We start from the raw sequence: 71,653 nt of genomic DNA, 5'->3' as shown, positions 1-71,653 counted from the left end.
TCCACCTTTTTCACCACCATCTGCCTTACAACAAAGTTGGCAGTGTACTCCTTTGAGAGGTGGACTGTAAAAGTGTCATTTAGAAAAGGCTTATTAACAAAATCCCTTCTAAGTTCCAATTTTCCTGTTCCAGGGTGATGATCACAGGCAGCACACACAGTGCTAGCAGGAAGCACTCAAATGTCCATATGGCATGCACTTAAAAAAAGAGAGTTTAAAAGCAAAAAGTAAATGGAAAGTGTGTAGGGGTCTATAAAATATTCACCTCAATTTTCAGGGATTGTCATAGTATTTGATCAACTCTGCTAGTTCATTCTGCTTCTGAAGGAGCAGTCCCTGCTAGCTGGGGTGTTTCCCCTCCTTGCTTCTAGCCTATAGAGCCAAGCACTGTGCCACACCTATACAATGGCACTGGCACAAACCATTTGTCCTGAGCTTGCTCTTGAATTCCACCCCCCTCTCTCGCCTCTTCTGATGTGTAACAGACATTTGAGGTCACTCACTTGACCATGCCATAGAATGGTTTAGGTTGGAAGGGATCTCAGCCCATTCCAATGCCAATCACTCTCTGCCAACAACTTCCTGCAGCATCCAGCCTAGACCTCCCCTGGCACAACTTGAGACTGTGTCCCCTTGTTTTGTTGCTGGTTGCCTGGCAGCAGAGCCCAACCCAATCTTCCTGGCAACCTGAGACTAGAGGTGGTGTCCAAGAGGTTGATGTCTTGTTCCGCACATCCAATTGCATCTACTTTCCCTATGTTCTCACTGAAGCAAAGCCATTCAGGACAGAAAATCATATATTCACATCAGTGCAGAGGTGGACCTGAACTGATCCTTGCCTTTGTAAGCAAGCCCTGAGGAATAGGACTAAATACTGCAAGTGGAAAACTGAGTAGGTATCCACACACAGAGATTTGCCTGGCTCCGGGTCAACATTTATCTCTAGCCCAAGGCATGACTTAAGCAAAGCCACCATTGCCTGCTCCCTGCTGACCACACCTGAACAGAAGTTGCTTTGTTTGATCTAAAATGACAAAGGTCAGCAGAACATTTGTCTTCTCAGTGTATCAACTGTGTAAATGTTGGGGGCAAGCATCTGTTTAGGTTTAAAATTAACTTTTGCTGGCATAAAGTGGCTTTGAGAAGACTTGGGTGTGGACATGTGAACTGTGAGGGTCTGCACTGGCCTTTTGGTGGGAACTGCAGGTGGCTGGGGAGGGGAAGGCAGGAGGGGAAGGCTAGATTCAAGTTATTTCTTTACAGGCTGTAATTAGGAAGTGAATCAAGAGCTGTGAAGGAAAACAAAAGAACTCAGAGCAGCTGGAAACAAAAAAAAAAGAAGGAAAAAAGAAAACCAAAGGAAAGTAAAAAGATGTCAATGGTCATGGCAATAGAAAACTAACCTGGTTAACTCTTTCCAGTCTGACTGCTGTTGTCCATATATTTTGTTGGGCTTGGGAGGCTAAAGTTAGAAAGACACAAAACTGGTGGTGTATAAACAATGGCAGTCTGCAAGAGAGTGTGAAGTGCCAATGGCTGTTTAGGGAACAAGTTACTCAATCCTCAGGTTGCCACTCAGGAAAAAGAAAGCTGCTTTGGCTGAGAGGTGGAGATGTTTTCTATGCATACACATAGGTACCACATCTTTCTCTACTCTAAAATCCTGCTTTCCTTGGCTATTCAGGTTATTTTGTTGCTCTGAGGGGCTGCAGTGGTTAGTCTGCAAATGACTGGGGGGTGAGGGGTGTTTTTTAGGGATTTTTTTTTTTTAAGTGAAAGCTTGACTTTTGTTATGTGAGGGAAAAAAACAGTGAGGTCAACAGCACAGCTATCTTTGGCCTCTGATTCTAATTTGACTTGGTCCTCCCTTGCAGTTCTGTGAAGCACTTAGGATGATCATTGTCTGTTCCCCCGAGACACATGACCTACAGAAGGAAATCAAATCAGTCAGGATGAAAGTGGGGGAAAGATTGCTGTTGCATTAGAGTTTTACTTGTTTCAGACTCAGTTTTGCCAGTGGCAATGGGTTCTGGGGTCTACTGCTTGGGTTTTCCTTCTTTTATTTGGCCTCTTGATAGAGCTGCATTCAGGCAGCACCACTGCTCACTGGAAGGCAGCTGCTCTGTCCAATGTCTAGAACCTACCCACATCCTAATAATCCACTTTCAGCAGGGAGAGAAATCCTTCTGAAACACTCTGTATTTGGCCTTGCTGTGCTGGGAAGAGGAACACTGTCAGTCCTGCTGCCTTCTGCAGTTAACCCACTGCTCACTAGACTGTAGCAGGCTGGGTTTTTTTCCTGGCATATGCTTCATTATATATTTCTGTGACAAGAAATGTTACTGCTGACCAGTTAAGTACTCTCTAATTCTCGATTCAGGTCTGTTCTGACATTGATCTGCCAGGTACCGAAGGTGTGGTGCTTAGATATTACATTGGTAGGGCACTTAAACGTCTAGAAAGATCCCTGATAAATGCTACATTCTGCAGATAAACCTCTGCCAAATTCTATTCAGATGGCAAAGAGATAATGTGAATGTGACTCTAATGAAGGAAGGCTAGAGTTGCCATAATGCATGCAGGTGCAATTGCTCCAAATCTCTCTTAAAATCCATTTTCCTGCCAGTGCTCATTCTTCCTTTAAACAGAAGTTAATACTCTGCTGACATTACTGAACTCCATCACGCTCATTATCTCAGGCTAGCATTTAGATCAGGTTTTTGGAGGTGAAAGACCAGTTCATTAACTCTATTGTGTCACTCAATGACTTCCTGTAGAGAGATCATAAGTCAGATGGTGGGTGTCACTGCTGGAAGATAAAAGACAGCTATAAAGTAGGAAGACAACTGGTGTAATTCACACACACACACAAAAAAAAGAGGGGAAAAATATTCTATAGCCTTTAATTTCTATTCACAGATCAGGTTTTAAGTATGTTATTTAGACAACAGTGCATTTGAGTTTCAGATATGGAATGGAAGAGGTTATTGGTTGCTTGTTTCTTCTGGATTCAAAGAGAAGCAATAATATAGGTAACAACACAGCAATGACTGTAAAAATGATTGTAAAATGTGTGTTTTAACCACAGATGTGTTAAAATGCCTACATATGCTAACTTGTCTTGATTTAAAGGGGGGGTGGGGGAAAAACAGTGTTTGGAAAATTATTACTTTGTCAAAATGATAATGATATAAAACTTCACATGTTTGTTGAAGGAAAAAACCACCACAACAAAACCAACACATGGCTGCTAGGAATCAAAACCCACTAATCTGATAATAACAAAAATCCTCATACTCTTTCATCAGAGTAAAGGAAATGTTTATTTTTAGAATACTTTCTGAGATGAAAGAATTTTCAGAGCTTTTGATGGAAAATAGGTTCTTATTACTACTGATTATCTACTGAATAAGAAGCTTCTCAGTTTGCACCCAGGACATAAATGCACAAAAATCTTTTTTTTTTTCAACTGAGGTTCTGTTTAAAAAAAGAAAAAAATCAAATATGAGCCTTTTTCAAGTGTAATTAACAACTACTTCATGTAAGAAAGCAGTGTCAAACAGAGAAAAGCTTTGTCAGAAAGCTCCACTGCTTCTTTCTCCTATTGTTGCATAAAACCACGGGAGAGAGTTTGTGTGACTTTTCCTCACCTAAGCTGCAAAATGCACTGTGGGAGGGGTAACATCAAATATTTGCAGGGGTTCTCTGTGTTTTAAAGCACAAACAATAAGTTTCCATGTTTTAGGAGAGGCTGAGCAGCAGCTTAGCAGGAGAGTCATGGGCTCCCTGGAGGTCTCAGTGGGAGTGCTGATACCAGCAGCAGCCACCTCTCACCAGTGGCTGCTCCAGCTGGTTGTTACTAGCTGGTACTAGTTAAGGCTCTTGGTGAAGAATAAGACAAGAATTCTTGTTGGACAATGCCCATTGTAAAACGACTAAACACACTACAGTATCTTTTTACTACTCAGTACCTCCCAGTAAACTCCCTTCTTCAGCTGGCAGCACTGAGATTTCCAGCAGGCGCCACTGTCCCACAGCTGTGAGCAGAGCTGAAAACAGCAGCTGCTTATCAGTCACAGCATGAAAAACAACTGCATCAATCTTATTACTTGCAAGGTCTCAAGCCATCAAAAAAAGTCACAACTTGGGAAGCTTAAGATCTTGTTCAACTTCAGATCTATTTAAACACCCTCAGCCCAATAAACTGTTTTTCCCTCTTGATTCCTTCATAGTCATTAACGATGAAAAGCAGTTCCCAAGCTACAGATGAAAGAAGAAATGCATCTTTCTCTCTCCTATCTGGTCTGGAAACAGCTACCTTCTCTTCCTCACCCTGCCTACACTTCAGCTAATTGTCTTTAATGCTACCTTAAGTGAGAAGACCCTTCTCAGCTCCTCTAAAGAAGAAAGGCACAACTGAAGGGAGGCTCAGGAGAAAGGAGTGCTACAGAGGTACCAATCTCTCTACTTATTGGCAAATTTGCTTACTCTTATTGTGTTATCTGGCAGCATCCTTTGCTCTATTTTTTCACCTGGGCCGAGACACTTCACAAAACCCTTCACTGGTTTTCACTCATTTTATTTCTCCTGTCCCCACTCCCTGCACCCTGCAATTGCAGGCTGGGCTCACTTGCACTATTTTCTGCTCTTAACAGACTGGTTGGATTCTTTTTGCATGAAGTAGCTGCTCTGTAATTGGAGACCTAAGAGTCACTTAATATAAAGATCACTGAGAATTGTAAACCATTTTATTCTTGACCTTTTCTACCAAAACATTTGCTTCTGAGTCAGCCTTTGAGGCTAGAGAAGCACTACATATTGTCTTGCTGATTTCTGACTTCAAGCAATTCTTCTCTTCCTTTTCCTCCTATTTTTAGCATCTGAAGGCTGAAATTTTACAATGTGCTATTGCTCCTTTGCTATTTTTTTTTTTTCCCCCCCCCAGGAACAAATGTCAGCACATCAAAAGCTAACTGTTTTTAGTGTGTGTCACTTGTGATCACTGAGGGGGGCAGAAAAAAGTTCTTCATGGGTCTCCTTATTGAATCACAAACCGTGGGTGCTACTATGAATACTTATCACAAAAAGTTCGGGGATCAGTCATCTGAGCATCACTTTGCCAATGAGCAACAGTCCATAAAACTCACAGTGGTGAAGAGTGGGACTAAGAAGATTGTGCCAAAGATGAAGGGGTATGACATCAAAACATTGCTCTTGTATGCAGCTTTTAGCATGCAGATGTGCAGCTTGTAGCATGCAGACTCATGACCATACAGCTGTGAATGGTGGCCAGGATCAGTCTCCTCACAGTACAGACAGCTACAACTTTTATATCACCTTCAACATTAAGCATATACTAAAGAGTTAGAAGGCCTCTTTATTTTTCCATTAGAAGCAACAATTCCCAGTCCTGCCACCTGGACGGAGGTGTTTGGAGGCACTCACTGAATTTAATGAACACCTGGGAGGGGTAAGAAAAAAAATCATTCCCTGTGTTTGGTAGGCAGAGCCAGTAGAGATTTCCCAGAGGTTTGTTCAGTTTGCTGCCCATCGAGTTTGTGTCCAATGCAATCAAGAAGTGGAATATTTGAAGCATGCAAAACAAGGCTGCTAAATTGCCACCTAGTGGTCTTGTAACGAAGAAAATGTCCCTGGCATTATCTGGGCAGGACAATACCAGTCTGCTTTTTGTAGTTTTTGTCAGCATCTTGGTATCAGTGGTGGCTGAGCCCTTGCCCACAAGGTGGTCAGAGAGGAGGGGCAGCAGGACACCATTTCCAAGCTCATGCAGGACAGGACTGTTAGGAATGCTGCTGTGCCAGGGAAGCTTGTGCAGGACTGAGACATCAAAAGGGAATTTCTAGGTGAATCAGCCAGCCTCTGCACAGGGTGAAAAATGCTGCCAGGTGGCAACCTTAGTCTATTATCTCTGCCATTTGTTTACTTTTTTTGCTTTTCAAGAAAAGACAAAGGGAACTATTATTAAATAGAAGGAAATGAAGAGTTTTCTAGACTCGTGATTGTATATTTCTGAGTGAAAAGTTAGGCTCCACCAGTTCCAGCGTAGGAAGCACTTTGCTTTGATGGGGTATTCTCCCACCTTCCAGTCCCACCCGACCTGAGCCATATGCTCATCAGCATGAGCTGGTTACACACAGCCAAGCAGATGGAAAACAACAAAAGGACACAAGTGGAACAGTAAGTTTTGCTGTTCTGCCTTTGTGATTAGTCACACAGGTCTGCCCAGAAGCTACTACAAGGGACTAAAAATAATTTTCAGTATGACAAGTGAAGTCTTCAGGGATTAGTGCATCCTCAGTCATCTTACCAATAACCATCTTGGGGTGCACTGGACTGTGCCTTAACAGGCTTGCAGGAGGTGGAGGCAGCAGAGGACTCATGTTGGGAAGCAGTCCTGGAGCGGGGGCTGCAGGCTACATCTCTGGGAGGATGCATCAGATCTTTCAGGGATAAGTCAGTCCATGGCACCAGAATCCAAATGATTCATCTTCCTCCTCCACCCTGTCACCTGCTGGGAGATAGTGCAGAGTAGCTGAAGAAGAAACATCAGCCCTGAGCGACAGACTGAAAACCCACATCACACTTTTGTTGAGGTTCTGGGTAGTTCAATGTGTCACATGAGCATGGCATTGGTCTAAGAATGATGCGCAACTTGAAAGCTTAATCCTGGCCAAAACACATCCCTGTGCACATCCTTGACTAAAATATTGACACTTCTCATTGTCCCCTACCCTCTTGTGATACACTGAAAGCCCTATGAGCAAGGACAAGGAGCAATGAGTGCAAGTTGCAGCACAGGAGGTTCCACCTCAACACATGGGGGAATTTATTTATTGTAAGGGTCCCAGAGCACTGGAACAGGCTTCCCAGAGAGGTTTTGGAGTCTCCTTCTCTGAAGACTTTCAAGGCCTATCTGGATGTGTTCCTCTGTGATCTGTGCTAGATTGTGTGGTCCTGCTGTGGCAAGGGTGTTGGACTCAATGACCTCCTTGGCTCCTTTCCAACCTCTAATATCCTGTGATCCTGTGACCATCACTTCCCAAAGAGTAAAATTGAGACAGGACAGAAAACTAACAAAGGGGAAACAAATAGGGCTGGGGCAAGAGATGGGCAGTAATAAAAATACTAAACTGGTGACAGGAATATTGTCTTCCTACACTTCAGAGTTTGTGACAAGGTTTTGCACTGTACTTTGTTCTTTTTCAGGGCTGATTCAGTGAAATCTGCACCTTCTTGTTTTATACACTTGGTTTGCACTTTGTTTTGTTTTAAACAAATATCTGTTTCAGGGCTGATTCAGTGAAATCTGCAGCTTCTTGTTTTATACACTTGGTTTGCACACTGTTTTGTTTTAAACAAATATCTCTTTCACGAGTGTCTGCCCTCGCCCCATTACATTAACCATATTTTATCTCACTGCAGAATGATTAACTATCTCTAAACTGATTTACTCAGGATTTTTTTGCTGCAAGGCCACAGCTTCCTTATTTTTCAGATTGTATGGAAATAAACCAAAAGAGGAAGCTGTAAACACAGACCACAAACTGAAGTGCCACTAATCCAAAGTACCTAGTGCTAGAAAAAGGCATGCAATTGAAAGCCAGTTTGCTCCTTACTGTGCTCTAGCAGATTTGATCTTAAGGGGTATGCAATAGAAACTGAAAGGTAATCAATACAATACTGTCTGAAAAACTGTGGCTTTAACTGCACAGCTCTGTCAATAAAATCATCCTGAGACAGAATGCCCTATAAATGCAGCCAGCCTTTTCAAAAACTAAATGACCTATTCCAAACCCCAGAAGTTGGTAAACCACAAAATAGCATCTAGATGGAGAACACTCATTTGAGCTGTGATGTGTGGCAAGAGTTTCCATTGCCCCTCGCCTTCCCTGAACCGGTGTCCTCAGGCTTGATTAGGATTGGCTTTGACTAAAGGATTTACCATAAAGTCAGTCTGCCAGTGTATTGTTGTCCCAGCACCCTCCTGATGGTTCAGACTGCCATGCCAAATAGCATCCATATAACTCTAGAAGACATGCCTCCTACTTCTGGGGCCTGATGCCTGCAGTAAATAGCACATCTCAGGTTAACTGCCAAAACAGTTCAGAAGAATTTGTCTGAGATCTTTAAGACATGAGCAAGGTACCCAGAGCAACAGGACAGTTGTGGTGAGCTAAGATTAGGTTTTGAATGTTTTTCAGTCAAAAGGGTGCAATAGTTGAAGCAAATGGTTAATTCTCAATTAAAATTGTGTGGGTGAAATGTGTTTGAGCCTTTAATAGGCAACAGCTACTTTTATTTATTCATTTATTTTCACTTTGTCTGCATGACCTCCAGGAATAAAAACAGCTGCAGATACTGAAGTCAATTCCCTCCTGCCTTTCTTTATATGGAGCTGGTATTTATAATGAGCCTCCAGTCAGCTCTGTCATGTTAAAATGAGTTATTGTTGTTTGCCTGATTTCACAATCAGCTCTTTGCAACCCACAGCACTGTCAGTAACAATCTAACCAAGGGCAAGAATTTCTTTAATGTCTAGAGCAGTTTATGTTGGATAATATCAACACCTTTCAGCAGCAACAGTACTTAAATACAGCTGGAGTGGAACGAAACAGAACATCTGAATTTTGCATCCAGTCAGCTTTCTCTCCTGCTGGAATCCTGTAAGTTAGAAATGTTGTGGGCTTTTTTTACCTTTTCTATGTCTTGCTAACAATTTTGTGTCTTGTCTTGAGGTTAACAAGGTTTAAGACTGATGGTCTTCAGTGTAGCAAAGTGACTTCTGTTAGAAAGCCAATAGGTGTATAAAGCTGTATATAAACATTGATTATAAACTTAGATATATTGATAATCTTTCCTGACATATCTGGTATGTCTCTGCTGTCCCTTTGATGTGGATAGAGGATACAAACTATTGTCTTTGAAACATCAGAGGGATAAAATGGCCAAAGGGAGCAGCTTTACTTGCAGCTTGAAGTCCATTTTCAGTTACCTCTTTGCTTCCCCATGTCCACCTCTACTTACTGCTTTTCAGAGAAAGGTAGCATCAGCTAAATGGGATTGAAGGGCAGGAGAGGTTGCCTATGCCACTTCTTCATTCATCATCTTTTCATCTTCTCTCCTACAAAGGTTGAAAACCTTCACAAAAAAAAAAATATAAAAGAAAGTACTAGGTAGCTAACTCTTCTTCCCATACAAATATCCTTTGGGGTAAAATATCCCCAGTGCCTGTTTCCAATAATCATGGGGGAGGGGGGGGGGGGGGAAATAGAGGTTCACAGCATTTCTTTAAGAATTGCATATCAAGGCAAGGTTGGACGTGGCACTCGGTGCCATGGTCTAGCCTTGGGCTCTGTGGTAAAGGGTTGGACTTGATGATCTGTGAGGTCTCTTCCAACCTTGGTGATACTGTGATAAGGTTTAAGCAATAATAACAAAAAAAAAAATCCTTTTATCTCTGGCAGCGACAGAAGTGTTTCAGTTGCTGAGGTTCAGGTTGAGATGAGCTGCGAAGAATGTGCTAGAGGAAGGCTTTATTCTGGTAATGTGCTTATCTAACGAGCTTATCTTGTCCTCTTTGGGCAGCAATGACACACAAATGCAAATTCTTCACAGGCCTAAAGAGAAATCGCATGCCTTATAATAGTTCAGCTGACTTTAGTGCTGCTTCAGCACTGGCAGGAGTGGGCAGGGCTGGGTTTTGTACCTCTAAGGCAGGCATGGCAGAACAGTCCTGTCGCTGAACTGTAAGTCATAGGGGAAGGAAGGGCTCACTCCCTCCCCACTGTTACTGGCGCCGCCACTTGCCATAGAAGCCGTGCGCCAGCAGAGGGCAGCACACGCCTCAGGAAAACGCAGAGCGGCAGCCTGGAAGGAAGAACTTTCCCAGCCATAGCACATTGGACATTTTACACAACTCAGGATGGAGAAGAGAAGACTTAGAGGGGGTTTGAGAAATGTTTGTAAGTATCCGAAGGCTGCCAGGAGCGGGGGGACAGGCTCTGCTCACTGCTCCCTCTGATAGGACAAGGAGCACTGGGTGTAAGTTGCAGCAAAAGAGGTTCTGCCCCAACACAAGGGGGAACTTCTTTACTGGAAGGGTCACAGAGCACTGCCACAGGCTTCCCAGAGAGGCTGTGGGGTCTGCTTCTCTGGAGACTTTCAAGGCCTGTCTTGATGTGTTCCTGTGTGATCTGTGTTAGATAGGATTGTCCTGCTCTGGCAGGGGGGTTGGACTCCATGGGTCCCTTCCAACCCCTAACATCCTGCAAGCTTGTAGACTCATCAAAGTCTTAATGCCAGGACGCAAAGAATACAGCAGCCAAGGATGCTTTTATTACACCAAGCATTCCAGCTCTTCAGGTTTGCAGACAAGTAAGTTAGTTTAGATCTTGGAATGTGAACATAACATAATAATTTCTTTGTTTACAGGGCAGGGACGTGCAGTGACTTAAATTTATTGCTTGGATATCCCACTCCATTGGGTGATTTTAAGGTGATTTACAGGATATCATCCTGTAAATCGAGAAGGATGCATCGAGTAGGATGCACTTGCTTACATGTTCACTCAGTGTGGTTTTGCTACCTTACTTGAATACTGGCATAGCAAATTAATAGCTTTTTAATCATGTACATCAGAAATCTAAGAAGTACAAAGCTTAATCTAAGTCCAGTCTTTAAATTAAAATACTATTTCCTTCTGCTTCAGTGGACCAGAGTAAAATATTCTTTCCAATAACAGAATTAAATCCCAGCAACAAGCGTACAAGCAACATACACCTTGTGTATGTTGTCCTTCTGGTTGTTTCAGAACTCAGCAAAACACCTCCTTGGTCAGAGCTGGGAAAAGTTCTTTACCAGAAAAGCCTAAAATCATCTGATCTTTCAGCATCACTTAGGCTGGTCTACAAACAGGAAGGACTGTGCTAGGAAACAGCTGCCATGAGAAATTATAGAGCAATATTAATTCAGACTCTAAGGTTAAGGTCCAAGCTGGGGCTAGACTACAGCAGTTGCTCTATCACCTAGTGGCCTCTCCCCTGGGGAGAAGGGGAATCAAGAAAGGAGAGGAGAGGCATAGGCTGAAATGAGAAGGGATTTAAAGAAACAGATGAAATAATACCAATGTCAATATGAAGTTTATAAATTTATATTCTGGCAAGCAAAGGCACAGCAGTCACAACATCAGGAAGGCAGTCCTGCAGAGCAGGAAAGGGAAGAAGAGCAAAATAAAGCAAAGACTCCCTTCAGCTCAGCAAACTTCCCCCTTTATACTAAGGGAAATGCTCCTGGTCCGGGATACACCTTGAGCCAACTCCAGTCAGCTGTCCTGGCTGACCCAGGCCTGCAGCCCATGGCCTGCAGCCCATGGCTGGCTTGGGATTCTATCCCAGCAAAACCAGGACATTTAATAAGGGCAGTGTTTTAAGATGCAAAACTCTCTAATGCAAACAAGTGCTCTGAGTTCAAGCAAACTGATGTTTAGTGACTTCTCTCCACAATGCCTGTAGGTCTGTGACCTAGAACTCAGGTCACAGCCCATTTCTGGATGTGGGCTCTGCTGTCTCATGCAACGCTGCTCTGACAGCTTCTGCAGGTGCTCTGAAATCTGAGCTATCAAAGTCAAGGAGATTGCTTGCAGGAAAAAATAAAATACATCTTGTGCTTCACGTTGGAAAGAAGAGGTGGCAGAAAGCCTGGAAAGTACCTTACATCTTGCAGTGCCTTTTTTGACACTTCTTTTTATAAACGTCAGCTGCATGTTGCAAACCCTGTGTAACCCAGCTGGCATGCCAGAGAGCTTCACCTGCCCGGTATCAGCCAATGCTTCTTTAGCAAAAGCTTCTGCAGGAATCACACAGACTAAGTATGTATGTGGCAAATTTTCATCCATGTCTCAATCAGCAATAAACTTGCTGAAAAGTTGTGGTTTCTAGCCAAAAGGGTGCATTCCAACAAATGTTTTGAACAGTTGTTGTTACTACATCTTTATCAGATCCATGTGGCTGGAAAGCTGCCCAGCAGAAAAGGACCTGGGGGTGCTGGTTGACAGCCGGCTGAACATGAGCCAGCAGTCTGCTTAGGTGGCCAAGAAAGCCAACAGCCTACTGGCCTGGATCAGGAAAAGATGTGGACAGCAGGAGTTGGAAAGTGATCATGCCCCAGTACTCAGCCCCAGTGAGGCTGTGCTTCAAATACTGGATTCAGTTTTGGGACCTTCACTACAAGAAAGACATTGAGGTGCTGGGGTGTGTCCAGAGAAGGGCAACGAAGGTGGTGAGGGGTCTGAGAACAGGTCCTTTGAGAAGCAGATGAAGGAACTTAGAGGTCTTTTCCAACCCTGATTCTATGATTTCGGAATGTCTTTGGGAGGGCCCTTTTGTTTTTGAACAAGAACTGCAGGTCAATAACAGCAGCTGGATAGAGCCTGAGAAACACTGAGAGGCTAGGAGTCACAGCATGACCAAGGGAGAAAAGCCTCTGCATCAACTTGCAAACGAGCACTTTAATCATGTTTACTATTGTGTTAGCATCTGAACAACTCAGATTGAGATATGAAAGATGGTTTCAGCTCCCTTCTCTTTAATGCAGGTCATGGACAGCTTTAAGCAAAACACTTTTCATCTGAATAATGAGGCTCAGAAGAATATCATTTCTCTATCTCAAAGGGCTGATTATGAGAACAAATGAGATGCTCAGATGTTACAGAAATGCAGCCCAGTAAATTAAAAAGACAACAAAATTCAAACCAAAATAATCACATTTATATTATTTTTTTTAGGCATCTACCATTCAAAAGTCTCTTTTTGGCACTCATAAGCTGTTTGTATGTAAGCAAGGAATTTCTAGATGGTTAACCTGGGAATACTTCTCAAGAAAAAAATCAGCTACTTGACAGCAGAATAAAGAGGAGGTTATTAAATCATGAGATGACCTACACCACAGATTCTCATGTGTGGTTCTGCAGCTGGAGAAGTGACTGCTAGAATGCTCAGTTTGGTCTCTTCAAAATGTCTACAGTGAGGCTCTGGTTTGAAAAGTGATGATGTAAAAATAGCACTTCCTACTCAGCAGATCTGTTCTTGTGTGCTTCAGTGGGGAGAGAGAAAAAAGGCAAAAAATCCCTGCACGTCTTCACTGCTGAGCTACCATATCTCTGGGGGAAGAAACTGCATTCTACTCCAGTTTATGCAACTTCATCAAAATCACCAATTTAAAGCTGTAGTGTACCTAAGCAAAACCCATCATTTCAAAACCCTGCCCTTTGAAAGCAGACCTGTGTAACCTCATTACCTTCAGCTGAGTGGAAAGGAATGAAATGAAAGGAAACAGACCCTTCAGACTGAAAAATCATGATTGCATTTCCTCCAGCTTCCGATCATCAAACTAATCAAGCTATTTCTCCCCCAGGTGGAAAATGAAAAGAAAGACAGAGGTGATGATCATTCTATTTTTAACTATTTGGCAGGTAGCCTCAAAGCATGGCACCCATCTAAGTTTCAAGAGGTGACATGAGGCCTAGAGAAGGATAAACGTATGGTTAACAGCTGCTAGCACAGGGATGTAAGCAAGGCAGGAACCAGGTTTGTGCAGTTTGGCCAACGTATTGCCAGGGCTGACAGACTCCTGAGTGATGATGGAGTGAGCTTCACCACTATCAACTGCTTCCAAAGGATCCATATATCATAACAAATGTTCCTCTTTCAGCCTTTTGAAAGAAGTCTTTAACAGTGTGGGGCTTTTTTTTCCCCCAAGAGGGAGCAGATGAGGAGGCTGTTGTAAAAAGCACCCAAAACCCAGTACAATTCTTTACACTGGAAAATGCATACTTAGTATCTGACTAGAGATTTGAAAGGATACTTTGATCATTCTTTCCAATTACATACCTGTTAGAGGAGAGTATATTTCCATATTTAATATTCAGCTAATCTCCAACAACTCCTTTGATCAAATAGACATGCCATTTATCCTCAAACGCTGTGCCAAAATCTCATCTCTAGATAGCCTAATGTGTGAAGTGATGAATTTGTTTTCAAGTCTCTTGCAGCATGCTTTCCATTTTTCCTTCAGATTAAAACACCTACCCTTTTAGCAAGTGTATTGCCTCTCCTGAACACTATATTTAAATGTAAAAGAAATCATACCCCAATGGTTTCCTCAGGGTTTTGCCTTTTGACATTTTCTACTTATAGAACAACTTCAAGAGAGGGAAAATTAATGGCATTATGCTTGCAGACAAAATCCTTTTCCAAATGAACAGAAATGTCTACATATTTGTTCTTCCCATCTGTGACATATTCCAGTGTGCCTTATAAAGATCCTGAATGACCTTCACTAAGTCCCTGCAGCAGTGGACTTAGAAGTTTGACTAGTCCTAGAACTGCAAGTTCTGAATTAGGGCTTCTGCAATCACTGAAAATGGAAGGATTCATTCTGAGGACTGGAGAAAAAATGCACATAGGTCGTGACAGAAGTCAGTCAAAGAACAGAGGCTCTGCAACACAGTCTGGACTTAGGTCTGCTACATTACACATGATAAATCCCAGCAAAAGGGGATCAAATTGATTTTTTGTGATCATGTTCTCACGGAAACTATGCTTCCCAAGCGATGTCTAAGCTTGTAATTCTTTTCTTCTCATTATTCTTCTGTACCTAGCTTTATCTTGGTCTCTTCAAAAAACTCTCCCATGAAGTGAAAATCCACTCAAAAGTGTTTTTATTCAACACAGAAAGAGATGTAAACACAGAATCACAGTCCCTTTATGTACTTAGAATGCAGCAATTGGCTTTCAAACCTGCCTATACATGTTCCTACTGGACCTGCCCTAGGTGATTCCTCTTTGGCTGGGGGGTTGGACTCAATGATCTCACAGAATCAGAGCATTTCTTAGATTGGAAAAGACCTTCCAGATCCTCAAGTCCAATCATTAGTTTCACACTGACAAGTCTTTGACTAAGCCAAATCCCTCAGCACAAGAGCTGATCACAATGAATCACTGTGGTTGGAAAGGACCACCAGCATTATCCAGTCCAACCTTCATCCCAGCAGCCTTCATCACTAGACCATAGCGTCAAGCACCACATCCACTCTCCTTTTAAACACCTCCCTGGGCAGCCTGTTCAGTAAAGAACTTCCTTGCAACATCTAACCTAAGGATGCACACAAGGCCTCATCCAGCCTGGCCTTGAACACCTCCAAGGGAGGGAGCAGCCAATCTCCCTGGGCAACCTGTGCCAGTGTCTCACCACCCTCACTGCAAACAGCTTCTTCCTAACATCCAGTTTAAATCTTCCCCCGGCCAGTTTAAACCCATTCCCCCTTGACCTGTCATTACAAGACCTTGTCAGTAGTGCCTCCCCAGCCGTCCTGTAGCCCCCTTCAGATACGGGAAGGCCACTCCAAGGTCTCCTCCAAGCCTTCTCTTCTCCAGGCTGCAGAGCCCCAACTCTTGTAGCCTGTCCTCAGAGCAGAGCTGCTGCAGCCCCACTGAGCATCTTGGTGGCCTCCTCTGAATTGGCTCCAACACTTCCATGTCCTTCTTGTGTTGAGGGCTCTAGAACTGCACACAGTACTCCAGGTGGGGTCTGAGGAGAGCAGAGCCAAGGGGCAGATTCCCCTCCCTTGCCCTGCTGCCCACACTGCTCTTGCTGCAGCCCAGCACAAGGTTGCTGTCTGGGCTGCACTCACACTGCAGGCTCCAGTTGAGCTTTTCATCACCCCAGACTCCCAGGTCCTGTTCCTCAGGGCTGCTCTCAGCCATCTGCCACCCAGTCTGGAGTTGTGCTTGGGATTGTGCCAACCCAAGTGCAGGACCTTACACTTGGCCTTGTTGAATGTCATTAGGTTGGCCTGGGCACACCTCTTCAGCCTGTGCAGATCCCTCTGGATGGATCCCTTCCCTCTAGCAAGGTGACTGTGCCACACAGCTTGGTGCCATCTGCAAACTTGCTGAGGGTGCACTGATTCCTCTGTCCATATCACTGACAAAGATGTTCAACAACCCTGGTCCCAGCACTGATTTCACAGGGTGTAGCAATCTTTTCATCCTCATCTCTCACAAAAATATTTGGCAGGTGTAAAGCATTTTTTCTCGCCACTGATTCGAATTTACTACAAGGATACAAACAATATCCTTTAAAGATTACAGAGGTGAAACTAAATCACCTTCAGCCTGAAGCTTTTTTAGGGTTTTCTTTCCAAATCCCTTAATATTTTTCCCTTTAGCCAGAAAACTCATTTTCCTTGAAAAAAAAAACACCACTATTTTTCTTTCTACCTGAGTCAAATTTGTAGAAACAGATTTACTGAGAAGAATTCTGGCACTTTCTTGGCAACTTGCAGTGATGGCTGGTGAAAGTAGCTAAATTTTGCTGTAGAAGAAATTTGCAAAAAAAATAAATTAAAATATCATAAAAACAGCTTTTGGACTAATCCAAATGTCATCCCCTAAAGACAAATCTAAACAGAAATGTCAGGACTGTAATTTTTTTACTCACTTGAGGCACCCTGTTTAGTACACTGCCTATACAGTTTAATGTTACAGTATTTTTTCCCCTGGAAAAAAACAACCAACAACAAACCAAAAGCAAACCACTGACTTTCAGTGTTGATTCTGATGTTTTTAAGGCTGTCTAAACTGGCAAGATATCTACCATACAATTTTGCCAGGAGGCTGTATTGCTTCTAGCAGTTTCACCTTGTAGTCCCCAAAATCTGGTATGATCTATCAACAAATGAAAAAAAAAAAAGAGTCTCCTTGTTTTGCCCAACTCCCCATCATCAGGCACAAGCAAATTAAAAGGAGGGCTCAGAGAAAGGCCAAGAGCTCTGCCCCTGTGTGCCATGAATTTCAGATCACTCTCCTTCACCTTGTGGAAAATGTGAGGCTTGTAGTACAACAGCTACCAGAGGACATCATCAGCATTTCAGGCTTCCTCCAGCAGCAGGAAACTTGTTCTTAGAGTAACCAGGCAGTACCACAAGCAGGCATTGCTGCCACATAACCACATTTTGAGTTTTATTCATGGCCCCATATATAAAAAGAGAGTCCATAAGAAACTTGCCCCCAAACAGAGCAGCACAGTGGGGACTTTGTGTATACCTGACAAATCTCATCTTGAGCACTGTGCTTTTTATAACCCCTCTCTTGGTACTTCATCTCCTAGGTGAAGTTTAGAAGCCTTTCATTTAAATTCTTCATGGGTTTAACCTGTTAAAAGGTGCTTCAGATGACAACTTAATAATGACTGATCATGTGAAAAGAGTAGAGAACAAGATGACAAGGAATTAGAGTACTATTCTTGGGTTTCCTTAGGTTTTTTTTTTTTGTCTAATTCTGAAAAATTTGTTTAACCTTGCTGTGCTTCATTGTACTCTCTATAAAATAAGGATAATGATACATGCCTATTCTACAGAGATCTGGGGAAATAATTATCTTTAAATTGAAAAGCTATGGGAATGAAAAGTATCATTACTTCACTGTTATTTAATTGTATTAAACATTATCTTTCAGCTCCCATTAAAGTCTTTGGTATTAAATATGGCAGAAGTAATGAATGTCACAGGCCTTTATTTTCTCCATGGGTAAAGGCGTTTACTTCACATGAATCGATTGGCAGATCCAAGTCCTCATAGAGAACTAGAGATGACCTTCTGTTTGAAGGAGGAAGAATCATACCATCCATTTAGTTTAGGTTCTTCCCAGTCATTTTGAAGTGTTTCAGATCTGGGTGCTTTTGGGTTTTGCCAGCATTACAATGCTGCTCTCCTAATTACACTGTGAAGAAAACTAAAAACAAGCTGAAGCCAAGCTCTCTGCTGTTGATATCCCAGGGAGAAGGGCAGGATGCTGAATAAGCACAAGTATCTCTGCAGATTTTCAGTAACCATTCCTCAGTACAGGACTGCCATAAATAAGGTATTTCAGAGAATCTGAGCACTATGACAGATCCAAGGTCTCACTGAAAATTAGTAACAATTAAGGGTACTGCAACACAACTCCCTCCCTCCTTTGTGCTAACAAATGACTTTGTTTCTGCTAACCGCTCTTGCAAAACCAGAAGAGTAGTCAGCAGAGAGCATCAATATCATAAGGTCAGAAGCTATTTGATCCATTAAAAGGGAGCATTGTCAAGCTACAGCCAAGCTACGCAGGTGAGACGCAGTAATAAAACCATATAATGACATTCTCTGTTCCCCAAAACTTGACACTCTATTATTAGCCAAAGTAATAACAAAGCTATTTTGAGGTTTACTGACTTCTGCAGTAACAGCACTTATGGATGTTACTGACTTCTTGTGACCACTGGGGGGAAAAAAGCATGCAAGGATAATGCTGAATATTTACAGGGTGCTTAAATCATAGAATGGCTTAGGTTGGAAAGGACCTCAAAGATCACCCAGTTCCAACCCTTCACCATAGGCAGGGACATCTGCCAATAGAACAGGTCGCTCAAGGTCTCGTCCAACCTGGCTTTTAACACCTTCAGGGAGGGAGCATCTACTGCCTGGGCAACCTGTGCCAGTGTCTCACCACCCTCACTGGAAAGTAACCTTTCCTAACATCTAGTTTAAATCTTCCCTCTGCCAGTTTAAACCTATTACCTCTCATCCTGTCTTTACAAGTCCTTATAAATAGTCCCCCCTTAGCCCACTTCAGATACTAGAAGGCTACTATAAGGTCTCCCCAAAGCCTTCTCTTCTGTAGGCTGAAAAGCCCCAGCTCTTGTAGCCTGTCCTCATAGCAGAGGTTCTCCAGACCTCTAAGCATCTTCGTGGCCCTCCTCTGGACTCTCTCCAAGAGTTCGATGTCCTTCCTGTGTTGGGGGCTCCAGAACTGCACACAGGACTCCAGGTGGGTTCTGACAAGAGCAGAGTAAAGGGGAAGAATTGAGGAAGAAGTTTACCAGAGAGAGTATTTTCATTTAGATTTACTAAGTGTGATGGTTTGGGTGTTACCCACCCCCCACCCCCACTTTGGAAAATCACCCAGACGAGCCTCAGTAGCTCTGGAAATTGAATGAAGCTTTCTATTTACAGCTTAGCACAGTATACAAGCAGAGATTTACAATATATACAGTTATATACAGAAATATATAAGGTAAAAGGTAATACAGAAACACAACAGCCCTCTCAGAAACCTGAGTCCCCAGGAGGGGCTCTCAACCACCCTTCCACCTTTTCCCACTCCTCTCTACCTTACCCCAGATGTTTCCTTGTGTCCAAGGAAGATTGGAGGGTCGGCCAGGGGGTTAGGAAGCAGGTAGATTAATCACAGAGACAGCAGGTTAAGTTAGAGAGAGAGATGCAGCCCAAAGCCCAGAGAGCAACTCCGTTATCTATGTTTGTCTTCTTGTTCTTATACATCTCAGCAAGCCTATGAGTGCAGTAGACATCACCATTGTTTTCTTTTCATAGCCTGTAATCTAGTTCTTCTCACCAAAACATTCTAGCTAGCTTCAAACTGCACACTATGTTTTTTATGGCTTCAGATAAAATGTAGGTATTGAGTAACTTTGCAAGCTTTGCAAAGTGGTTATAGCAAGCCAGATGCACATCCTTCCATGATGGAAGGTGGACATCATATCTCACTAAGAAGGCAATTGGCACTGTTTGAATGCTGGGTCTTTCCCATCCAGTGTTTCCATGTCTTTCCCTTTCAGTGAAATGAAGAGCATCTTTCATCCTCTTACTATAAATGTCTTCAGACATTAAAGTTTCCTGCAGCTCTGAGTCAAAACCCAAGTGCTTATTACAGTCTGGACTCAGTATCAGATTGTGCTTTTGCTTTCCAAGTTCTGACTGCAGTGAATGGTGTTGCTTTTCTGCAAGAGCTAAACCAGTTTAAAAAGGCATGCAAACAGTGGAACCACATACTTTCTTTGTTTCTGTTGCCTGTGATCAAAAAATATTAATTCTAATATGTTAAAGGAATCAGTGAATGAAGTAAAATGAAGCTTTTGTAGGACTTCTCTTGAATTTAATTGACAGAATAAAGAAGAGTAATTGTTATCTTCTGAAATGATCCCTCTTGGCTGCAAGGTAGAAAGTCAGAATAAAGAAAGGTAATACATTGACATTATTAATGTCACTGATAGTAAAGATAGCACCAAATGAAAGGCCATGAAAAAGACAGCCTCAGGGTCACTTGCAGCAGCACCATACCAACATAACACAAGGAGCCGAAGCCACTCTGTTAAGGTCTACAGGACCTAAAACTTTGAAGCTTCTACACACTCCTCTTCACAGCTGAGGTCCAGGAAATTACTGTAATTCCTTTTTCGTTTCTGTTCTTAACTATTCCTCTAAAGATTCGGGCAAATTTTGAAATATAGAAGACTATCAGCAAATATATAAAAAAAAAGGGCAATGAAATTAATTTTCCTCTCTCATACCTGGGCCTTCTTCAATGGATTTTTAAAATGTAATAGGAGGAAAAACTAGAGATTGCATGAAACATTTAGTCTTGGAATGCCCATGAAGATTTATAGCTGGCTTATTGCCAAATATTTTGATTTGGCAGAAAACTTGAGGACAGACAGGGATCAAGATGAAACAATCCCTCACATTATTTAAAGGGCAGAGACTTAGGCACTTACTCGGATCGGCTAGAGTACAAAACGCTCAGTCCTGTAGTTGCATGCAAGTCTGGGTTGGCTTTAACAAGACCTTCTGCTATTGCCAATATGCAAAATAGGGGAAACATTGGCCTTCAGCACTTGCTCAAAGCTTAACACAAGCACTGGTCTGTTTACTTGCCTTTGTCTCCCATATTAAGGTAGATACATTATGCCAAAGAAAGATTACAAACCTGTTTCTTCACAGTCAGATGTGCAATTTCCACTAGAGACCTAATGCTTACCTAAGGTTATCTGAAACAATCAGAAGCTTTTTAACTTGATGTACCTTAAACATGACTAATCACTACAATCTTAATCTGGTTATTATACCCTGCAGTCAAGTATTCACTGGAAACTTTGGCTGCCAAATTTTGTCATGAAAAGAGCTCCATTTGGGCTTGATCAGCTGGAAAGAAAAATGTCAGGGCTAAGGGCACCAATAGGCTGTGAGGGTCTTGATGAGCTAGCCCTGGGATTTCCACTCACAACTCCTGCCCACAGCCCCAGAAGATCCACTTGGCCTCAGGTTGTTCTATGCTGTAGGTGTATCTATTATGACCATCCCTCTCTTGTCAGATTTCCTGGATTCACCTTGGATCTGGCTTACTGTCCGGCTTTTGCCTTATGAGACCTGAACTGTTCATAGGATCTGGTGCTGTTACCACCCTGCTTTGCTTATCCAGCTCAGGTACATTAGACTGTGTCCTGGCAACGAGGGCACTGTTCATCCCATGCTGTGGCTGCTCTCAGCTCTTGGTTCACCTTTAATCTTAGAGTCCTGCTCTTGCTGCTCCCTGATACCCAGTGGTCACCATTCCTGTCAAAAGTGAAACACAGCATTTTCAGGGTTGGAAGGGACTTCAAAGACCATCCAGTTTCAATCCGATGTGCTAGTGATGCAGACCCTAGGGTCTAGCTGTGCATCAATCTATATGGTTTTGTACAAGACTAGCTGAGGGCAGAAAATACCTTGAAGTTAGTGTTAGTGGAAACAGCTGCAGAAACAGCTGGAAAGAAAAAAACAAAACAAACACAAAACCAAAACCCCTTAAAATCTTGATCTTTGTATTCACTGTTCTTATCAGCTATTTTCTGTAACCCTCTGTAGCTTCTCAGATCTCAGTTTCATGTCATATCCCTTTACTTCTTTTCTCAGTTTCATGTAATATCCCTTTACTTCTTTCTCTCTCACCTTTTGTTTCCTGCTATGTCCTTTAATCCATATTTTTTTTTCCTTCACTCTACTCTGAATCTTCTTCTACCTGTCATAAAGTTGTGACACAATACTTCCTACTGCCATAGAGTTCACTCATACACAATTGCTCCACACAGCCACATTCACTTAACTAATATCAATGGTGGTTATCTTCACTAATGTCTCATAATTTTTACCTTTCTTCCTGCTGCTCAAAGAGCCAGAGGGAAAAAACCACACACAGAACATTCAGGTCATTTGCTTCCTTTTATTGTATACCTAAAGGTGTAGCATAGAGCCAAAGGGGGGGGGGGGGGGGGGGATTGTAGGAAAGCACTTCATTTAATTGGTTGAGAACAGATCTGTTCCAGAGATCATCTCCTTTAACAATCCAGTTTCATTTACCTTAATAAACAATGTGTTCCTCAGACACAGTTATGAACTTTCACTGACCCAGCCACCCGCACATGTATCAAAGATGTAATAATAGTCAATTACCTCATCCCAAATGCAAAACCAAACATTAAAAACAAAGGTGTCCAATCTCTGCCAAATTGGGAAAGAAAACATCAATTGTTGTTTGTTTGGTTGGTTTTTTTTTGAGGAGGCTGGAGTAGGCTGTGACATTATGTACAGCAATCTGCATGCTGAATATTAAGCACAAATCTTCTGGTAAGTCTGTTTTATCTAATGTATTCTCTGTTACTTAAAGAAAAAAAAACACTATTTAAAATGTTGAGTAACTAAAAATTAGGGAAAAAAAACCAAACAAACAGAACATTAATTCTGATTTCTATAAAAGAAATTATTATATCCTTGTCTTTTTGGTAGTCTCTTAATAGAGGATGGTTTGATGGAGCCAAAAAGAAGACTAAATTAATGTCTGTAACAACTCCATCCTACTAAGAGATTTAGATTCTCTAAGGGGGAAAAAAATCACATAAAGTTAACCTTCTCACTTTGCTAGAATATTAAATGTGCTAGAAATGAAACCAGAGGCATTTGGATTTTTGACAGATTTACAGTATGCAGATAGAATTCCTCATCTTCCCTACTTAAGGAGAAAAGCAGCATGTAAGAAATAGATACCTAATAGGTTGTCACTCTAAGTAAATGGCTGGTCTTAAAAGCCTCTGAAATTACTGCACAGGCCAACTGCCTTCAGTAAGTGGACTAATAATATATTATCAGCCCATAGACAGAAAAGTGGCTCTACAAGTTACATGTTAACTCACAGAAACTATATTTCCTATTGTTCCATATTTGGTTAACAGAATCAGCCAAAATTACAGGCAGATTCCTGACATTCACTAATTTCAGAATAATTTTTTTTGCTATCATTTAAGATGCAAAATACAGTAACTTCCTTCCAACCTGACTTATTCCAGGGAAACTCACAGGCTTTGAACTCAAATTACTGATTATGGTGGCTCTGATTTTTTCTCAGTTCAAAGGATTGTGTTGGTTCTAAAAAAATAACATTATAAATTTAGCAAAACACCCTATTGACTTAAGAAAAAGATGACATAAAGAGTCTGTTGTTGACTCACTGTCAGCTACAGCTAGAGACAAATCAACACATTTCCATGGAGAGTGTCTCGTGCTTGCAGTTTACCATCAATGAGTAGGACAGAGGTGATAATATATGACACTTTCTGCTGACACACTCATTTTGTATCCTAATATACTTCTGAGCCAAGCTACAAATGGCAGAAATCAGAAACACTGTAGGAAGACCTCTCTTTTTACATCATGAGTCATGAGAAAATAAAAATTCTAAAAGAAAAAGAATCAAAGTAGTTATACAGAAAATGTAGAACTTTTTGAAAGCGAATAATGGCTTAATAGTCCCTCTTCAATGTCATACAGATTTTCAGGTGACTCCTATACATGAAATCTGAAAGACAGGTACCTGTCTTGGCATCACATTTTAAATTACTTAAAACCAACATTTAAATGCATGACTAGATTTGATAGTACAGCTTAACTGTGAGAGGGTTGATGTTGGATGTGCAGCTGCTTGGGTTTGGCACTCTTTGGGGACTCATCCAGTTGTCTTCTGGGAAACCCAAAGACTACTGACTATAAACCTTTGGAAATGACATGATGGCTGCTGAGGTACAAGCCCTACGAGGAGAGGCTGAGGGAGCTGGGGTTGGTTAGCCTGGAGAAGAGGAGGCTCAGTGGTGACCTCATTGCTGTCTACAACTACCTGAAGGGTGGTTGTGGCCAGGAGGAGGTTGCTCTCTTCTCTCAGGTGGCCAGCACCAGAACAAGAGGACACAGCCTCAGGCTGTGCCAGGGGAGATTTAGGCTGGAGGTGAGGAGAAAGTTCTTCATTGAGAGAGTCATTGGACACTGGAATGGGCAGCCTGGGGAGGTGGTGGAGTCGCCGTCCCTGGAGCTGTTCAAGGCAGTGCCATGGTCTAGCCTTGAGCTCTGTGGTAAAGGGTTGGACTTGATGATCTGTGAGGTCTCTTCCAACCCTGATGATACTGTGATACTGTAACATTGAAAGCCATCCAAAACTATTTTAAGATTACTATTTGAGGGCAAGACCTATTCAGTGAAAAAATGGAATTCAAAATCATAGAATCATAGAATCAAGCAGGTTGGAAGAGACCTCCAAGATCATCCAGTCCAACCTAGCACCCAGCCCTATCCAGTCAACCAGCCCATGGCACCGAGTGCCTCATCCAGTCTTTTATTGAACACCTCCAGGGACGGTGCCTCCCTCATGCAAAGGGGCATCAGCCTCAGCAGTATGTCCATCTGTAAGACTATCCCTGCCATCTACTACAAGTGTGTGCCACAAGTATTCACACCCCACACACTCCAACAGAATAATACTCACTGCTGGCCTCTTACCAGCTACGTTTTTGTGTACTTAATCTCTCAGAGCTTTTACTTAGCCTGTTCTACCGGTACTCAAACTTTGGCTAAAGCTCAAAACTTTATGTCTCTCAGCTGCATTTCACTAAACTCTCAACCACTCCAGATTAAATTATCATTGTAAATGCCACCAATTTACCTACGTTTTTACTGTAACATCCACTCTAAATCTTTAGGTCCATGAAAGTTAAACCTTTTGCCTGATGATCATTTGGTGAATATGAACTTACTGTTCCATAAATGAGGATATCATCTATTTTCTGATACTGATCTCGTTTCCCATTCCATAATGGAAAACTAAGTAGCCAAGCTGCTGCAAGTCCTGACACCTGTGTACTTTTAATTCTTCATGTCTGAGTCACTAAACTGCATGTCACTCCTCCGTCCCCCTTTGAAACCAAGCATGAGACAATGCCTTAGAAACCTCACTTGAGGCCAGGGCACCTAATACTTTTTGGCCACCTCATGCTTCACCAGCCTGCAGCGGGCCCCCAGGCTGTCTCGACTTCCACTTAGTCCTGCCTATTTCCTTCCACAGTGCTTCCTCTCTTCCCAGATTTCTCCCAGCTCGAGCTGTCCCTGGGATGTGTCTTTCTCCCAGTAGTTTTTCAAACGATCTCATCTCTCAGAGTATCGGCAACATCAAAGCCTTAAGCACTTTCTCTCGGGGGGGGGGATCGACTTCTCTTGTGATAGGCCCCACAGAAGAGGCATGCCAGCCTCTCCCTTGTCTCTGCTTGAAGAAATACCAAAACAGACATAAAAGCAGGAGGCTCGGTGAAAGCTGAACAAGTACGGGTGAGCAGTGGGCAACTTGAACCTCTCCTACAAACAGGCCCAGTCCCCCCCTGAGAGACTCTGAGCCTACGTCCCATGGGCAGCGGCTCAAGGCAGACAAATGAAGCACTGCAGCGGACACAGAGGTGCCCGGACCCGGCCCCAGGCAGCACCTCTCGATCTAGAGGGGGCGGCCACGGCTCCTTTCACCCCAGGCGACTGGTAACGAGCACCGTGAATGCCGGCCTCCCATTGGCTCTCGGTGTGGCGATGCGCAGCCAATCGCAACTCGCCTTCCCCCGCTCCCCCTCTCGCACCCGCCCCGTGGCGCGGAGGGGGCCGGCCGCCCGCGGGGGCGGGTCACGTGACCCTGTGTTTACATCCTCTCAGCTGTTGGGCCCCGCCTCCGCCTGCCGTCTCACACCAACACCGCCGGCCGCGACCCGCGGACCCTGCGCCGTGAGGCCCGCAGCAGCGCAACGCCGCCTCCCGCTCCCCTCTGCCGTCGTCCCCGCTGGCGCTCTCCCGCTCGGCCCACCGCCGCTCTCTCCCGCCTGTGTTTACGCCAGGCAGGGGTATCGCCGCTGCTGCCCCGCGCAGAGTCCGGGGCCCGCTGCAGAGCGGGTGAGTGTCCAGCAGTGAGGGGGGAAAAGGAGGGAGTCGGGGAATAGAGGGCGAGCAGAACTGCCCTCCCTGGCTGCGCTGTGTGGTGTGGAAGCCGCCGTCGGACAGCCAGGACGGTGAGTTGCGGTGGGGTTGGGGGTGAGTGCGGCCCACTGGCCCCTCACCTTCCCCTCGTTTCCCCGGGCGCTCCGGTTCCCATTGTCCGTTGGCCCCGCACGCAGGCGCGGGGAGGGGGGGAGGGGGAAGGTTGTTTTCGCGCAGCCGGGACGGGCGAGGGCTTGCTGCCGCCCGCCTCTGCGGGGTGGGGAGGGACGGGACGGGGAGAGTGCATACGCCCACAGTAGCCCAGTCCTTCCCTTCCTGTGCTCGACCCCCCCCACCGCCTCCCCCCGTGTCCTTTCGCCGTCTGCGTAATGAGTAATTTCTGCCCCAAAAAGGGCTGAGAGGAGAGGTGGCTGTTGTAGCTGCTGCGGGCCCGGGGCAGGTGTGTGGGGAATTAGGGGAGGTGACGAGGGGAACAGGAGAGAAGGTTCCAGCCTTGAGGAGGGATGGAGGCAAAGTGAGGGTATAGCTCGTCCCCCGCTGCGGCTCTGCGTCCTGTCTCCTCCCCGTGACGACTGGGGGGTTTTGCCGTTGAGGAACTGCGGTGAGAGCGGGAGCTAAGATGGTATTGTTTTGATTGTTTGTCGGTGTGTTGTTTTGGGTTTTTTCCTCCTCTTCCGAATCTTTATAACCTCAGGGTGTTGGTGGGGCTGCTTCTTCCAGGCCAAGGGATTTCGGAGGAGTAGAACAGGATTGTGAGACAATGTTTTGTTTCAAGAAAAAACTCTGAGCTAAGGAGGGTATGAAAAGGAAGTGGTGTGGCATCAGCGAGAGGAAAATATGTCGTTTACATAAAGTGTTTAGGATGTTTGATAACTTCTCTTTTCGCCCCGAAAGCAAGGGCAGGTGGGCGGCAGTAGGAGTAGGGGAGCGCTCCAGGTGCAGGGGGAGGGAAGGAGCCGGCCTCCTCTGCCACCCGCACTGTCCGCCACGCACATTTTGTCTCTGTTTACATTGCGGTCTCTGTTTTGGCTGGGAGCAGCGTAAGGGGAGGAGCAGGAACTCTCTCCGGGGCAGCTACCTCCTCCTCTCTGTTTTCTTTGTTGTTATCTGTACGGGGGAGGCGTCCTGGGGTCACGTCTGCCTGTAGTTGAGCTGCCATTAATGTGATTTCTCTTCGCCCCCAAACCTCGAGTCGCCTCGTCTGCATCTGCAGGTCTTGTGTCTCCCCCGCCGTCACCCTCCTTCCTTCCCTCCCCTCCCCCCGTGCTTCGGCAGTTGTCAGCAGCTCGCAGTGAAGTTGGAGGAAGGGGAAAGGAATCTTGGCATTTATTTGATACGCAGTCAGCAGCCTGGGCCTGCTTTGTGCAGCTTTGTCCCGTTTGACAGCAAGAGGTTTCGAAAAAGATCAACTTTACGCGTTGGAAGGGTGAGGGGCATTCGTTTTTCTTGGTAGACGACAAAGGAAAACATCTTTAGGATTTTCATGAGAGGGGAGATGAAAATACTGAGCTGCTGCAATGTGTGGAGAATGCTCATGTCCTTGCAGTACTTACCAGTGCCCACATAGCTACTGTTCTCCTAGGGAATATTTTTCACTCCTGTCTCAAAGAAGTCAAGCACAGCTGAACTGCAGACTTTAGCAACGCAGTAAGTTTTCTTCTGATAATGAGCAGTACACTGAGAAAAAGAGACATAGGTAAGGCTAGTCAGCATATCAGTTAATTAATGAAGATACCAGATCCCTCTTGACTAAATGCTCTCTGTATTGCAGAGAGTGCTTTTAAGGCGCAAAAGATGTAATGCTTCAAGTTAGCAAATGACAAGGTTGTATTGTGAGAATGCCTTTGTAAATGTAATTTGCAAGTGAATCATCATATGTGTGATACCTTTCTTCCCCCATCTCTTAAAGGCTTGGGTAAATGGTGCTGTCTCCTTCCTGATTTGTTGGGAAAGTTTTGAAAAGATTTTGGATGTGTAGGTAGACAAATATGTAACAGAGCTGTTGGTGTTTGAACATTTGACCAAGTATTACAGTGATAGGAATGTAAGAAGTACGTGAGTGAGGTCAGAGAGTGACAATAAGGGCTTTGGCCAGATGTTCTTGACAACAGTCAATGTCCTTCAGAAATACAAAGAAGAACAACTGAATGTTGTTGGGAGGTCTACAGTGAGGAAAAGGACCTGAAATCACAGCAAGAAGCATGCAGTGATGGACAGCACTGGATAACCAAATGCTATGCCTTGGTCTGTGCAGAATTAGGTTCCTTTGCTGCATAACCACTAATCCTCACTTGAGAATTTTTGTGAGAATCTGCCTGCTTCTCCTACTTGGCTTGCTTTGTGGGTTTTCTTCATTCAGTCTCACGCTTCATGTGGTGACTTGATTTAGATATTTGACCAGCCAGTTTCAATTCTGCACTATTCTATTTATAAATTTATGAAGTCTTGCCATTTTTTATAGTTCCATCTTGGCAGATTGGTGATTTTTATTGCTTAGTCTTATGTTTGCCTGTCAGTGGCTGCCTCAAGCTCTCTTTGAAGAGACTGCTGCCAAATAGGAGACTAAGAATAGGATCTGACTGCCAAACATATACTAGTTTTCCATGCCTGTACTGGACCATACCACAGCAGTCACTTGACTATGTTTCTGTAAACTTAAAAGTGTGGTTGCTTTGAGGTGGTAAGTGTGTACTCTGAAGCTTTAGGCAAGTCTTTAAAGAGTCTTTTTTTTTTTTCAGGCAAACTTGAAAGAAAAAAACATAGCACAAAACCAAAATTTGAAGTTCCTCCTGCAAGACATGGGTAGGAGTACAAGTTACTTCTCCTGAAGGTGCTTCCAAAACTCTATAGAAAATGTGATTTTTCCCTGCAACATTCCAAAAAGATTTGTGCCAGAAGTTTTAACAGTTCCCCCAAACAAATACATTTGAAGTCATTCTAAAATAGTCAGGTAGTGCATGGTGGGAATCATCTGAGAATAAAGCCACTGTTTCTGGATTGGAAGTGTCTTTAAATGTATCTGTTCAGATTTCCTGCTTTGTACACGTTTTCAGCAGAGGTCTGCTGGTTTACCCTGTAACTGAAATTGATGCTTGGTAGCTGATCATTAGTTAGCTCTCTGCATAAGAAAAGTGCCTTGAAGCCTACAGGACTTGGCACTCTTCAGTGCAGACTTCATGTTATCATTTATTTGTTTTACCTATCTAGAATGTAAATTGCTCAAAGCAAAATTGGGAAGAATATACCTGTCATCTTGTTTAGTAAGTGAATAATCAGGTGTGTAACTGGCCTAAAGGCACTCTAGGAATCTTCCAGTAGGGTGGGAAGTTGATCTGTATGCTTCATCTTCTCCAACCAAGAGCTGTGGATTTTTTATCTCTAGATAATTCTTTCAGTGTCTTTGCAGAAATGTAATAATACTGTTCCACTTCTTTTTCATATGGAGTTCTAGGGAATAAAATGAAGTCGTTTATAATAAATGTTATGTGTGTAATTACATGAAAACATCAGGAAATAACTACTGTTCTCCAGTTCCCTTGGAACTTATTTGTGTGCACTGGATGTTAATGTGAGCTTTCAGGCCTGCTCAGTGCAGGCTCCTAAAAGAGTTGCTGCTGCTGTGTTGTGTAAGACCATTGGGCAGGACTTCTGGGCCTTGAAGAAGGGGTAGAGCTTGCAGCAGCTTAGAATGCTGAATGTCTTTTTCAGGACTGAAAGATTAACTGTCTGCCATTCAGAACAGTGGTGTCAGTCCTCTGTCCTTTGTGTCCTAGTACATTATGCATATTTCATATTTCAGAGTTGGTGTTGCTCCTGCAATGATGACAGTGATGTTAACTAATCCCAAGGAGCCTGAAATCCTGATGAATAATGTCTGCATTTTTTCATTTCTTTTTCAGTTTACTTGATCAGAAGTTGATTTGAAGCCTTGAAAGTAAGAAGTAAAAGTAAACTAAAAGTTAAGGCATCTTTAAGTGTCAGTTTAACCTAAGGAACTTGTTTCATAAAGCAGGAAGTATTGGAAGTTTGTATCTAGAGAGCATCTGCAGTTTCCATCACTTGTAGGTTGTGACTGCAATTGATAATATGACTTCTCAACTAATTTTGTGAGTTTTTTAAATTGAAGCACAAAAATAAAAGTTTCTTTTCATTGTGAGGAGAAAACAGTGATCATCATTGAGCAGTTTGGTGGGGGGAGAAGTGAAAACCTCAAGGCCCACAACCCTAAAATATTTCAGAAGTGACATCAGAAGTCGCCATGGTAACTCTCAGGCTACAGATTCTGATGTATTCTCATGTGGAGGAGTTGTAAGAGTGAGGATGTGACCATAGAGGAGGAATAAACTGCTTCTTTGGTTAGAGGGCTGCATTGTGGCAGAAGACTTGAAGCTCTCTGCTTAGAAGATACACTTAATGAAGGCTACTTTTGTAGTTCTGGCTCTTCTATATAGTGTTTTGCAAACAAAGGATGTGAGGATCTAATTTGTTGCAAGTACAGAACATAGAGTTCTGAGTTGCATGGAGTTGGAGATTAAAGATACTGTGACTGTTGTTAAGGTAACATAAAATATTGAAGCTTAGCATTTCTCTGAAGTACTGCATTTCACTCCAGATTTTGTCAAAGTAGTGTGCTCAGCATATAGTTGCAAAACAAAAGGTGGTTTTGGATTTGCAGTGTTTCTAGGATATAAAAGAAGATAAGTGGAATTAGTGTTCAAAAACTTGAGTAAATAGTCCAGAATCTAACAACAAAAATTTAAAGTTTAAAACCTAATAGTCTTAGAGCAAGTGGTTTGGAATTCTGCATGAACGACCTTTCTGTGAAGGTGTTACAGGGTGCCTGATTTGTCAGCATGGAGCTGTTAAATATGAGGTAGGTTTATTAAGGTCTGCATTCCTGGGAGGTTAAAAAAATACATGCGGCAGGCAGGAGAAGTTGCAGCAGGGGTAGCTGAGAAGTTAGAGAAGGGGCAGTCCTTGCCCATGCTTTACTGGAGATTGTATGCACACACTGCATGTAGAGCAAACCAGTTGTGAGGCAGAGTGGTCAAAGTGAGCGAGGTCCTTTCCAGAGAGTTCTTAGAGCCTGCTGATGGTGGACTGCACATTTGGTTCTGAGTCAAGAGTGTCTCCAAGTTTGTTCTTCTGGCCTCTCTCTTTGCAAGTCCTTAGCCAGTATTGTGCTAACTTCCATTTGCTTTTCCAGTCCTTACTGTTGATTTCCTTTCAAAGGACACATCCCTTAGCTTTATGTGGTTTTTATTCTCTGTAGAAGTCTTGAATCACCCAACAGCAGCAGCTCTTCTTGCTTATTTGCTGGGAGGCAAGGACAGGATGTGGGCAGAAGACTTCTCTCTTGTGTTAGTTAATGCTAATTGTTGGTGTATCATAGGCCAAGGTCTCATAGTACCTAAAATAGCACTGGAGGTCTGTGTTGGAGCACCTGAGTCGCACTGCTGGTATCCAAGGCTTGCTGTTACTATTAAAAAAGTTTTCTTTGCATAATTTCCAAATAGATAATGCTTATGAAAGCTGTCAGAAGTCATGACTATTTCTTCCTTTCCCCTAGGAATTAGCTTGATAGATGCATGTTTCTAATGGCAAATGAAGCAATCTTTGACTATTTTCAGGACAATTAGCAACAACATTATGATGTCGGTTTGTGTTTGAAGAGACATCATCAGTGGGGAGATTTCATTTATTTTCAGTGGATGTCTGCAGATGCTTTTGTAGATCTAGCAGTAGGAGTTAGTCAAATGGGAGTTCTTGCAGAATAGTAGTCTAAGATGTAATGAAAGGCAGTATGCTGTGATATTCAGCAGTGCATGTCAACTGTAACTGTTTCAAGTATGGCTATTGGTAGTGTCCTTCAAGTAAAACAAACAGCATTTGTCATCAGTTCCTGTTGTCTTCAGTAGTGGGGAAGAACTAAATTTCAAACAGAACATCTTGCATGTCTTTCTTCCTTTTTTTTTTTTGGTATTTTTTTTAAAAAGGTAGAGCTACTGCTTCTAAAAGGAATACCTGCAGCAATGTATGGCTTCCGTAAGTGAAGTAGTAGTCATTGAAACTAGTGAATCTCATTCAGCAGCTGATGTGCTTGTGGTGTCTGTCCCAGCTCAAGGGCTCAATTCCTATAAATGGTTGTTTTAATATTGACAGAGGAACCAGGACCACGTGGCTGGAAGAAAATGAGAAGTGGTTACTATTCTGAGAATTGATTTGTGTTATTTCTGTAGCAGATGTTTTTAGTGGCTATTCAGGACTTACCATGTGCTTTTCTTGAAAAATAATTGAAAGAACAAGTCCAGAAATACTCCCAGCCGGGACCGCTGTTCCATGTAGTGTTCTGTGTATTGAAGTTAAAAAGAGAACTGAGTTGAAGCCACTGTCCTGGTAGTCATTTTTTCAACACAGTTGTTTTCACATGATAGAGACACAGCAAAAATGTATCAAAGTTAGCATTGCTGAGAGAATGAACTCCATGAAAGGAGAGAAATGCTTCATTTCAGCAAAGCAGTACTAATAACTTCAGTGAGGTATTTCTGCTAGGACATCAGCTTGCTGTTAAAGGCTTTGATTTCCATCTGATTTTTTTTGCTGGACACTCGAGTTCTTTTTACACTTGCTAGTGTTGGATTCTGGCAGGTGTGGGTCTACTGGCTTTTTGAGGACATATGGCCTTGCTGTTTGTCTGCAAAACTCTCCCTTTTACCCTTTTGAGAATGAAGCATGGGGGTTTTGTGTAGTCACTTGCTGTCGAGTTTCTTGTGCTTTGCTGTGGTTCCAAAATGTGACATTGTTTCAAGAGAGGAGGTCGACAGAACTGAATTGCTGAGTTTCTTTATGATTTCTGCTGAGCGGACAGTTGCAGCATTGTAAATCCCATAGGCCTTAGTCTCTGTTATCTACTTCAGTTAATTATGTATTCGTTATGACTAAGACTGATTGCTGCTGAGTTTCCTGAGATTCTGTGATGTTTCTGGAGTACTTCAATTGTCAGAAGCAGTCTGTGCAGGATTTGACTTCTCCATTCTGGGAAGGTCTGGATAGACTGGAGTTGTTCATGGTATCTGTGGCAGGTTATGTGACTGTAGCAGCCTCTTGTGTTACGTCTGTAAACTACATCTCCCAGGTGGAAAAATGTGCCCTGTATGACTGAGAAAAATCTGATGAGATGGATAAACTTGAGCTGTTCAAGTGCACAGCTGCAACATAAGCAATAAGAGCTTCTCTTGTTCCATTTCTTGGTGAAATATTTGTATGAATGGTCTCTGAATCTTTCTCAAATGTTCCAAATATTCTCAGCAGATCACATCTGCTGTTAGTACTATAAGTAAATAATAAATTCAGAGCCATATTTGCAGTAGTACTTGATTCACACTTGGCAACAGAGAAGCAATAGTGATAGAAACATTTTAAACTTATTATGCTTTTGTATTTTGGTTTTGGCTTCTAAACAAGGCCCATAAGGGGTTTTATTCAAGTGTTTCTAGTTCCTAATTCAAGCAGGTGTGGCCTCAGGTCCAGACAGTATTGAGGCTAAGCACATAGTCTGAGTAGCGCACAAACATATGTATTCAGCACATAACATACATAAATATGTAGCTGGCCACCAGAGCACAGAAAACACAGCACTGTTACAAGCACAAACAGGACCAATGGCCTTACTCTGTCTTTTCTGGATGGTCAAGCTGGGTGTCTGCTGATGGCAAACATGTTCGTGTATATAGCATGGATCTTTCCAGTTACAGGATTTCAGACATATGTTCTACCTTGAAACTGGCTCTCACATCCGCTTATCCTCCATTGCCTCTTGTATACAGACATTTGGGTTCAGCTGCTAGTTCCAAGCACCACAGATTCTCTAGCAGCTAACTTTGACTTCCCTTTTTCTGTGGTATCTGTCTCCTTCAGTTGCCTCACTTGGGCAGTCTACCTTGTCTCTGGTTTCGAGGCCATGCTGCCAGTTTGCTGGCTGGTCTGGTTCGGTACTCTCTGTCATCCTGACCTGCAAAAGGTCATCTTCTCATTTGCTGGCATAACAGACTCGGGGACCTCTGTGATCTGACTCTGCTCGTCACGTAGACCCACATGCATGCTGAACAGAGTTCCAGGAAAAGGTACAAAAAAGAGGTTACTGGGCAGACAGAGCAGGCAGTGGTGATTGGGGGTAGACACACAAAATGACCTGCAACCTGTTCACAGGTGACCTGTGGCCTTTGTCACTGTAGCCTCAGTTTTCCCATGCGTGTTCCTCTCCGAGACATCCTGATTCCTCCCTTTCCTCGTTGGGGTTCTTCACGTCCTGTAACAGCACTTGAGCAAGCCCCAAATGTTTTTGCCCTGTAACCCCTGGTAATTCTGGTAGCCTTGTATGCAGTTTCAGCTCTAAGTATGAAAAGTGCCCTGGGGGAAGACCAGTGGTGATAGGGAGAGTTCTCCTGTGTTAGCCCTGGGGGGAGCTGGATCTCAGGGTATTTCAGTGGGCTCCCTCACCCATAAGTGTGCCCCTGCTCTTTAGCTGTGTGCAGAATAGATTTTTATTGCATAACCAGGCTTAGGTAGGTGCTGGCAAATAACCCATTTAATCATTTTCAAGCATGGTTCAGAATTCATGGCAGGAGTTAGTGTCTGGCTGCAGAAGTATGAAGTAAAGTGATAGGGTTAAAAAAAGAAATACTTTGAAATGTTACCTCAAAGGGGGGTAATTTAATAGCAGCAGGAACAGGGAGAATGCTGGAATGATAGTGTGAAACTTTGGAACAGGCTGTAGGAGCAGTACTAACGGTGTAACCTTTTAAACGATAAAATTGAGGAGTTCATATCTTATTTCTGGGTTACTTGCACATGTGTAGAGATGTAATAGGTAAACATTTAAAATAGATTTAGTTGATGCTTAATTTGTGCATTTTGATGAATGATGACTTGCCTTTAAAAACCAGGAAGGGATAGTTGGTCTCTTTTTCGTAAGTAGTAAGTAAGCATCTTAAATCAGGATTTATTGACAGGATCGCGTCATTTTAAGGTACATTGCATAGGCAGAAGGCAGCAAATTATGATGTGGACCTCTGTGAGGCACTTGGGGAAGAGGTTTGGGGATTAAAAAGAAAGTTAGATGCAAGTAGACAACCATTGTTTGCTTTGACAAGATGAAAGTAACTGTTAGTGCGCATTTGTTTTTGTAAACAAGTGACACGGGAAGAAAATTGCTGAGTCTAGTGTGATGCTTCTGGAAGACTGCATCAGTGAAAGAGTTTTACATCATTGTTTGGAGGAAGATAAGAAGGAAACAGGACTGGGCTTTATTCATTCCTCCCTCTTAAGCATTGCAGTCCTAAGTAATAAAGTAACTTCTTAAAACATGCTGTTAGACTGCACTGTACTACGTTAAGACTACAATAAACAGGATCAAACTCGAATATTTTCAATTTTAGTTCAGTGTCTCAGAAGAGGACACATAATAAAAGTTGAGATTCTCAAGCTGTGAAAGTAAACATTTTGGTAAGACAGGATTAAAAGTTGCTTGTGCTGTGATCTTTGCATGCTGTTTTGATGCTTTTAGATATGTTTGTAAAGATCAGAAAACCCAAAGGTTCTAATGCACTTGGAGCCTGATAAAAGTGATGGATATATTTGTTTTTTACTTGGGTATGGTTTTATTTTTTTTAGGGACTGCAGTAAATGCATAGTTTTTAGATGAGGTTTCAAGTGTCAGGAATGTAACTATCTTCTATTTTTACACTTGACCTCATTTCTGTTTTTTTTTGCTAGAGGCAACAGGCATATGTTGTTCTGTTGCTGTTGGAAGTGAGTTATTTAACTTGAAATGTTTATATGCAATAAACTATTGAACTTCAGCACTGGCTGAAATAGTGAATATTTTGTCATGGGCCGCATTTTGTCTACTTGAAATTATAGGAGCTGTGACTTGATCTGTTTAAGAGCTATGAATTGCAGAAATTACATTTGTGGTGGAAGGTGAGGAAATTATGTTTTGGTTCTTGGACTGAACCTGCTTTGAGTTTCATTATAAAGGAGGATTTTTCCCTCCCCCCCTCTTCCCTCTTCCCCCTCCCCTCACCTAGCTATTTGCTCTGTGAAGGTGATAGTGAAAGTAAAGAACCATCACATTTTACTGTGGCTTGTCGTCATCTGGTCACCACAGACTTACGTGTTTCCTTTCATGAGGAGCAACAGGTTCTGTTTTAAAAATGTTGAGTATTTGGCATGTCCTTTCTCCCCAGGCAACCTCAGTGGCTTATGACCAGGGTAATGTTAAAATCTGCAGGAAGTAGTTGTCACCTGTATGCCTTTTACCTTTTAAGACTGAACAGAATTAGATATTCCAAAAATTGTGTTTGTTTGCTTCATTTTTAATCATCTCTCTACAGCTCTTCTAAACATTGACTGTTAAGGCTTATATAAACCTGCTTGAGTTGAATATTCTCTGTCAAATAGCCTTGCACAAAGCTGTGTATTGTAGCAATGAGTTTTGCAGCCTGGTCACTGTAGCTCACTATCTCTTGTGATATATGTGCACAGACAGCAGTTTCTCTTCTGGAAACAGGTGCATGATACAGACTCAGTGAATATCAAACATCTGTATGTGTTAGGCATCACGGATTCATCTGTCTTATGAAGCACTGATATGTTAGTCTTGCCAGTGAGCAAGCTGCTATTATGTGGTACCTCCTGTTTCTGTGGGTCTGTTAGGTCTGAAAGACGAGAGGCTTCTCATCTTTCTTTGTTCTCACAGTGCATCTGTGATAAACCAGTAGTCTTGGACTAGATTATACTGGATGGACTTAAAATAGCTGGAGTCTGGCCATAGGCAGAGCTGTAGGCATACTTCTCAGAAGTCAAGACCTTCAAAAGCTCTGCTGGAAGAGAACTGCCAGGTTCCTTTGTGGATTCTGCTGTAAGAGAAACACTAGGAGATCTTCTGTATGTTGGACTTTGGGGTTAACTGGCATCTTTTGCTTAGGAGATGATTTAGTGACATTTTAATAGGGCACTAAGCCCCCTTAGATTCTCCAGATAAGAGACCATTTTATGCAGTGTCTTGCAAATAAGCACCACCACATGTTTTTGACTGGTGTGGGTAGAGAATCGGTGCTAATTGTGGGAACTACAGCTGATGGGATACTACAGGGACATGGAATTCGTTCAGATACTGTTCATTCACTGAAAAGTATACGTACAACCTTGTCATGTAATCACCAGTTTATATATAGCTGGCTTCTAATGTTAAGTAACAAACTGGCAGCTATTGTTGACCTCTTATTGCTGTGGGGGGAAAAAAATATCCCAAACACACCTGCTGCTCTGATCAAATGCTGTTACCAGGAGGAGTCTGATTCTGCAACTCAGGCTATGTCATACACAGTCGTAGACATCAACCATTGTCCTTGCCAATCAGGTACTCAGACTCCTTTTAGCTGTTAGCAGTGCTCTCAGAAATTATTGAAATAATTTAGAATTATGCATTTTTAGGCACTATCACTGGACTGACACAACAAATTCTTCTACTTTTCCATTTTTTTTCCCCCTCTGATGATACCAGCTAAGAGCATCTTGGTTGGAAAATTCATTTCAAAGCACTTACATGGTTTTCTTATCATCACTTCTCTTCATACTGCAGAATACAAGAAGGAGCTGGTTCTGATCACTGAGCAGCAAATGGTTATTAATACTGCCTGTCAGTAATTGACAAACTATGCCTGGTGCCAAGTAACATTTTCCATGCAGGTAATGTCAGGTGCTTCAAATCTCACGAGACTTTTGCAAAGATGAGCTAATCAGACTGTTGCAGAGTTGATTATCATTTCATCAGCCTCTCCTCCATGGAGGCTTTTCCACTTTATAAATAACAGCATTTCTTAATACAAATTTTAGAAGAGATACTGGATAAATTAAACCACTGTGAAATTAGATCATAGCAAATAATTTTAAGAGTATTTCTGTGCTTGGTCCCAATTTAAAGCTTCTTGTAATATGACTAGGTTCAGAATGTTTGTAGGTATGAAAATCCCCAATTGTTTTTGTTTGAGGTGGGGAGAAAATTGTTTTGTGCAGATGACCAACATATTCTTCGCTAGTGATTAATGAGTCAGTAAAGTAGGGCAGTGAGACAGCTTCCCTGTTTCTCAGCTGGGAGTTTTTGCAGGATGTAATTAAGAAAGGTCAGTTAGTGGCCCAGAGGGTATTCTAGGATGTCAACACTGAAGTTGGCTCTGTTGTGGTGACCATAGCGACAACTATTGCAGAATCATAAGCACAACCCTAAATAGAATGCACAGCTGAGAACTTCTTCTCTGAAGAGTACAGGGCTGCTTTAGTGCATAGTGGGTGTAGATCTACACCTTTAAATTTCAAAAACTATCCTGTACTGGAGTTTTGAGCTCAAAATGGCAAACTACACTGCTAGCTATCTTGGTAAACTCTCCTTCTCTGAAGTAGCCATTTTTGGTGAAGTAGCCAAATTTGTGGTGTCACAGGTGGGAGACTTTGTTGGAAGAAGAAACTGCTTCTGCAGCCTGGGAGGCTCAGCTTTGTAAATGTATTTTGGTTGTCCAGAGCTTAAGCAGCAAGAAGAACAAAGTCAGACTGTGATGTTGAGCTATGGATTAAAAGTTCTATCCAGGAAACTTGTGTGATTCTTTGCTTCATAACAAAAGGTAATGACTTGAAAAGTTTTTTATTAGCATACCTGAAAACAGGTCTGACTTATAGAACTGGTATATAGAAAATGTTTCTTTCTGCATTTGATCCTTGCTGTTGTGCAAAGAGGGTAGATAGAATTTCAGATGAGTAAAACAAATATGTATCTCAGTCCAGAGAAAGAAAAAAAGTGCTGTGCCTGTGTGAACAACCAACAAAACTGTTATCTAATAAAACAGCCAACCAAACAAACCAGAAAAACCCAAACAAAACCCAAAACCACCAGAACCAAGAAATTAAGAAAAAATTCAGGAAGTTCCATAGATATGTGAAAAGTTTGGTCCCAATATTCCACCCTTGTGTAACTACCAAGACTCAGTCTGGTCATGCTGTCTGTGCTGATGTGCTTGTTGCTGCTCATGCACTTGTGGAGTGCCATAAGCTTTAGTGCATCTCCTGAGATAGTGCAGTACCATGTATGCTGTTTGGTGTGTTCAGGTGACTGGAGGTGGAGGAAACACACCTGCAGTCTTGTATAAACAGCTGTTGAGGGCCTCAACAGGAGGATCAAGGCATAAGCTTACATCAGACTCGACAAACATTTCTGCTCAAGTAGGTCACTGCGTTTCAGGTTAAGTCAGTAGTTGTAGCTGTTTACATTCTTAACGTTAATCCTGTGGTCTGCTCCTTCTTCCATTGCTGTATTACAGAGAACCTTGAAGTATGCTGTGTGGAGTGCTTTACATTGGAAAGCTGACTGTACTTGTTTTTGTTACCTGAGCAGCTTCTTGAAGTCATCAGCTGAACAGTAGGTTAGGAGTGAATATTTTTGAGTGAGATGAGTCTGAAGTACAGACTTATAAAACATGCAGTCTTTCCTGCAGAGTTTTCCTTGATGTACCAAGTAGTGTATACTGTATTCTGAAAAGAATACTTTGCCTTCTTTCTACATCATTTGAAGTGACCAAAAAAAGAGCTGTGGCAGAGAAGGCAGATAAAATAGCAGCTCATTTTCCAAAGCACATGGACTCTTTCTTGCTTTTAGTGGCAGTTTAGCAGCAAGGCTTATGTATAAAAGTTTTAAAACTATTTGTAGCAACTTCATTCTGAAGCATTTCTGTCCCACAGTTTATTCAGATTTTCATAGTCAACTGCTACAGCTCTTCAGGACACAAGTCAGTGTTTTGGATGTATCCAGCCTTTGCTTAGTGAAGCTAATGTTACCATTTATTTGCCTTTCAGATTGAATACACAGAAGGATTGATTGGTAAGAGTCCAGCTGAAGTTTTACACTCAGCTCGGCAGTTGGGAGCACTTAAAATACTTGGGAGGAAAAGGGAAGCTAAACTAAAACTGGAGCCCTTTTCTTGTAGGAGTTGCTGGTTAGGACAAGGACGGGCAACTGAAGTTGCCAACATTTCTTAGATTCACATAACCAGAGAGCACCTGTTCGATTAATAAAAATCCAAGTTATTTATGCTAAAGTATTTCAATAAAATCTGTACAAGTTAGGTCAGAAACAAGTCAGAATTATTGTGGTAGTTGTGTGGATTTTCAGAGAAATGGGAAAGGATGTTGACATGTCATATTATTGCATGTATAGGAAACTCCAAGATAAAATGTTCCAACTTGTAAAAGCAAATCACGAGGAAGTGTGGTTTGGGAAACAGTTGTCTTTATTTAACCAGTGGACTTAAAAGTTTACCCCCTAAATTAGAATTTTTGTTGCTATCTGTGAGAGATTCCTAAGGCTAAACAATTAACTGCATTTTGTTAACTTTAGGCACTCATCTTTCATTTGAAATGTCTATACCTTTTGGTGTGGAAGACGTAAATATAAGGAGTTCAGAGAGCAGGAGCAGTGTTTTGAAGTTTAGGTATATGTGAGCCTCACAGTATGTTTTCTGTGAGCTTTGCAGCTGTGTAAAAGTTTTGTCATAGCGTGCTCTGCTGTCTTTGTCTTGGTCCTGGGTTAGCTACCACAGGAAGCTTTGACTAACTCGCCCTTTTTGTGCAGCTGTACTAAAATAGCTTATGAGGTGGTTTCTTTTGTGTGTTTAAAATAGTAAAAAATGTATCTGACTTAACACATCTATTGCCTCTGCTAGAAGCAAGTAATTTCACTTACATAAGGGAAAAGCTTCTCAACATAAAAGCGTTGGAGGAAAGTAAAATAGCAATATTTCTCTGCAGCACAAGACTTTGCTTTTCATGGAAAAAAATCTATTTCTTAAACGTCCTGTGGTGTCTTTCTGTTTTTAAAGAAAAATACTTTCCACTTGAGTGCACTTTTGCTTAGCTAGAGCTGTAGAGCACCACAGTTGATTAATGAAAGAAAAGCAAAAGCAAACAATCTCACTGCTTGCCCCTGCCTAATGTCACCTTTTCCAACCAAGGATCAGTGCACCCAGAATACGACACAACCTTCAACAGCTTTTAGCTAGATACTGAGTTCTGGTGCATTAAGTCTCCTGTTCTTGAGAGGAGACTGTTTCTCCCCTGCTTCCCGTAGTATCTTGCTGTGTACCAAACTTTTTCTGTTGTCACCTTCGAGATGCCAAAGGTGAAACACGTTGTGGGCGATCACAAGTAGAAAGTCTTGTGATGGTGCACTAACTTTATCTGTTAGATAATACCAGGGATATAAAACTACAAAATACTTGAAGAAAATGTTTCTTTTTCTTGCAGTCTAGTGAGTGCATTGAAGTTAGAGAATAGTATTTACAAGAAGGCAATTTTATGTGCTGCTAGTGAAGACGTTTTTTCGTAGAGATGGTAAGGCTTGGAAAAGATCAACCTTTTTCCACCTGAGCTGTGCTGTGTGTTCACTTGCCTGCTCAGCAGTGGAGTGTAGCTTGCTGGTGAAGTTCTCCATCTGCTGGTGTGAGACAGTGAATGCAGTGTGCAGGCAGGGCTGGCAGTGATGCTTCTTTTCCTGATGCAGCAGCTGCATTAGTCCTCGGGCAGCTCACTTCTTAGGTTTTCAGGGTTAGTTACAATTATTTCCATACATATCCCAAGAGAATAATTTATCTTTTTAGGATGACAAGACGGCAAAACTAATACTTCAGTCACTGCATGTATCCTTTAACTTGTTAGGTATCATTTGATTCAGTAGCTCACTGAACTTCCAGTTATGGTGCAAGTGCAGCCATGCAAGCAGGGCTGGAATATTTTTACAGATTATTTTTTACTTCCATAAAAAGTCCTGAAGCTAGTACTGGTTTAGATAGGGAGTTGTTAAATGCGGGTAAATATTCTTTTGTGTTGTGAAAAAGGTTTGTTGTTTCAAGTGCTTAACCATAAGAATCGTGTTGTGTGGTGGTTCCCACAATCTAAAGTTGAGAGCCAGCTTCATTCTGATAGGTTAAATGACTGTGGGCACCTGGGATTGTTTGTGCAAATCTGTGAGTCAGGGATTCACAAACGGGCATGTGAAAAGCAGGAATCTGCTGAATTGCAATAGAGCATTCTCCAATAAAAGGTGACATTGTTTGAAGGGGAAGGTGGAATTTTGTAAAAGGTAATACTCAGCAGTGCTGCTAAAGTTTGGGGTGAGTGTGTTTTGGTTTGGGGTTGTTCTCTTGTTTGGTTTTTGATGGGTTTTGGGGTGGCTTTGGTTTTATTCTTTTTATTTGTTATCTAGTTTATCTAGAACTTGTAACAAAACTCATTATTATAATTCATGCAGCACTAAATTTTTTAACATGTGGATCTTAGGAGTGATTGTGTAATATAGGTAAAATACAAATCTCAAGGAATTGCTCTGAGGAGAATTTGCTTTGTAGAATTCATGAAGCTTGAAAGTCATGTAAGAGCCAGCAAGGTGTTGAAACTTCTAGATATTTAGGGAATTGATATTCCTCTAGTGGTTATGGCAGGCATTAGAAGGAGCTGAGATGCCCAGAAGGGTTTCCTGTTGTGAATCCAGAATACAGCAATGTGTAGTTGTCTGCACTATTATTATGCTTCAACTCAAAGGTGAACATCTGACAAGTAGCTCCTGAATGTCCTCAGTCACTTGGCTTGATCTCTCACTGCAGTGTGACTGCAGAATGTAAACCCAGTTTCTTTCAAATGCAACTAAACTGGTACATGTTCCACCTGCTGTTGGAAATTCAGTTTTCTGGATGAGCTAATCCAACGGCAATTGCTGTCTCCAGCAGACACTTGTACTATGGTGATTGGTTCTTAGTGCTGTAGTGTTTTCAGGGTCTGTAAACCCCTACACTGAGGGGTTTGGTAATGCAGAAAGCCTGACTTAACATACTAAAGGTAAGCTGAATGAGATTGCATTAAACTGAAGGGCAGAGTTTTGATTATTAGGAGTCAGAACAGCTAATATTTAGTTCTTCGTGAAGTGATCCAATACTAACCATATTATATTGCCCTCAAATAGTTGTAGATTTGTTTCTACTTTGAAACTGAAGCTGTGTAAATATATCTCTTTTCCAGGGTTCGGTTGTGATGTCCTTCTGCAAGAACTGAGGATCCATTACATAGTTACACTTTGGGGAATGCTCTCCTCCTAATGTGTCTTGAGAACTAATTGAATTATCATTGCAATTCAGCATGGGAGGAGCTGTGAGTGCTGGAGAAGACAACGATGACTTAATTGATAACTTGAAAGAAGCACAATACATTCGCACTGAGAGCGTGGAGCAAGCCTTCAGAGCGATTGATCGTGGTGATTATTATCTGGAAGGGTACAGGGACAATGCTTACAAAGACTTGGCCTGGAAGCATGGAAATATACACTTGTCAGCACCTTGCATTTATTCTGAAGTCATGGAAGCACTGAAGCTTCAGCCTGGATTATCTTTTCTAAATCTGGGTAGTGGAACCGGATACTTGAGTACAATGGTGGGATTAATATTAGGTAACTTGAATGTTTTTATTTTAATACAGTGTTGCTGGATATTTTTAGGAGATTATGCTAGCCCTCTAAACCTTCTTTACAAATGACAGGACTGTAGTTAAGACTGGTGTTTTGAGATGTGTTGTTAAGATAGTGTGTTATCTACAAGCTGTTCACTGATACTGTTCTGCAGTGATGTTTTCATGCCTTATGTTCTGAGGCAGCTGTTCATGCTTGCCTTCCTATAGTCTAAAATTCTCCTTTGAAACTCAGAGACAAGAAGAACAAATTTTGAGGAACAGGAATTGGAAGGGACCCAAAGAGATCATAGAGTCCATCCCCTCTGTCACACAATCTAGCCCAGGTCACAGAGGAATGCATCTAGAAAGACCTTGAAAGTCTCCAGAGAAGGAGACACCACAGCCTCTCTGGGGAGCCTGTTCCAGTGCTCTGGGACTCTTACAGTCAAGGAGATTCCCTTTGCATTGAGGTGGAACCTCCTGTGCTGCAGCTTACATCCATTGTCCTATCCCAGGGAGCAAGTGAGCAGAGCCTGTCCCCTCTAGCCCTGAGATACTTATAAACATTTAATAAGTCCCCTGTCAGTGTTCTCCAGACTAAACAGCCCCAGGTCCCTCAGGCTCTCCTCATCAGGCAGTGCTCCAGTCCATGTAGTCCTCTGCTGGACCCCCTCCAGCAGGTCCCTGTCCCTCTTAAACTGGGAAGCCCAAAACTTTATGTAGTACTCAAAATGAGGTCTCACCAGGGCAGAGTAGAACCTTCTTTGATCTGCTGGATACACTCCTCTTAATACACCCTAGGATCCCAGTGGCCTTCTTGGCTGCAAGGGCACATTGCTGTCCCATAGGTAGCTTGTTATCGACCAGGGCTCCTAGGTCCCTCTCCATAGAACTGCTCTCCAGCAGATCACCTAAAGTGAAATTTTAGTCAGCATTTATTGCGTGGTTACGTCCTCAGTCAAGGTTACTCTTTTGATCTTCAATTGATGGAAAGTAGAAAATACAAAGGCTAACGACTCTTAAAGAAATATAATTGAAAAATAAATCTATCAGTGTGCAAACAGTTATTTTAAAACACTTTTAATTTTGCTGAATGTTACTGCTAAGTGTAGACTGATCAGACTGTTGAAGCACTACAGGCCTGCAGGTTTTTAAAACTTGGAACAATAGCACTGTGTTTTCTCCTATCAAATCAGTTTCCTGTATGATGAAAGATAGGGCTGAAGTATGGCTGGCTAAATTTTTGATTTTTAAAACCTGTCTTGGTGAGAAAAATGCTTCAGTTCTGCTCCTATTGCCAGTGTTCAGAATACAGAACATGTGTATCAACAAGTAACTTTTGCACAGTTTTAATTCCGTGACATGTCGCTTGTTTTACTATGTGGATTTCATAAGTCTCATCTTCTTAATACTTACATGGAGTTTACATATTTGCCTGGTTGCAAAAGCCTTGCTGCCAGGTGATACACAAATTTTGCTTATAGTTATCTACACAACTGAAGTGTGAAGAGCTGGGTTATTTATTTTCTGTTTAGTTACTTTCTGTTACCTGCTCTTCTTTATCAAAGAATAGAATTTGGCTATTTGTTGACATCTGGCAGTGTCTTTTGTTCCAATTAACACCAATAAATTCAACAGATACCATTCTTGTAGAAATGGGAATTGCATTCTTTCACAGGTAAACAGAATTCTAAATAGCTACTCTGTTGTTACTTTGCCCTTTTCAGGAGTGTTTGAGAAGAAATTACTTTTACTTACATTATAATGTTTTAAGTTGAATATTCTCTTTCAATACTGAAGCAATTAGCAAATGGATGCATTTTTTTCTCTAAAATATTTGCTCAGGCTAGTGAGTAATGATATTAACTTTTTTTTTTCTCTTCTGAAAATCTTTTTATTTCATTATTCTTCAACTAGGATGCTTTAAAATGAAATTGTCTTCTGTTGCACTTGTATCTGTGTATTCATCTAACTTCTTTTGAATGGCTGTTGTTCGACTGTTGAATGCTTCTGGGTTTGACCTCTTCTTACCAAGCAGAATTTGTATCCTTCAGAGCATTATGTGCAGAGTTGAAGAAATTAAACAGGAAAAGACTTGTCTTCTGCAGAGGGTGAAATGGGCTGACATCCCCTGAGGAGCACAGTGACACTGCAGATGTTCCCGCAGAGCCAGCTCAGGTGCTGATACTTCTCTAGCAGTGCTGAGGAGCCTGGAGCAGCAAGTGGCTGCTCACCTACTTACAGAAGTAGATTTGCCATGTTTCTGTGATGCTGCACCCAGTCTCCAAAGGCTCCCTGCTGTTGTAATGTGGTTTGAGTGCTAGACCAAGGCATGGAAGGTGTAAATACAATTTGTATGTCTTCATTTTCTTACTCTGCTCCCTTTGGTAGAATTGCTAGTTGCATATAGTCCTACTTCTTTGTTTTAGTGTTTGTTTTAAAACAGGAGGCATCTTGAACAAAGCAAATAGACAATTTTAAGGCAAGCCATATCTTCTGTTAAAAGCTTACTTTTTAAAAGTGACTTAAATATGCACTGCAATTAGTAACAGAGCCATGTGTTTTTGGACAGTAGTTGGGTATCTTTCAACTGGACAACACAGTGAGTAGTATTTCTGCCACGTTGACAGCGTCAGAATTACTAGATTAAATTAGCAAATAATGTGAAACTGGTAAAGACTTGTAAATATGGCAACTTAGTATAAAAACAACACCTAACACCACTACATATTGATTAACTGTTGCTGATGCTGTTAAAATACAAGTGTAATTCAAATAAGATGGTGGAATTGCTGAAAGAGGCCAGAGCAGAAGTTAATTTCAAGTTATTAGACTGGCTGACTTAGCTTGTAAGTACAGCTGTGACTTTCCTGATGAAAACACAGCAAACTTGAAGTATTTCTGTTCAAACTACAAATACAGTCATGTGTAGTCATGGCTGGTATCTTGCATTCATAGATAAAATGTCCAGCTGTTGGAACAACTGCCATTCACAGGGTTTTTTAATTCTTTGTTTTGGGAAATAGAGTATTGAATCCGTATGTGATGCCTGGGCCAGGTCACGTTGCTGCATTTTTAATGTACCTCAGTTTATGAGGTTAAAGGAGTAGTGATTAATTAAAGAAAACAAACTTGGAATGCTGCAGCAGGCTGTAGAACTGTATTAATGCTGATTAGAAACATCATAGCCTTGTGCAAAGGAACCTTAAATGGTGAGGAGGACACTGCCTATTCCAGTGTTGTGTTTTATTTTTAGTGTGATAGATCAATAAACTTATAGTAGGTATAAATGTCACAAGTTTTAAAAACGTTGCTTAGATGATCTGACTACCTCTTGCCTGCCATCAGAAGTCTCACAAACACTGCCAATGGTGAATTAGTGAATTGGTTTTATTTCACCTAGTAGAAAATGGTCTAAACTACGCTAAGAACTGCAGTTACTAACCAGGTTAGTGGCATATACTACTTGATTTTTCTTGAAGTGGAATGAACCATTTCTCAATAACCCTGAGTTAATTAATCAGTGTCCTAGAAAAGGCAGATTGAATTCTGTTTCATTGGACTAACTTCTTTGAGCTAAACATTTAGGAAAGGTTTAGATTGCAGTAGAAGATATAAGTACAAATTTTGTCTGGTCTTATTGATGTTTACTTTCACTTCTTCCCCTTCCCACTCCCTTTTCCAATTCTATGCTTCAGTGACTAAAGTCCCTGGGCTATGAGTGCATGTTAAATTTAGAATCCCCACAGCAAATGTGACTATCTGATTCAGTTTCCTTCCTGATGTGGATAATCCTCATAATACTGTCTCATGATTTCTTCTTGTTCCTGGAAAAAATAGCATTAACTTTCAGCACACAAATTGACTTGGAAACATATTTGAATTTGATTGCAGGAAAGCTGTGTTGCAGTTGTGATGGGATTATGATGAGTGAACATGTGGTCAGTTTCAGTGTTCTAGATGGAAGTTATTACATAAGTGAATCAGGAGCAGACTTCTTATGTTGAAACCTGTGCTATGGAAGAGCAGATGTGGCTAAGGGATATAACCTGATCTTTGAATTATCAAAGGCTGAACATTTTGCCATAAGAGAACTTCAAAATTTAAATGACAAAACTCAGCCTACACTGTAGTTTGAAGTGGTTATATTCCAACAAATGGCAGCATTCAGAGATACTGCTCAAACTGACTGAAATGTAATCAGTTTAATTTTCTTGGTGAGCTTGCATAAAAATGTTAACTGTAAAATTGTTTTGTCAAAGTTCTTGCTTGTTGATCCTTTGGCCTTTTTATGTTCATCTTAATTTGTAAAGCAGATGCAAAGATATATCTTGGCAGTGTTTGGGGTTTTGTGTGTTATGTGATATTAGTACTTTGAAAAGAATAATGCTGTTCCATGTAGTTGTGTTGAAAGGAAAAAATAAACCACAACAAACACCCTGCTGTTTTTATTTCCAGGACCTTTTGGAATTAATCATGGAATAGAGCTTCATTCAGATGTGGTAGAATATGCCAAGGAGAAATTGGAGAGCTTCATAAAATATAGTGATAGCTTTGATAAGTAAGTACCTGGTTTGTCTAGTTCACCTTGCAGCAATAGTTTCATTTTTGAACTAAGTCGTTGCTTACAAGCTTAGGGAATGGAGAAGAACGATGTCAAACAGCCAAAACACTAAACTTCCATTTTGTGACATGAGCTCATAAGGTAAGTTAAGGTTTAAGAAAGCAGTCTGGAAGTGTGGAAGTATTTCTGCTGTGTGATACTTGAGGAAATTGAATTCTCTGTTTGGCAGTGTGTATACATCGACATGCACATTCATATATATCTACATATGGACTTAGTGATGTGATAGGCAGGTGTTTGTAAAGTAATTTCTATCTAATGTCAGTCTTTATTACAGAAGCATTGTGCTGGTTTGAGGCTAATTGGACTATTTTAAAGGCAGAAATCAGATCATTGGTTGTGAAAAGAAAGTGGTGATGATATCTGTGTCATCCACTGGTTTGCTGAATAGGATAAAAAGTCAAAACATAAACAATGGTCAGCTGTTCTCTCCCAGGATGTTGTCCCATTCACTTCTGTGACTGGGCTCTGGGTCACTTGACCACCTTTTCTTCTAACTCACACCTGCTCTGACACCTCACCTCTAATTTTAGCAACTAATCATGTAAGCTATGGGTTTCTGTTTTAAGTGTGGGTTTCTGAGACAGGAGTCGGAAACAGAAGAGGTGATGAGGGGAGCCTTGAGCCTGTGTGGGTGGTTTGCTTTTGTCTTGGAGTTCTGTATTTCTAACTGGTATATAATTGTAAACACTTGTATGTATTGTGTATATATATGCTTAAATTTTGCAGTGCTGTAAGTATAACTTCATTTTACTTCCAAAACCTTCTGAGTTACTGTAGGTAATTTCAAGTACTGGGGGGAGAGGGGGAAGGTTCCAACCCATTACAAGTGTACATAATCTTTCTATAAGCTGTTAACTTTTTTCTCATCTACCATGTGAATAGATTTTATCTCATTGCTTACATGTTTATTAACTGAAGAGGTGGACTTGAGTATTCATCCGTGGTCATACACCACTCTTTTTTTACTGCTGTACCTCTGATTTATGGGGCATTGAACATTATTGATTTTTATGTGCTCACCAAGATTTTATTAATAGCTTTGTTAATAAGAATCTGAATCTTGAGCCTCTGCAAGGGAAAGAAAGCAGGGTTCTAGCTAGGGCACTTGCCTGTAGAGATGTTTTCTTCCTTACAGGCAGTGCAGGAAAGCTTTGAAATTGTACAATTACCCTAAGAATTGTGTATCCTGTGCCTCTTTTCCAGTGGGCAGCACAGAAAAATTCTTTCTGTCCCTTTACTTTTGCAGCAGTGTTCTTTATAAACTGCAGTGCTCTTGGTTATGTTGGCTTGAGCTGAATTGCATTTCCCATACCTCATTTCAGAAGGCTCTTAATTACTGTTGAAGTTTAAAGTATCTTTCAAATCTGGTAATACATCTACAGAAATTGAAAGAAATCAAATAAACAGTTATGAAGGGCATGCTAATATTGTTTGAACAAAGTCCTATTAGGATATTTATGTAAATGAACACCAGAACACTGGGACTTAGACTTCAGAAACGTGTTTGAAGGAAACAAGCGAGTCAGACATAGTAAATGACCTAAATATTCTTCAAGTGTGTTTCCCCCTAATTCAGTGAAGATCAGGTCTGGGGGCAGAGTAACAAATGCTGTGTGCTATTTGAAATGATAGTTAAACTGGTCTTTAGTCATACAATATTACCAGTGAGAAGGCAGTGGGGTCACAATATCTCCATCATACCTTGGTATATGCCATTTAACAGTCCACCTTCTCAAAACAGTGAAGTACTGAGCAGTGCCTACAGAAACATCCTCCTTGCCAAACTAACAAAGATTATACTTCTGTCAAGTGCTTTTTGATAAAAATCTATTTGATAGGAGCTGCACTGCAGCTGAGATGATGCTGGGTGGATTTTGTGTTGTGTGTGTGATTTGTAACTTGTCTTTACAGGTAATTCTGGCTAACTGCTTGTAAATGCTCTGTATTTTAAGGTAGTCAGTGAAGATCATGTGTGGAGTTTCCTGCAATGGGATCATTCTTTATTCATTTTTATGTATAATCAAATTTATACAGCTTGTCTCAAATAATGTGCTCTGCCTCAGTAAGTCTGGGTTTAATTATTTTTTAAAGCACCTTTTCCCTGCATCTTCATTTGTGAGAGGCATTTACCCCAAATTGTACAGATTGTGGCATCCAAACTTATTTGGCTAGCTTAGTATTTGGATGAAAGCCTGCTCAAGAAAAAGCTGTGCAGTGTGGTTGTCTGTCAATCACTGGTGTATATCTAGCAGGTGTATTTATTGTCTGAAAATAGATTTTTCTGTGGCAGGCTGATGTGAATGAAGTTAATTGTCTGAGTGGACGGGTGTGCTATGGGGAAAATATGCTTTCCAGCAGCCTCTGAGGAGGTGACTGGGGGACAGGAGGAGCAGAGAGACCCCAGTCTCTTTTCTTGCAGCAACTGAGTTACACAGGTAGGGAATGCTGGAAAATTTTGCGTTGCCCCTTCCCTGTGTGTTCTTCAGTGCGAAGTATTCTTCAGTCTGGTGTGGACAAACAGTCTCTTGAAACAAAAACTAGAGGTTCAACCTTATGGGTAGGTACTTGAAGAGCTTCATCCTGAAGACATACTTGATAACTTTGTGATATTCCTTTGCTTGGAGCAAAGGATCACTGACTTTGCATCTGACTTCTGTGTGTTGCTGCGTTGTGATGGTTTAGGTGGGTTGATGCCTGTGTTGCAAGGTGGACTACTGCTTTGATGCCTTTTTGATTAGGGAATGATCCAGTGCCATTTTTCTTGATTTCTGGTAAGAATGTGATTGAAATGCAGTTAAAAATTTCCTGTTCTATGACTGGGACAGGTGCTTAGACAAAGACTGGAAGGAGTGTGACAGCAGCATGTCCAGGAGGAGATGAGACACTACCTAAAGGGAGGATTGTTTGCCTCTAGTAGTTTTTGCTTCTTGAATTATCAGTCAGAGAAGATCTTTTATCAGAAAGACAAGTAATTCCAGCAGTCATTGTATCTGTATCCATATCCCACCAATCTAAAAATACTTTTCCTCAAAATGGAGGTGGAGATGCTCATTATAAGGGGTAAAATGCTGCCTTGGTTTCATTTGACAATGTGTGTTTGCCAATGGAATCAAAGAAGATCCATCTGAAACCATCTGAAAATGTCGTCATGCTGAGGTGCAAGGACTTTAGGTACAGACTAAAGTTCTCTTGAGTCTGAAATATATAGGGCTCTCTGTCATTCTTAAAACCTTCAGGGAATGCATGCAAATTAAGGGGAAAAAATCATTCCTTAAGAGGGCTCTATCAAAAACACATATATGCAAGTACCAGGCCCCGATTCACCTGTTTATTGAAGGGGAATGTGTTGTCTTTTCTGCTCCCAGTCAACTTCTAGACCTAGACTATCCAGCTTGAAGAGAGAGCCACAGGGCAAGGCTAGGTTGCCCATCTTCTAGCACTCTATCAAAAACCCAACCTGGGTAAGCTGGTGAAGTTCCCTGCTGTGAAAGAAAATCACCAACCCTTCTCAAGATCAAAAGAAACCACTTCAATGGTAAGTGACAAGAACCCTAGTACTACTTCTGGGATAACTGTTATGGGTGACACCTCTTCCTGCAGTCCTGTAGTAGGTTGTCTTGGCATTGAAAAGATAGCAAGCTTAATCTTCCAGCAGAATATTGATTTATTTGTCCCCACTGAAAATTGGAGCTTCTACTAAGACCCTGAAGGCTTCACCTGCTTTGTAGTAAAGCACCATGGCACTTGGTGCCATGGTCTAGCCTTGAGCTCTGTGGTAAAGGGTTGGACTGGATGATCTGTGAGGTCTCTTCCAACCTTGATGATACTGTGATACCTTGGAACTGGAAGTTCTGCCTACAAAACAGGAAAGAAAGCCCCTTCCTGCCTGCACATGTTAGTGTAGGTTAACAGCTGGTTAGTAATTACAGTCAAGGTCTAAGCAGGAAAATCAAACTCTTAAACTCACTGATGGCTTTGTCACTTGAGATCTTGCTGATAGCTTAGTCTTAGTTGGAAGTACGGAGGTTTTAGTGGTGAATTAATCGTTGCTGAAGTTTAGGCTAACCAGAAGAAAGTTATGTTAAAAAGACTTAGGGAATATCCCATTTTTATGTAGAGATACTAAAAAGTAGCAGCACTGTTTTTAATCCTACACCTTGTACACCAGAAGGCTCCAAAAATGACAATTGACTCCTATCAAAAAAGGAACTGAATCTCTGTTTTTCAGCTCTTTGATAGAGTTGCACATCTATTCTTGCTTTCTCCAAGCCACACCTAATATAACTTTAATAAATAAGTGCCATGGTGGTTACTGCATTTCTCTGGAAATGTCTCATTGCTACTAATTTTGATATTTAGAACATTTGTTCCATGACAGCAACTGATAAGAACGTTCAGTGCATGTTTCCTGTAAAATCTGTTGCTTTATGCAAACCTTCAGTAGAAAATAGGACAGTTTCAACCTATAAATCATTTTTTACTTCAAAAAAGGGAACAAAAAAGTTTTCTAAGTTCTCTACTTGTCTAAATGCCTGAGTTAATCTTCAGACTTCTATCCATGGATTTATTGGAGCACTGACAATAAACCCAAATGATGAACTTTTTCTCTTGTCTCCTTGTTCATACACTTGTAAAATTCACTGTGGCTTTGAAGAAAAAATGCTCCTTCAGTAAATTCCTCATTTTACCACAAAATCTTGGACATGGTACATTGCAAAATCTACATTTTGTAAACCAGTGAAAAAGGACTAGTTGTAAGGGGTTTTAAAAACTGCTGTTTGAGTTTTGTTTCAGAAATGAGAGTATGAATGCAACAATACCAGAAATTAGAAACAAGTTAACTGAGGTTCTGTAGTAAAAGAACCAAGGCAATTTTATTCAAAGAGAGAAAAAAGAGGATAAAGAGAAATTAAATGGAAGCACAGATTTGTCACTTGCTGTCCCTACACATTTGCTTGAAAAAAATGATCCTGCTGAAATTACTGAAAGGTTACCAGCATCACTTTCAGCTATTACACTAATGCTGATTAAAGTTGCTGTTATTGTAATTGGAAACAAGGGATTTAAAGTTGTCAGGGTAGATTTTTGCTTCCAGTGATTTAATATTTGTAAGGTTTGTAGCATGTGTGCAGAAGGTCTCACAAACAATCATGCTAATAGGTGAAATGTGTATCTTAAAGTGTGCATGAATATGTAGTGCAGCAAAGACTAGCTCAAAGAGCTTGAAAAAGTCCTTAAAGGAAATGGAGTGAACAAAGCAGGAGAAAAGAGGAAAAACGTGGAAAGAATTTGCCTTACTGCTCGGCCACATAATAGGAGAGGAATTATCACTCCTATCAGCTGCTGCTGGAGGTTCTAAGCTTGTTGCCTGGTACTTAAGTTTTAATGAGGCATTCCTGATAGGGGGGACATAATTTTCTGCAGTACCTTCAGATCTGGTATTAGTTTTAAAGCACAGTCTAGTAGATGGAGAAAGGCCTAGTAAGGGATAGAAATAGGAAAGTGTTCCATTATTCTGTTGCTTGCTCTTGTGGCATGTCACAAAGTCCTGTGAGTGTAGATTTTCATTTGTGATTTTTCAAAGATGAAAACTTTGGTGCAACCTTAAAACCTGAAAATTGACATAATGATCTGCAAGCTCATTTGAGATTTCTTCCAGTGAATGCAGCAGTGGTCAAACAGGTTCCAGGAGTGCTTGGAGTAAGATTACTGATATATGGAATTCTTACCATTTGACATAGAAGCTCTGAGAGTATCATCTTTTAAATGCAAATGGAGCAAGAAGCCAGTACTCCCTAGATGAGTTCGTGTAGCTTTCCTGGTTTTATTTTGACACAGACTGAAAACACTTCATTTTTCAGCTGCTGCAGCTGTTTTTAGAAGGGGCAAGACTTTTGCTGGTCAGAAGCATGCAAAACTTGTAAACCACTCTGCCAGAAGTGACTTTTTCATAATCTATTTTTAATTCCCCTGCCTTTTTCCCCTAACCTGAGGAGTTATCCTACTGAGAATCTAGTGAGGAGCATATTAGAATGAAGGCTGCAAGGTGGTGTAGTATAGCACTGCAGTAAGTGCTCTTGCCTTGTCAAAGTAGCAACAACAGTTTAATGTTTTCCCATGTGTTTTCAGTCTCACACTTTGCTGTTTTAATGTCTGGTTAGTAATGTGTTTGAGAAGGAGGTTTGCTACACAGTTCATTTCATGAGTTCTTACACTGGTTTTACTATTTAAGTTTGGAAATGTGTATTAAAACCTGGGTCTTGTCCATGAAGAGTTCTGTAGAATTTACTTTGCAGCACTGTTGAATTCTTTGTTCCAGTGTAGTGCCACTTTGGTTGAAGTAGCAAACGTTAACAACTTGCCAACCTTTTCTGAAGTCATTAAAGTTGGAGGAGTAGTCCTTGGTGCCCTAAATTTAAATAAATTTGAATAAATTTCCAACTGGAGGAGTTACTTGGAGTAGCTTGATGTGCTAAATGAGATTTCAGACTCATTTGGAGGGTTTGAGTTGACTGGCTAAAGGAAATGAGTGTGGACAGGAAAGCAGGATAGGAACTTCATACTGAAATGGGACTGTTTGTTTTTCTCTAAGGGCTGTGAGCAGCAAGCTGAGATATGACTGTGGTTAGTAAATAGAGATAGGCAGAGGTGTACTGTTTGTTCTGTGATGAAGTAGTTGAGAGGTGTAAAGTCTAGCTGAAGTGATGCTGGTTTTGAGAAGTAATTCTGCTTTTGCCAAAGACAAATATAAGTAGGTCAAGTGATTCCTCACTATGGCTGTAAACATCTTGTAGCATCTTGTTTCCTTCAGATACAGAATCACAGAGTGGTAGGGGTTGGAAGGGACCTACAGAGATTGTCCAGCTGCCCTGACAAAATGGGATCATGTAGGGCAAGTCATGCAAGAATGCATCCAGGCTGGTTTTGAAAGTCTAAATTCTCCAGAAATGGAGACTCCACATGGTCTCTGGGCACCCTTTTGCAGTAGTCTGTCACCCTCACCTTAAAGTAGTGACTCCTCCTGTTGAGGTGGAACCTCCTGTGTTCTGCCTTGTATGTGTTATTCCTTGTCCTATCACTGGGCACCACCAAAACCAGACCATCGCTTTCACCTTGACACTTACCCCTCAGATACTTACAGACATTGATAAGGTCCCCTCTCAGCCTTCTCTTCTCAAGACTAAACAGCCCCAGGTCTGTTTTTCCTTCAGATGACCTGGTTCTTCTCCCTAGTTCTATTCAACTTTGGCTCTTGAAAGAACCTGTAAATACACATTCAAAAATGCACTACTACACACACCTAGTTTCACCTACAAGAAAAATGAGGCTAATGTCCTGCATTCATGAAGGTTGTGTAGATAGAGCTAAGCATAAGAGCCATGTACATCTTTGGAGCTGGAAGTAATTAAAGGGTAGGTTCTGTGGGGTGGGTGCTATGATAGTATCAGCCAATAAATCCCCTTGTAAACACCCCCCCGCAGTCAAGGTAAATGATTGTACTATATTAATATCTTGTTACCACAGCAATACCAGATTGGTGGATATGGATACAAGAGCAAGAAACTTTAATCTTCATTCTTTGTTATGACTTTATTAAACTGGATGTTCATTTTATCACAAGAGTAGTAATTCATTGTCTTGGTGCCTGTGGGGAAGCTTACTTAAAAGAGCATGTACAGTAGTAACTTGATAATTTAAGTTGCTGCAGTAAGGACCAAAACGAACTTTGAGTTGTACAGAAATCTTTTTGCATTTAGCTGGAAGGAAACTACTGTCATGACATTGAGGGTGGACTTGAAATGCCTGTCTTTGAGGGATAAATTATAAAAACCCAAAAGGTGGAAGGGCAGAGTCAGGTCAACAGATGTTTTTTGTGCTTGAAACTGCTTCATTTGCTTGGGCTATTGCTAAATGTGTTAAATTTATCCTGTGGCAAGTTCAAACAAATTTTCTGTTGCTGTGTTACCTACAACGTGAAATCTTCTGTTCTTTTTGCTGTTGATTCTCTTGTAATCAAGGTGGCAGATTCAACTGAAGAACTTAATGGGGTTAAAATGTCTACAGGTTGTTACATGACTTGATTATTTTTGTCTTTTTATATTGGGATCTGTTTTATGAAAGAATATTTTTCATGTTAGGTATATAATATTCCTGACAACCTCCCTGGCAATTTGGTAGAGGTGAGCAAAAGTAAAGAACACTTGGCACTTCTCAGTTCCATTTCCAGCTGTGAAGAAAATGTGTTCTGTCCCAGCCAAAATCAGCACAAAATGTAACCAGGAAGTTGCTGCTGTGTCTCCATTTACACTTTCTGCCTTTATGGTTGCAAGCTATGGAGCTGAATGAGATATTCACTTTAGCTTCTACTAATTAGTAAAGACCGTTGCAGGTTTCCATCCATGTGTGGGGGATTTTGCATCTGGGTTTTGTTTTTGTCTTCTGTGTTTGATTCCTGGGTGAGTTTGATAGTCCTGCTTGTTTTAAGAGGGTGTAACCAGGTCCTTCATGAACTGTAGGGTGGCCTATGGCAGAGGAATCAACTTAGGAGTATCTAGTGATAAGTTTAGCAGCTTTTAGAGTGTTCTGGGAAGACCAGGAAATGTTTGTGCGAGTCAAGCAGACAGGTTGCATTCAAGTTTCTAAACTTCAGCAGGGACTATCCCAAGATTTAAAACTGCATTTTCAAGTACCTTACTCTTTCTCCCTCCTCCACAACGATATTTTTCTTACACTTTCAAATGAAATTGCTGTAGACAACCTGAAATGAAAACCATAGCACAAATCTTCACTGAATGATTGGTCTTGATTGAATGTAGACAATTACCTGATGGTCTAAGTGCTTGCAAAATGAGATTGCACCTTCAACAGTGGTCAGTACATGGGGTTGCATTCCTCCCTACTATTTAACCTTTCTTAATAAACATTTTCTTGATGTTTCTGTGTTAATCTGAAATTATTTCAACCACAGTTCAGGCTGGACTAGCTGCCCAGTTTGGTATGATAAGGCAGTTGCTCTCCACTTCCTTTCTTTTCCCCTTTTTTTTCCTTTTTCATCTACCAGAGTTGTTTGAAGCTTTCATTTTTTCCTCTGGGTCTGGAAGAGGGAAGAGCATTCTGGACTGTTGGCCACACGCAGCACACAAGAAAGCTGTGCACTAGTTGGTAAAGGATTCTGGGGTTTGTCTGACTAGTCAAAAGGAGGAAGCATTGCATTATTCCCAAGATCAAGCATCCCATCTTGGGGGTGTGGGGGGAAAATTCAAGCAAAACCTTCAGTTCGATTCGGATGTGTTAATGGGATGCCATCGATGGAAGGCCACGGAAAGCTGCCAAGCTTCGGTGTAACTGAAGAAATACTGATTTGAATGTTGTCAGGTGGTGTACTGGGATTTGCTCCTGCTGGCCAAGTAAAACAAATCTCTTTTTCACTGACAGATAGAAAGTTCATAAAACAGCTAGATGCATTTGAAGGTTTCAATTATTATTCCTTCTGGCTGAAGTTTGAGATGCATTGTACCAGATGTGAAGTACATGAAATACTTCATGCAACAACAAGGTGCTAGGTTTTAATGAGTATTCATTTTTCTCCAAAGAAACCCATAAATCCTTTCATGAGCTACTTTAACTTTTCCTGTTAATTTTCTTGTCCTTAAAAAAAAAAAAGCACTTTGAAAGTGTTTTGTACTGTGTAATGTTACTTGCTGGGTGACTTACTCTCACAATAAGGCAAATGGCTTTTATTATGGTGTTAACAGCTGAAGCAGAGATTTGAAAACCATTGGGAGATGTCAGTGTAACAGGGAATATTTGAATCTTTGGTGAAAATAGCTCTCTCCTGTACACTGGTATTTTATACATTGACAAAGAGTCTTTCCAACTGCTATTATGAACAGATCTACTAAAAGTTGTATAAATTCAATTTCTTGGTGAAAGTTAGATGATTGTGGGATAATCCTTTTGTGTGTATGCAATCAGAATATGACACCCTTTTCCATGAATTCCTTTTCTCTTAGAAGTGAAAATGGGAAGGTGGGGGGGAAAAAAATCTTCTAAAAGCCTAATTTTTAGAATAGAGGAGGGGTCATTAAGTGAACTGTTTCCATGTTCAGCCTCCTGGATGTTACACGTTGTTGATAAATGTACTGTTCTAAAGACATTTTCACTGCCTGGCTTCTAAGGACTCTTCATATATGTCTCCTCGCAGTGATGAAGTCTGGTGATGCTTTGAGGCCTTTTCTGGTTTGCATAATACATAACTGCTCAAGAGTGTTAATTCTGTCCCTGATGCATCAGGAAAAAACCCAAACATTATCTTCTAAGTAGCATTGCCTTAGTACAGACTTCTGAAGTATGTGTGCTCATTGATCTTTCTTCATTACATAAAGGGAAGGTGTGAAAAGTGAATTTTCTCTTCATCTGGACTGGCTTTTAAAAATCTTGATTTGAAATGTGTCTTGTTTTTTTTGTTCCCCTTTAGATTTGAGTTCTGTGAACCTGCCTTTGTGGTTGGTAATTGTTTGGAAATAGCCTCAAACAGTCATCAGTATGACCGGATTTACTGTGGAGCTGGAGTCCAGAAGGACCATGAAAACTACATGAAAATCTTACTGAAAGTTGGAGGCATTTTAGTAATGCCTATAGAAGATCAGGTGAGTTAGTGACTACTTCCCCTCTTGATCTTTTTTTGTATGAGAAGTCTATAATTTTAAGGAATGCTTTTAAATGTATATTTGACTGAATTGATGCTTTGATTCAGTGTGGTGTTAGTTAGCCTTTCTCAGTCTTTACTAATGAATTTTGAAGCAAATCAAAACAGCAGTGTTGGAACACCAAACTGATGAAAAGCATTGAGTATGGCAGAGCTAATTGCTGATTTCTTTCTGGTTGTATGCAGCTAACTCAAATCTTAAGAACAGGCCAGAACACCTGGGAAAGTAAAAACATCCTTGCTGTCTCATTTGCTCCGCTGGTGCAGCCAAACAGAAATGACAATGGCAAACACGACACTGTGGGACTGCGTAAGTGTTATTCGTGCTCACTCTTTGGCTTGAGGGTTGTTCTGGTGCCTGCTGGTGTTGTGGAAGTGGGGAGACTGCTGTACAGACTTAATGTGACAGAACAGGAACATGGAGCTCACCGATAGGTTTGTGTGTGTTTGTCTAGCACAAAGGCTTCAGGCCTTGGCTTCCTTTATACGGTACGGATTGTTCATCATTACCAATTACAGCTTACCTGGGATGTGACACTGAGGAGCTCTACTCGGCCTTTAAACCTTCCAGATGCTGTTGTCTTCAAAACCTATTAGAACTTAATCACAGCTAGCACAACCATTGGTTGTTCTGTATTATCTTGAAGGATAAGAATGCTGAGAGCTTTCTACTTCTACAGGTTTTTCAGGTCCCATGTTTGACAGATTTATTATTATTTATCTAAGAAAACATTATTTCCTGCTGCTTTTCTGTAGTCCCTTCCACACAGTTCACTGTATGACACAAGTGCCTGCCAGTCCCTTACTTCAAATTTGTGCTTGTATTTCCCATGGAGACTTAAAATCTGCAATCATGGCTTGTTTAGCCTGATCTTATAAATGTGTTTTGAATAGTTACATAGGAATTTGTTCTTGAGTTTTGAGTTGGTTTTATACTAATCAAATGGAACTGGTTGGGGGTGGTTTTGTTAACTGCCTTGTCAGCTGTGAGACTGACAGGCCCTTCCTCATCTGTTGGATTCAGTAGGAAGTAGGGAAAGATATAGTGAGTAGGAGAGGGGCATTTGCCTAAACAAATGTGACATAGGGGTAGACATTGTTTACCTGCAGCAAAATCCTCAAATAGTGCCATAAGTAGGTTGCAAGACTTGCCAGGTACTAAGAAGTGGCAGCATTTATTGTATCCTTTCTTAATGTGTTCATGCTTTGTACTTTTGCATTTCTGTGAAAAGACTCAATTCCTTAATTTCTTTGTCAAGGTGACTCTGTCTACTCTTGTTTCATTTGCATATAGTATCTTGTACTAAAATGTCAATGATTTTGGACATCAGTCTTACTGCCTTGCAGCTGATTGCTCTGTGTTTTGGCTGGAGGGAAATCTCATTTGGTATAACCTACTTTTTCTTTCACTTCAGCTCCGTGTGCTGTTAGGAATCTCCAGGACCTAGCTCGAATTTATATCAGACGCACCCTTAGAAACTTCATAAACGAGGAGATGAAAGCCAAGGGCATTGCTCAGAAGGCTCCTCCGAAGCGCAAACGCAGGAGATGTCGTAGACGCAGGATTAACACCTATGTCTTTGTTGGTAATCAGCTCATTCCTCAGCCTCTAGATAGTGAAGAAGACGAAAGAATGGAAGATGATAACAAAGAGGAGGAGGATAAAGATCACAGTGAGGCCCTGAAGCCAGAAGAGCCTCCTCGAAATCTCTTGAGAGAGAAAATTATGAGTCTACCATTACCTGAATCTTTAAAAGCATACTTGACCTATTACAGAGAGAAATAACTTGTTTTAAGTAGAAATAATGCCTACTGATAGTTCCTTTATTCTTGAAAATGTAGCATTTATTAAGAAGTATGTGGACAAATTATTATTAATTAGTCTTTCATCAAGACTGAAGTACAGCGATAAGTGGTGACTTGTCTCTATCTTGTCTTTGCTACAAGGAAGACTTGCATTCAACAGTAGAACCCCTTTTTAAAGATCTATTTTTCTTTAAATTTTGAAAATGCTGTTTTAACTCTGATAGAAGTATATATATATATATTCCATTATACAGCACTAATCAATATTTTGCATGGTAAGTCTTTTTTGAGCCCTAACAGATTTGTATTGAGAAAAGGATGAGTGACATTTTATATATGCTAAATAACTGTTAAACCTGTGCATCTGACTTGATGAGCAGTTGGTCTGTATTTATTACTATTAATATTAGGGGAACATTTTAAACATGCAGACACTTAACCCTCTAATGTCAGAATCAGACCCTTTTAAAGTTTATCTTACTATGGCTTTGTTGCAATCATTATTACTCTGTTGGTATAGATGTATTCCAACGACACAAGTGCAATAAATGTACACAGACACTGAATGAGCTGGCTTTAATGAAATATGGAAATGCAAGTTCTGAACTGTCAGGTGACCCTGCTACTTCTGCATTTGTATCTTTTGCCAAAAGATCTGGAGGAAAGGAACAGCTTCTCTCAGAGCCTTAAGGAAACATCCTATTGCATAAGGAGCAGAGCAACGCTTATACTTCAGCTCTGCTTAAGTTTGAACTCCATTCTACACTTCCAGTATTTCTTGAGACACTTCCCTCCTGCATGGGAAGATTAGGACAGTGCATTTTATTTCTGCAACTCACAGAATTAAGCTGTCTGGTAATACAAGATTGTAATTTAGATTTCAGCCATCTATATTTACTGCTTTTAAGTAGAGATAGATTTTCAACAGAGTTTAGTTTGTATTGCTTATTGGGGTAGCTATAATAGTAGAATTTGTTCAGCAAATGCACTTTAGTAAGTGAATTTTATACTTCACATGCATCTCCAAGAAAGATAGACTTGTGCTAGCCTGTATTTTTGTTTCTGAGCATGGCTCTTAGCACAAAGATATTTATCAAATCATATGCATCTTTTGGAAACCTAAGAGTAGCAGTGCAACTGTGGGGACCCACAACAGTGCTGATTTTCGTTCTTTCACAGGTTTTTTTCCTTTCCTAGTTGTGAAGTTACTTGCAGTTCTCATTTTGAATTTGGTTTGCTTTTTACCAGCTTGATTTCTCTTCATTCTGCTGTAACAAAACCGAGAGGGAAACCACTGTTGATTAGAACTTGGCATGATATGCATTAAAAGCCACAATCATTTGAAACCTTATGCCTGTTGGACCCAGTGAAAAACATTCCTCTATGAAATGTCCTGCACGATACATTCTATGATACTGCTAACAAGTTTTTATGTAATGACAGTGAAGCAGAATAATCACATCTTCCTCAGACAGTAAATATTCCCAGTCTAAGTATTTCTAACCAGCCAATACTCATGCGGTCTGACAGCCCCAAATCTAGAAGCAGTTGCATCTGGGAAGGAAGGGATTAGAGGTGCATTTCATGCTATAGTCCTTGCTTTTAAGGTACATCATAGTAATGTTCAAGTGGAACTTCCTGAAGGCTTGTTGTACCACCACATGGAGTTATTCTGCAGTACATCTACAGTATAAGTAAAGAAAACTCCTGGAAATAAATATTCTGGCTTGATTTAAAAGCAGGGAAAAAATAGGAAGGCTATAGCTTTTCATAGTAGTGATACTAATAAAGTAACTGTGATGCTTCAGCTATAAGAATTGAACATAACCTTGTTAAAAATGGATTATTTTAGGTGGAGTTTAAATAATTTGAAGTTTTATCTGTCTTTTTTGTCTCTCCTTTACTCTGAATCTACATCCCTAAGCTCAAGAGTATGAGATTACAAAATACAACTTAAATACTTTAAAGACTTTATACAGGATGCTTTTGGAGACTAAATTTCTGCCTTCTTCGACCTGTATCCTTGGGAAAATGGACAGTGGATGACTTGTCATGGTTCTTCTTCAGTATGTAAGGTTGCTTGCTTTTTTTTTTGGAGTCACTGAAAGAGAATATTTCTTTGTTTTATATGTGGATTTATTTTACACTCTTGAATTTATATTTACATAAATAAAAAGGTAGAAATGGAAAATGAAATAAAACTTAATTTTCACCATCTCAGTTGATGATGGGGGCAGTGTTGCAATAAAATGGTTTTCTCTTTTGTGGTTTCTGCTTGCTTGGTTTTCTGTGTTTCTGTGCAAATGTTTTTCAGTTACTTGGAAATTAAGAACCAGTTTGTTCAGAGATAGGTCAGTAACTTCTTAATAAAGATTATTCTTCAATTTCAGAACTAGAGTAATCCACCTTCATAAACTTTGATGTTTTGGAGAGGTTGGAAGGTGAGATGCGATGATGCAGGAAAGCTGGTTTGTGTCCAGCACTGTTTTCAAGTACTCATGTGGAGACTTAGTCTCTCCTGGAGGGCCCAATGGCTGTCACAGCATAACAATGTCAGGGGTTCAAAGTGGCCTCGAACAATCACACAGCCCAACCCCCTTTCTTCCAGAGCAGGATTATGTAGAGTGAACATAATATTCCACATGCAGCCTCACCAGGGCAGAGTGGAGGGGGAAGAGACCCTGTCTTGATCTGTTAACTACACCCCTTCTTCTATACCCCAGGATACCATTGGCTGCCTTGGCTAGAAGAGCACACTTCTGGTTCATGGGCAGCTTTCTGCTCACCAGGACTCTCGAGTTCCTTTCTCCTGTGCTGTTCTCAGAACAACCTGTCCTGGTCCATGAGATTGTGCTTTTCCAGATTGTTCTGTTTCAGGAAATTTCTCCCCAGCCAACTCTCCAGCCTATCCAGCAGATCCTGAGGGGGCTGTCAGCCACTCCTCCCACCTTAGTGTCATCAGCAAGCTTGCTGACAGTGCCCTGTCTGACCTCAGCCGGATTCTTGGTGACTATATTGGATAGCACTGGTCCCAGCACCACCCCCAGAGGTACTCCACTTAAGTTGCATACTGGTTTCAGTGGTTGGTTGGTTTGTTTTTCTGAATAGTTTTCACCCTCAATGGAGCACCAGGGTCAAATTAAATAATGAAAACTTTGTCTTTGTAAGAGCAAGTATGGCCAGTAACTGGTGAGTCACTTCCCACTGAAAATCCTTCTTCATGCAGCTGTGTTTTGTTACAAGTTGGAGCACAATCCAAGGCATTCAGGAGCAGTACTGTAATTGTGGGCTCTAAGGAAGGATGTGATGAATGGGAACTTCCATTAAACTTCATGATTCTGTGATTCCAGGTGTTTTCATCATCTTTCATCTGGAGGAGCACTTGAGACCAGAGAAGTTGCTTCAGAAGACCTGGATTTACTAATCCGATGTTATTCAGGAAAATCTGAACAGGTGCTTCCCAAAAACTTGGGGAACAATGTTCATGGGAATGAGCTTGGACAGCTGTTCAGCTGAGCACCCTCTTTGGAAGGTGTTATTATTGCTGTCTACAACTTATTGCTGTCTACAACTACCTGAGGGGTGGTTGTGGCCAGGAGAAGGTTGCTCTCTTCTCTCAGGTGGCCAGCACCAGAACAAGAGGACACAGCCTCAAGCTACGCCAGGGGAAATTGAGGCTTGAGGTGAGGAGAAAGTTGTCACTGAGAGAGTCATTGGACACTGGAATGGGCTGCCCGGGGAGGTGGTGGAGTCGCCGTCCCTGGGGCTGTTCAAGACAGGGTTGGACGTGGCACTTGGTACCATGGTCTAGGCTTGAGCTCTGTGGTAAAGGGTTGGACTTGATGATCTGTGAGGTCTCTTCCAACTCTGATGATACTGTGATACTGTGTTTTAGGGGGATATATATGTGTGTGTGTCTCTACATACACTTTTATGAGATCTTAACAGTAACTTTAGCTCTAGACTAACCACAATGTTTCATATATTAGGAAAGTGCAGTTAGAGTATTTTTATAGGGAGGAGAGACTGTAATAATGACAAAATCATAGCATATGCCTTAATTTGTTCCTTCTCTTGGAGTTAGACTCAGCCTCCCTTTGTTTCCTTTGAGTGTTAAATCCACTGCCTCCAACTGCTGAAGAGGCTAAGTTCTGTGCCTGTTCAGCCCTGTATGGGAGAAGTGTTTTTGTTAATGTTGCTGGTTCTGTCTTGGTCTCTTGTAATCAGCTTTTTAGATGAGCATGCTAGGAACCTGAGCTAACCCAAACAAACTCGTTTTCATAACTCGAAGTGTTGCTTTTCTATGAAATGAAGCAATATATACCTCAAAAAAGCTTTCTCACCTTGCTGAGGAATTGCATGGAAGACCTTGTGAGTAATAGATTACACCAAAAGAGGGCAGGATTGCCTTACAGGAGACCTCAAAGCTCTCTTTTGCCAACTGCTAGAGAAGATAATTAAATGTCTGCGTTGATGTTTTTATAATGAAATGTTTGAGTAACCTGCTTAAGTATAGGTCTGGAAGATGTGGAATCATTCTGGGTCTTTTTATGATTATTGTTTTCTCCTAATTTGAGATGTCTGGGTCAGGGGTGCAGTTTAACGTTAGGGGGTCTTTTGCTTCGTTTTGTCTTTCTTTTTTTCCCTTGAGGCATGCTTTGATGGGATCCGAGACCCCTGCAGAGTCACCGATGTGGCTAAAGCCTTCCATTTGCCGAAACCGAAGGTTGCACACTGTTAGAAGGGCTCGGCTAAGTGTGCAATTGGGCGTTTGGTGTCTTCAGCTGCCAAAGATCGATTTCTTATTGCTGCTTGCCTGAGACAGTATGTGAGAAGTGGATGCTTCGGCATGAGGAAAGCAAAGCTGTGCAGACACATGCGTGACACCATGCATAGCTGTGCGTGGCTCAGAGCTGCGCAGGGCCCAGCTGCTGCGGTGCCTGCTGGGCAGCGATGCTGCCGCTCTGAGATGGAAAGCTGCGTTGCAGAGGCGCTGCCTGGAGTGGGGCTGCGCTTCTGAAGCGGGCACAGCAAGCCCTGGGAAGCCTGTGGCACTAAAGCCTGGTCCCGGTGGGACAAAGTATCTCAGAGAAAGAGACGTAACCCGAGGGGAGGCACCTTGGAGCACTGTGTGCTGATCAGCTGCTCCAGATCCTCTAGCTGCGCCACAAACGGATCCCAGCGCTACCTTCGGTGCTTGCAGCAGCAGCCGAGCTAGCTGTCCGAGCCTCCTGCTTGTGTAAACTGACAGCCTGGCAGCCCGGAGAGTTTACAGTCTCTGTCGGTTCCTGATTTACTTCTGAAATGTGGGAACAATCTAAATCGTTGGCCAAAAAAGCAAGCATGAGACAAACAGATTTGTCACACTTGTTTCCACAGCACCATCCCGGCTTTGCTAGCAGTGGCAGTGCGGAGATGAGTGCTGGCTGCAACCTCATCGAGAGGAAGCTTCAACTTCTATTGAAAAACAAAGCATATTTCTAGAGCGTTGAGAGCAAAGGGAGGACAGGAATCCTCCAGTGGTCAGAGGCCAGAGGGAGACTTTGCATGGATGTGAAGGTTGGCAGTACAAGATACATACAGTGCTACTAAGCAGCTGTCAGACCACTGCTATGGTGTGGGAAAGGAGTAACAAGAGCAATCTCCTTATGAAAGCCCTGGCTGCATCGTTCCACAGCTCCTCTTTACGACTCTGAGACACTCCCTGAAATAAGGAGTGTGTGAGTATATTGTAGAAGGGTGTTACAAAATCATCACCTTAGGTACCTGTGCTTGGTGACTTCTCTAGAAATTGACATTTTAGGTTTTCTTCAACCCTCTCTAAATCTCTGTGATCTTAAGTGACTTCAAGAAATCTGGCTTAAGAATTAACCAAGACACTATTTTCCCCCTTGAACACAAAAATAAGTCTCAATTACTTTTTTGAGCAGGGAAGATTACTGAGCTTTTGGCGAGTGCTAGTGGTGTGGTACTAACATGGTACAATAACTCATAGTAGATTCTGATGTGACTATTTTCCTGGTAATACCTCCTTTTAGTGCTATCAAAATCATAAGGCTAACATGTTCTCTTTCTGCAGTTGTGGTTGCCATTGTAGTGAGGCCTTTAGTTCCACCACAGTAATGTGTGATGATTTTTTTTGTCTTTACTACTCATCTTTTCATCTTGTATCTAGCCCATGGACTCCAGTGGTCACTAATTACAAGCTACTGCTGGTGTAGGATATGCTGGAAGGAGAATGTCATGTTTAGCAACTCACCAAAGATGAAATGTTCATTGTTAGTGGCATGATAATGGAGTTAGGAGATATTTTTCAGACAGAAGTTAAACAATTGGTAAATCATATAGGCAAAGGTCCACAATAGGTTGAAGCATCCAAAATAGAAGTTTCTAGATGGATAGCTTCTCAACATCTAGCTCTTCTCAACATCTAGCTCTCAATTCCCACCTGCCTGCTGTGGGGTTTAATTGAGCATAGTTGTCACCTGAGTTCCCAGAAGGATCTGTGAGCAGATGTTCCCCAGTTCATTTTATCTTAAAAGCTCAAAAGAGTCCTGTTGAATTAGGCTTCAGGTCTTAAAGAAATTGACTGCTGCTGTTGCAAACAGTGAAAGATCCTGATGCAGAGGCTCTCTCAACACCAGCAAGGTGAAGGTTCTCCTGTGGCAGGTAAGGGCTCTAACTTTCATGCTGGGGGAAGTTATGGCATTGAACAACAGCCATCTTTGCCTCTTGTAGGATTCAGTATCTCTCTGCTGGGCTGAAATTGTTCCTATGCCATCATGCTGACTGCTGTGAATCCCATGCTGTTCCCACAAGATGTCTCAGACAAGTGATGGTAGCAGGATATGAGGTCTCACTATTTAACCCTTCTGGGAGAAGAAACCAAACCAGTGGTCTTAGAGGACGTAAACACAGAGCTGAGTATTTGCTTCCTTGTGCTTTGTTAGCTTCAAATCTTTCTATTATGTTTTCCCCTTCCTCCAGAGATGATGGCTTTGTAAGTCAATTGCCTTTAATGATGGAGCCTTGCTTTGCTGCTGTGTTGCTTGGAGATTTCAGAATCAATATGAGAAGAGAGATCGAAAAGGCTCCTGGAAGTGTTTGTTTGGTCACAAACAAAATGGCAAATACACCAACCATGCTGCTTTGACAATTTTTAAAGCTCTCTGTCAAAGCAGTTTTCCTAATTACTGCTTGGGGATATGGCTAAGAACAATCAGTAAAACCATAAACAAAACCAGCTGAAAAATAAGCTGCTCACTGTATTCCTCTCTCACATGCTACAAATAAGTATTCTAGGAGCTACTTCTTGAAGCAGAATAGAAATTTCTCACTTGGCTTCTACCTACACCATCGAGGTGCTTGCAGTTGCAAATGTAACCCTGATGTGTTGTGATCAAGAGCAGCAGTCTGCTCAGGAGTAACTGAAAAAGATGAAATCCTGATGCTGCTGCAGTCAACAGGGGTTCTGCTGTCATCTTCAGTAAATGCTGGATTGCATTGTTCAAAAAAAAAAAAAAAGTCCTGTCTCTGAAGAGTTTAGTGTCTGAGACAAGAAAGGAAATGTGCAGGGAAAGAGTTCATTATGCAAGTAGTGTGCAACCAGTCTGATGTCACATTCATTCAAAGAAGACTTTGTTCCATTTTAAAGCATGGCCTTCTCTGGATTGAAGCTGGAACTGGAGCCTTATGAACCAGAGCCTTCCTGAAGAGAGTAAAGGTTTTACTAGGGTATGAATCAAGCAGATGAAGCAGAAAGTGAGGAGGATGAGGTAAGCTGGAAAGTGAGAGTGGCACTTGGTGCCATGGTCCAGCCTTGAGCTCTGTGGTAAAGGGTTGGATTTGATGATCTGTGAGGTCTCTTCCAACCCTGATGATACTGTGATACTGTGAGTAATGGGCACAGAGGATGGACCTGATTTCCTCTGGGCTTCTACTAGTAAGAAAGTGTGCTGGTTTGAGGCTAGCTGGAATATTTTAATGAGAGAAACTAGACTATAGGCTGTGAAAAGGAAACAATTGTGATGTCCACTCATAGGCTTGCAGAGATGTATAAAACAAGGACTGTGTTTTCTGTTGCTGCTTGCCTGGCAGAAGAGACCAACCCCACCTGGCTACAGCCTCCCTTCAGGTAGTTGTAGACAGCAATGAGCTCTGCCCTGAGCCTCCTCTGCTGCAGGCTGCACACCCCCAGCTCCCTCAGCCTCTCCTGATAAAGTTTGTGTTCCAGGCCTCTCACCAGCTTTCATCCCATGCCTTACTTAAATTGTCTTGTTACATTTGTGGTTGCACATGTTTTTAATGCTTTCAAAGTTGTAACCAATGCAAAGGAAGCTTCATGTTTTTAATGTTAAATTAAAAGCATCTTAAATACTTATAGCTATTGCCAACCACTTCTTGAGATATAACTGAATCAACAAACCTTTTCATTCTATTTCATTACTTTCTTGTTGCGAGTTCCAAATGAAGCTCACTGAAAGCAACAGGAGTGTTGCCATGGGTTAAGTCCTTGCAGCATCATTGTAAAGCAGTGGAAAGAGGCACTATTTGGAAATGCTTTACCTCCTTTGCCTAAGTCACACTGGTGTGAATAATTCAAATAGCTCTTGCTCATTCTTTTTCTGGCACAGCTGATAGTTTGGGTGCAGCCTCCCAGCTTTAAATCTGTTTAAGACTCTCACCTTTAAAACTGCTATGATTTAAACAAATAATTTCTCTCTCTTTTTTTTTTTTTCTTTTCATGTATGTTTCTGGTGAATACCTTTTTGCTTGTTGATGGAAAAACACCACTGCTGAAGTCCTCTTTCCCTCTTCTCTCTGCTTGCGGCACCGTGGAGCAAATGCATCCTAATATCTCATGGTAAGAGTGGAACAGATAAAGGGAGTTTTCTGGGTTTAGAAGAAAGTTTGTCAGGCAGTCTCTCTCTGTCTTTTATTGGTCTCCTTTTCATGTGAAAATGTGGAATAGAGTTGGTACAAACATGAATGCAGTAGGCTGAGTTAAGTCTTGCTTGCAAGTAGCATACAAGAGTAATACAGAGCTTACTGTATCCCCATGCCAAATATATCACTAGGAAGTGTGTTACTGGTTGCTTCAGAGGCAGAGTATCATTTCTGCTCAGAAAAAGAAAGGTCTTACATTTTTCTATGAGTTCAGGTTTATTTGGGAGGTTGGAGATACAAAACTGGGGAGAGCTGGTAGAACTCTAACTCCTTCGGACCCCCTGGCCCAGGCAGCAGCTCCTGGCACAGGTAGTATTGTAGCCTGACAGCAGAGAAGCCTCCTCACCAGGAGGTGTTGGGAGGAAGAAGTGGAAACAATGATCATAGTGGGCAGAGACACAGAGCTGTGGCTTAGGGAAGCTGAGTGACTTTGCTCTTGCTGGCAGGAGTGCATTTGGCAGGGCTGGTAGAGTGTGCATCTTAAGCACTGCTTGCTTCCAAAGGAAGGAGAGAGAAATGAAGCAGATCTGTTACCACCCAGCTGATCTAACAGTGAAGTTTCACAAACTGTCTCTGTTTAAGGCACTTGCCAGTGGCCATTTGCACTCTGTCTTACTAACCAAGGCTGAAATGAGATTTCTGGGAAATCTACACTGTAATGCCAAGGCTCTGTGTGATCTGTTCAGTTTGAAAGAGAGGAGGCTGAGGGCAGACCTCATTGCTGCCTACAGCTACCTGAAAGGACATTGTGGAGTGGCTGCTGCTGGTCTCTTCTCGCAGGTAATTGGAGACAGAACAAGGGGGAATGGCCTGAAGCTGAGGCTGGGGAGGATTAGATTGGACATTAGGAAGAAGTTTTTCATGGAGAGGGTGGTCAGGGACTGGAATGAGCTGCCCAGGGAGGTGGTGGAGTCACCAACCCTGGATGTATTTAAAAATCATTTCCATGTGGTGTTAGGGAATATGGTTTAAGGTGAATCTTGTAGAGTAGGATTCTAGATTGGACTTGGAGATGTTGAGAGGTTTTGCCAACCTGGATGTTTCTGTGATTCTGTGAAACCAGCTTGACATTTATGCATTACCTTTTGTGATGCAACACAAGCTGTCATTCCTCATCACTGCTGATTTTCTGGCTTGCATTGCATGCTCTCAATTTTCCCTCAAAGCCAAAACACCCAACCCCTCAAATGTCTGAATCTGTGCAGCACTGTTGGAAAATGTGCAATCACCTACTATTCTCCCACCTACAATTAGCATGGTAATTTTTGACTACAGTGTGCAATTGAATTGATTGAAGTTGTAAAATCTTATGTTGTAAAAGGGATGTGAAGAAATGCTGCCTAAAATAGTTTGCCTTGTAAGTAGAAATCATTTTAGTGCTTCTCAGAATGCATTAGGGCTTCTCTAATTCTTTGTGTGTGTGTGTGTGTTTGTATCTGAAACATCAGATGTAGGATGGAATACTGAGGGAGTTTAGGAATCGTTCATTAGCATCCCTGACTTTTTGATGTGGGTACTTAATTTAATCTTGTGTTTCAATTTTCCTGGCCTTTTCTTTCTCCTCTGCCAGATGGATACTCTGTGTTAGATAATGTGGCTGTATATTTGTACGCTTAAGTGCTTTAAAGTTTCTTTGTTTGTGAAAGTGCTTCTCAGGGGCAGAGCCTTGCCTTGTCTCATATACCCAAGCACCCTCCCCTCCACCTGCTCATTTAGAGCAACATAAATGCATGCTGCTACTCTGAGGCACAGGAGAGCTCCCATCAGCAGTAATTGTTGACCTACCACAGTTCCAGTCGGTGATCAATAGATACTACTTTGCTGCACAGCAACAGCACAGAGAAACTGCAGA

General features: G+C 41.6%; 1 protein-coding gene across 4 annotated transcripts; it reads left to right on the top strand.

Moving 5' to 3' along the window:
- The first annotated feature begins 25,887 nt into the window (after positions 1-25,887).
- PCMTD1 (protein-L-isoaspartate (D-aspartate) O-methyltransferase domain containing 1) lies at positions 25,888-63,118 on the top strand. 4 transcript variants are annotated; one of them, XM_064170460.1, is made up of 6 exons: positions 25,888-26,128; positions 43,292-43,715; positions 48,173-48,275; positions 58,819-58,990; positions 59,236-59,359; positions 60,465-63,118. In XM_064170460.1, exons 2-6 carry the CDS (start codon positions 43,409-43,411, stop codon positions 60,833-60,835), a joined length of 1,077 nt encoding a protein of 358 aa, XP_064026530.1. In that variant the 5' UTR covers positions 25,888-26,128; positions 43,292-43,408; the 3' UTR covers positions 60,836-63,118. The 4 variants fall into 4 exon arrangements, with proteins under 4 accessions (XP_064026530.1, XP_064026533.1, XP_064026531.1 ...); XM_064170461.1 differs by lacking the exon at positions 25,888-26,128 and adding an exon at positions 26,144-26,244; XM_064170463.1 differs by lacking the exons at positions 43,292-43,715; positions 48,173-48,275 and having other exon boundaries at positions 25,972-26,128.
- The last annotated feature ends 8,535 nt before the right edge of the window (positions 63,119-71,653 follow it).

Source organism: Pogoniulus pusillus, chromosome 34 (assembly GCF_015220805.1).
Source record: "Pogoniulus pusillus isolate bPogPus1 chromosome 34, bPogPus1.pri, whole genome shotgun sequence".
Lineage (NCBI taxonomy): Eukaryota > Metazoa > Chordata > Aves > Piciformes > Lybiidae > Pogoniulus > Pogoniulus pusillus.
Note: the sequence above shows the minus strand (reverse complement) of the source record. Positions and strands in the feature narration are given on the sequence as shown.

Bases quoted from the DNA above. Each gene is read 5' to 3' on its own strand.
- PCMTD1 (XM_064170460.1), top strand. From the start codon at position 43,409: ATGGGAGGAGCTGTGAGTGCTGGAGAAGACAACGATGACTTAATTGAT. The intron at 48,276-58,818 runs GTAAGTACCTGG...GTTCCCCTTTAG, and splicing joins TATAGTGATAGCTTTGATAA to ATTTGAGTTCTGTGAACCTG. The intron at 58,991-59,235 runs GTGAGTTAGTGA...GGTTGTATGCAG, and splicing joins TAATGCCTATAGAAGATCAG to CTAACTCAAATCTTAAGAAC.